General features: G+C 42.5%; 1 protein-coding gene across 1 annotated transcript; it reads left to right on the top strand.

Moving 5' to 3' along the window:
- Positions 1-34,789: 34,789 nt before the first annotated feature.
- On the top strand, positions 34,790-64,861 carry LOC311100892 (lutropin-choriogonadotropic hormone receptor-like; the record flags this gene model as incomplete). The annotated part of the gene is made up of 15 exons (XM_084141883.1): positions 34,790-34,995; positions 36,010-36,081; positions 43,988-44,062; positions 44,476-44,550; positions 44,761-44,841; positions 49,427-49,504; positions 49,878-49,946; positions 53,162-53,236; positions 57,586-57,771; positions 60,899-60,964; positions 61,102-61,314; positions 61,560-61,671; positions 61,947-62,204; positions 63,754-64,329; positions 64,853-64,861. The coding sequence occupies 15 exons, from the start codon at positions 34,790-34,792 to the stop codon at positions 64,859-64,861; spliced, it is 2,151 nt and encodes a 716-aa protein (XP_083998009.1).
- Positions 64,862-72,089: the final 7,228 nt, after the last annotated feature.

Genomic DNA, 72,089 nt, shown 5'->3' with positions numbered 1-72,089 from the left:
AGGAGCGGGGTGATATGGGAGAACTTGGGATGGTTGAACACCAGGCGGGCTTTGGCATTCTGGATAACTTGCAGGGGTTTGATCGCACAAGTGGGGAGCCCAGCCAACAGCGAGTTGCAGTAGTCCAGACGTGAGATGACAGTGACTGGATTAGAACCTGCGCCATAGAGAGTAGGACCCTAAATCCCAGATCTGTTTGTGCTGACATGATAACCTCTGTGTTAGCAACAAACAGATCTGGGACTCAGGCAATGCTTCCCCCACTTTATCCCTGACCTCTCTTTCTTGTACACTAACTGTCTCAGAACACTGAACGCTAAGAAAACAAGAAGTGTGTGCTTGTGCAGTGTGTGTATGTGTATGTGTGTGTGTGTGTGTGTGTGTGTGTGTGTGTGTGTGTGTGTGTGTGTGTGTGTGTGTGTGTGTGTGTGTGTGTGTGTGTGTGTGTGTGTGTGTGTGTATGTGAATGAGTGAATGATTAACGCAACCCCACTCCCAATCTCTGACAGGCACAACGGCTGCTCCACCAACATGATAAACCTCGGCCCAAATTGAATTCCTCTATTCGATGTAATCGGCGCTACTGATCTGTCCTTCGCCTCTTTCTCTCTCTCTCTCTCTCTCTCCCTCGTTCTCTCTCTCTCTATTTCTCTCTTTCTCTCTCTCTCTATTTCTCTCTCTATTTCTCTCTCTATTTCTCTCTCTCTCTCTCTCTCCCTTTCTCTGTGTCTCTCCCTCCCTTTCCCTATCTGTCTCTCTCAGGAGAGAGGAGAGTGAGGATACCCTACCTCCTGTTCATTTCCGGTCATGAAGTATAATTTGACTTTATTAACACACCCACCACACACACACACACACATACACACACATACACTGCACAAGCACACACTCATGCAAGCACACACACACACACACACATTGCACAAGCACACACTCATGCACACACACACACATATACACACAGTCCAAATGAGATGAGGCCAACACCATCCATCAATGGATGGCAGTTCCCCAGGTGAGGAAGTAATGATCGAGTCTTGAGAAGGAGTCACAGAGGCACTGACATGGTGGCACAATTTACAGCACCTTCAACACTGCCAGGCTTCTAACCTTCCATTAGAACTGAGGTATCACTATCCGGTGACACTTCTACCCTACACATATACTGTGTTGTTATCAACCTAAATAAAAACCAGCATAAAAATAATACAGTACATTGATTGTGTTTAGGCAGGTCTTAAATAGACACGTCAACACTGTTTAACCCCATTATAGAGAAGAAGAAAAAAACAGCTGTAGACACTGTTATGGTTCCAGAGATAATGAATATGAGGTTAAAAGTGGTGATGTGCTCCTTTAAGTGCTGTTGGTCTGTCTCTGTCTATGTGGTGCAGTCAGACAGTGCTTATTGTTGTCGGTCACTAGGTTCTGGCCAATTATCTACCCTGATGAGAGGAATACGATTGGGTTCCGTTTCAGTGGTCTTCCAAATAAGTGGATTAATGACCCTACTCCCTGTCGTCCTCTGCTTCTCCTCCCTCCTCCACCTGTTCCCCTGTTCAGCTTCATTAGGCGAGGAGAAGATATCCTGGATGGGTGACCCTACAGTAGCTGGTCCCATATCTGTTTTGGCAAGTTGGCAAGACAGTTGGCCAGACAGCCCAAACAGATCTGGGATCAGGCTTACCTGCGGCACATTGCTCTGAATCTGAACCCAGTCATGTACACACTAAAAACAAATGCTTCTATTTAGTGCCAAATTAGGGTTCTTTGGCTTGTAACCATAGCGGAACCCTTTTTGGGGCTATATGGAACCTTTTTTTGAAGGTTCTATAAAGAACCATGCTCATATGGTTCTAAATGGAACCTGTATGGTGATTTAAAGATCCCTTTCCTAAGGTTATATAAAGAACCATTCAAAAAAGGTTATATATGGCACCAAAAAAAGGGTTCCGCTATGGTTACAACCCTGGGCCTTTTTAATGGTTTCTTTATAGAGCCTTTATGGAGAAGGGTTTTATAAAGAACCTTTCTCAATCTCAAAGGTTATTTGGAAAACCATACATGTCGTTTGATTCTGCTTTAATAGACATATTATATTGTTAAAATTCCATATTATTTTGTTGAATCAGGGGTGCTAGCTCTGGAAACGGCTGGGGGTCCCTGAGGAGAGAATTGAGAACTACTGACTTAGTCAACCGGTGTCTTGTGAGTTTTAAGACACATTCACCGGCCATAGTCATATATAACATGTAATATGATAACACAACAGATTAGATCAACTGGAATGACACTCTCACTCACGGTTGCACAAAAAGAGCTGTGAGTAATATCCTATGCTTCTCTGAGTCGTGGCTGTACAAGGACATGGATACTATACATCTAGCTGGTTTTTCTATGCATTGTCAACACCGAACGGGTAAAGTTAAGGGGGAGGTGTGTGTCTCTTTGTTAACAACAGCTGGTAAGCGATTTCTAATGTTAAAGAAGCCTTTAGGTTTTGCTCGCCTGAGTTAGAATACCTCATGATAAGCTGCAGACTATACTATTTACCCAGAGAGTTTTCATCTATATTTTTCATGGCTGTCTATTTAAGACCACAAATGAATGCTGGCACTAAGACTACACTCAATGAGCTGTATAGGACCAGAAGCAAACAAGAAAATGCACATCCAGAGGCGGCGCTTCTAGTGTCCGGTAATTTTAATGCAGGGAAACTGAAATCTGTCTTACCTCATTTTTACCAGTGTTATGATGAGTTTCTCGGGTATCAAGTAATTAAGAATGTAAGAATATACTTAGACGCTTTTGATGGGGAGTTCATATAAGATATTTAATATAACAGAAGGACAGAGCTTTGCCTCTTGCTTTTCCGAACTCCAGAACAAAGACATTCTCTCAGCTTATAGACACTCTGTTACACGTTTCTTCACGAACATCTGGTACCCCTCAATGGGCACTCCCTTCTTTGATGTTATTACCCTTTACCCCAAGTCAGTATATCCTGTTCATCAATCATTCTAAGATCAAGTCACTTATCTACCAACTCTCCCCTGGGTCACACAACACTATGAAATGACATCATTACAACCAGCATCTCACCTATGCAACTAGAGGCTAAAAAAATCAAAATCACCATTACTCCACACACAGAAATGCATACAAAGCTCTCCCTCACCTTCCATTTGGCAAATCTGACCATAACTCTATCCTCCTGATTACTGCTTACAAGCAAACTATCACGGATTACAAAGGGAAACCCAGCCGCTACCTGCCCAGTGACACGAGCCTACCGGACGAGCTAAATCCATTCTATGCTCGCTTCGAGACAAGCAACACTCAACCATGCATGAGAGCCCCAGCAGTTCCAGACGACTGTGTGATCTCGATCTCCGGAGCCAATGTGAGTAAGACCTTTAAACAGGTTAGCAGTCACAAGGCCACAAAGCCAGATGGATTACCAAAACGCTTACTCAGAGCATGCGCTGACCAGCTGGCAAGTGTCTTCACTAACATTTTCAACCTATCCCTGACCCAGTCTGTAATACCTACATGTTTCAAGCAGACCACTATAGTTCCTGTGCCAAAGAACGCCAAGGTAACCTGTCAAAATGACTATTGCCTCGTAGCACTCACATCTGTAGCCATGAAATGCTTTGAAAGGCTGGTCATGGCTCATGTCAAAACCATCACCCCAGACATCCTGGACCCACTCAATTCGCATACTGACCAAACAGATCCACAGATGACGCAATCTCTATTGCACTCCACACTGCCCTCTCCCACCAGGACAAGAGGAACACCTACGTGAGAATGCTATTCATTGACTATAGCTCAGCGTTCAACACCATAGTGCCCTCCAAGCTCATCACTAAACTCAGGACCCTGGGACTGAACACCTCCCTCTGCAACTGGATCCTGGACTTCCTGTCGGGCCGCCCCCAGGTGGTGAGGGTAGGCAACAACACATCCGCCTTGCTGACCCTCAACACGGGGGCCCCTAAGAGGTGCGCGCTTATTACCCTCCTGTACTCCATGTTCACCCACGACTGCGTGGCCCACACGCTTCAACACCATCATTACGTTTGCTGACGACACAACGGTAGTTTGCCTGATCACCAACGACGGCTGAGACAGCCTAGAGGTCAGTGACTTGGCAGGGTGGTGCCAGGATAACAAGCTCTCCCTCAACATCAGCAAGTCAATTGAGCTGATCGTGGACTACAGGAAACGGAGGGCCTAGCATGCCCCAAACTTCATGTTCCTCGGTGTCCACATCACTAAAGAATTATCATGGTCCAGACACACCAACACAGTTGTGAAGAAGGAACGACACTGCATCTTCCCCCTCAGGAGGCTGAAAAGATGCAGCATGGGCCCTCAGATACTCAAAAGGTTCTACAGCTGCACCATTGAGAGCATATTGACAGGCTGCATCACCGCTTGATACGGCAACTGTTTGGCATCCGACCACAAGGCTCTACAGAGGGTAGTGCATATGGCCCAATACATCATTGGGGCCATACTCCCTGCCATTCAGGATCTCTATACCAAGCTGTGTCAGAGGAAGGCCCTAAAAATTGTCAAAGACTCCAGCCACCGAAGACATAGACTGTTCTCTCTGCTACCACACAAGTCTGCAACAAGTCTGGAACCAACAGGACCCTGAACAACGTCTACCCTCAAGCTATATGACTGCTAAATAGTTAATCCGGGTAGCTATTGGTTAACTATTTAACCATCTGCATTGAATCTTTTTCCACTAGCTCTTTTGACTCATCACATAAACTGCTGCTACTGTTTATTATCTATCCTGTTGCCTAGTTCCTTTATCCTTACCTATATGTACATATTTACCTAAATTACCTTGTACCCCTGCACATCGACTTGGTACTGGTATCCTGTGTATATAGCCAAGTTATTGATACTCATTGTGTATTTATTGTTTGTGTTTTTAGTTTCCTTTTATTTCTCATTTTTTCTCTCTGCATGGTTGGGAAGGGCTGGTAAATAACCATTTCACTTTTAGGGCTCTATTTTAACAAACCTAACTCAATGGTAAATCTAATGCTTTGAACACACTGGACTGTGCAATTGCACAAAATAGTATGCAGCATCATCTAGATATGTGTGCAACAAAAGTTCAACATCCACCTTCTGCTACCATTTCTGTCAACCCGTTTACACATACAGTTTGACGCATACTTTCGACAAATCCAACTATGCACCACACAAGAACGTACTGCAACTGCCTCTGCCACGCATGTTGCAAGGCAAACGCAGCGTTCCATTGGAAATGAATGTACTTCTGGTGTACCAAAACGCAAAACACAGTCGGTGTGTTTGAAGCGTCTGCGCAGGCGGTAGGGCTATAGGTTCAGGGGCGTGGCAGAAATATTTTCACTATCGCAATTATCTGCGCACTTGCTGGCTTTGGCGCGAAAGGGCTGGGTTTTAATGAATAACCAAGTCGTGGGTGTGTCGAGGCTTGGCCCCTCACTGGCCAATCAGAACGTGCTCCATGGCGAAATATGAGCTTGCTTCAAGTTGTGTATTTACGGTCTTTTATGTATTGCCTTGGAATCAACTCCAATTCCAATGTTAGTCTGTTATAGTTTGTTAAATGGCTTACGGAAACAAAATAACAAATGTAGACCTATCTTTGCTAAATACGTTAACTTGAACCCATTTGCAGTCCACATTTTTCTAAGTATATGGGCTAGGCCTACTGTAAATTACATTATGGCTGAGTATGGACATGTTAAACATTGTCAATAAGCAAGATTACATTCATTATTGATAAGGTCTAAAAAGAGAACGAATAATTGAAATCATATTCTAAACAAAATATAACAACAAATTGTTTTAAATACTTACAGGGACCATCATTTCTCCCTGTGGGCATATAATATTAAAACAATGCAGACTATGGGGGGTTTTACGCACATCCAAACTTTTCACAGTAGCTGGACAAAGATCCAACATAAAGAGAAAGGGCCTATGAAAAGGCCTATGTTTATGAACATAATCGAAACCATCTTACAGATCAGATCGCATTGACACATCTCCAGAAGTTGCATTGCATGCGCGCGACGGACATTTTAACCATAACACCAGAAGGTGAATTCTAATAAGATTGATTGTAGTAAAATCTACGGAAGAACAAGCAATCAGTTTTTTTTTTAAACAACAACGACAATAAATAAATGTAAAATGTAATGATATCATAAAATCGCCAGGATAAAAAAATACACGCATTGCTGTCCCATAGCCTTCGTTATAGTAGTCCTATGGGAGGGCTTGGGTTTTGAATTTAAGAAACGGATAAGCAATTGTTACAGATGACAGATAACTTCTAAATACGAGGTTCACCGAGGTTCTTATCTCTAATTTCATGATGGGCATGGACATTTACATTTTAGTCATTTAGCAGACGCTCTTATCCAAAGCGACTTACAGTTAGTGAAATACGTTTTTTTTTTTTTCTTTCATACTGGCCCGGGGTGGGAAACGAACCCATATCCCTGCCGGCCAAACCCTCCCCTACCTTGGACGACCCTGGACCAATTGTGCGCCGCCCATGGGTCTCCTGGTTGCGGCCGGCTGCGACAGAGCCTGGACTCGAACCAGGATCACCAGGATGCCTTAGACCACTGCGCCACTCGGGAGTCATTGTAGCCTACATCATGCAGGGGGTTTTACGCACGTACAAAACGGGACCTGCATGGCTAAAATAATGTGGGCCTGCCTACAATGCATAGATAAAAAGGGAATGTTTACTCCTCTCAAACTTTATATTTTAATAAAGCTTTGGTGATTAAGATTTATTTCCAAGCGGTCTCAGCAGCCAAACCCTTTATTGACAGTTTTGACTACTTCGCGAATGCATTGGGCAGGACAAAAAAAGCCTTAATTGAGAGAGGATGCTATGCTTAGTTTTCAACCAAATAAAATGAAATGGGAAAAACGTTAGTTTTTTATGTTCCTAAATAGAAGTATACAGGTACCAAAAGCACATTAGGCTACTCTTGTTCCATGCGCGTATGGGCAGGGTGCGTCACGGCTGGATAGGCTGCATTTCTGCTTTCAAAATTCATCCCATAACCAACTGCTTTCCTCTAAAAACAGCTTTTGGCTGGTCTTAAATATCCCTATCAGCGCTGCCTGAAATTGGCACTTTGGATCATTCCTCCCATCTGAGCGCAAGCGAGCTGATATAAAACAGGTACATTTCCGACCCCAGCGTTAGGGCTGGAAAACAGCAGTGCGCCAGTTTTAACATGATGAAATGGCAAACTAACGTGCATTTTACACTAGCGCCTCCTTAACGCTAGCCGGAAATAGAGCCCTTAGTCTACACTTGTTGTTTATGAAGCATGTGACAAATATAATTGAATTTAATCTGATTGATTTGAGCAAATCACCACCCAAAATATTCTAATGAGCCGCCACCCCTACATTTAATTATCACTAAAAGAGTAAAGAAACCTTTTTTGAACTGAAAATAACCATTATTAAAGGGGTCAAATGGTTATCTGGATAATTATGGTTCCATATAGAACCATCACTCTTCCCAAAGAACCCTTGAGGAACCCTCATTTTTGTGTGTGTCTCTAACCAGACCTGGTTTCAATTAGCAGTTATTTCCTTTCAGATATTTGCCTGGGATGCTGGATCATCGGGGTTTGCACATTTGGGACTTATACATCAGCTCCATTGCACTATGCAAGCTCAATCAAGAGCAGCTTAAGGAGTTGTAAGAAAACAAATACTGACCCCAACAGACAGATGATACACCTGTGATTTGTCCCATAGAGAGTAGGACTAAGAAATGCCATTCACTCTAATATAAGTCTTGCCTCACCTGGGATTCATTAAAACCCCTGAACATATGTATCAAGGCAGGCCAGGGAATTGTGATAGGTCTCTCTTTCAAACTTCTATTATCATTATTTTCTCGGTGCCATTCTATTCCCTCTCTGTTGTGTGTGTGTGTGTGTGTGTGTGTGTGTGTAAAACGAAACTAGCTACACTAAAGTGACCCCTATTGAAATATAGTTTACTTAACTAAAGTTACTTTGAAAAAGTAGTTCAGTACATCCAAAATACTTCGTGAAAAATGACCATATATAAATCTGAAATGCCAGACTATAAATTTCAAGAACAGATCACTTTGGGATCATATGTCGACAGAATGTATAATTTAGCCTATTAAACACCAAAATGATGTTTCAAGTGAGAATTAGGCAGGTCTGATGCTGAAAAAGAAATGAAATTATTTCTTATTTCACCCATATTTATTTTAATTTTTTTCAAAACAAGTAGTGTGTAGGTCTAGTAGTTAGCTACACCACTACATGGCAAAAGAAAGTAATTACTTACTGAAAACACTACCTAGATATTTGTTTTAGTTCAACTACCATCAAGCTAATGCTAAATGTAATTAAATTACTAGTTGAACTACATGTAGTTCACTACTCCCCGACACTGTCCGGCAGTCGACTACAAGTGTAGCCTACCACAGACAGCGCTATCATTGTCAGCACCAGCAGTGCATGCCCTGCATAACAACCAACCTGCCAATCAGATCGACAACCAGTGGGTTTGGCTCGTAACAGGGCCAATCGAATGAACGACCAGCCGGCTAGGCTGGAAACCCTAGATTTTATATTCTTGTGGAGGAATGAAATAGTAGTCTATGAATACATCAAAATAACATTTTTTTATTTAATTGGTAACCCGTTGTTTAATCCTTAAGAGTCTATTGACGCACCCTATCAAAATCTGTCAGTTTAAGCTAGAGATATGTTTTTTGTCATGGGCAAAAAACTAAAACGTCTGTAGCATCCGAACGGTTTGGCCTACAAACTAATATGACCACTCTGTGGAAAGGGGAGATGCTCACATTTTTGCTACGACCCCCACAAGTGTCACGAGACTCATCTGAAGGTAACCCATACAAATGAATGGTAGTAAGGAGGTAGTTTTTTAATATGTCCAAAAAAAACAAAAATATTTCCTGAGCTTTCTTATAGGACAGACACTTCAAAACCTTATTCCTTATGATTGATTTTTTTACTTTCCTTTTGCTATTCAAGGCTTAGACTTTTTAAAGAACCATATGTTTCTTGAAGCATGGCTAGAGTGTGGTTGCCCTGTAGTTATTTTGCATACAACCTTCCTACAACATTCTGGAACCAAATGTGCTAGCTGGGCCTGATGCAGGACAAAACACACAGTCCTGTGATAGTGAGGGAGTCCCATGATGATGCTATTGATTGTAGGATAAGAGGTGGTCAGTCTGCCTGAATACCCACTCAGGGTAAATCCACTTTGACACACACACACACACACACACACACACACACACACACACACACACACACACACACACACACACACACACACACACACACACACACACACACACACACACACACAATTCATTGAAAGAGCCTGGTTGAGTCCCAAATGTCACCATATTCCCTACATAGAGCATTACTGTAGACCAGAGCCCTGTGGGCCATTTGTGTCAGAAGGATGCAGGATGCAGACAGAGAGACAGAGGAGACAGAAGAGAGTGACATTGGGCTTTTAAAGTCACATATTTGGATTCTCCCACTCACCCACACCGCAAAAACATGTACTCCTTTCTTTTGAACAACCACCTCCCGAGACAACCTCTCGAGACTCGCACTCACACTCACGCACACACATATACACACACACATACAGTACCAGTCAAAAGTTTGGACACACCTACTCATTCAAGGGTTTTTCTTTGCTATTTTCTACATTGTAGAATGATAGTGAAGAATTCAAAACTATGAAATAACACATATGGAATCATGTAGTAATCAAGAAAGTGTTTATATTTGAGGTTCTTCAAATAGCCACCCTTTACCATTATGACAGCTTTGCACACTCTTGGCATTCTCTCAACCAGCTTCACCTGGAATGCTTTTCCCACATATGCTGAGCACTTTTTGCCTGCTTTTCCTTCACTCTGCCATCCAACTCATCCCAAACCATCTCAATTGGGTTGAGGTCGGGGGATTGTGGAGGCCAGGTCATCTGATGCAGCACTCCATCACTCTCCTTCTTGGTAAAATAGCCCTTACACAGCCTGGAGGTGTGTTGGGTCATTGTCCTGTTGAAAAACAAATGATAGTCCCACTAAGCCCAAACCAGATGGGATGACGTATCGCTGCAGAATGCTGTGGTAGCCATGCTGGTTAAGTGTGTCTTGAATTCTAAATAAATCACAGACATTGTCACCAGCAAAGCACCCGCACACCATAGCACCTCCTCCTCCATGCTTTACGGTGGGAAATACACATGCGGAGATCATCCGTTCACCCACACCGCGTCTCACAAAGACACGGCGGTTGGAACCAAAAATCTCCAATTTGGACAAGACCAAAGGACACATTTCCACCGGTCTAATGTCGATTGCTCGTGTTTCTTGGCCCAAGCAGGTCTCTTCTTCTTATTGGTGTCCTTTAGTAGTGGTTTCTTTGCAGCAATTCGACCATGAAGGCCTGATTCACACAGTCCCCTCTGAACAGATGATGTTGAGATGTGTCTGTGACTTGAACTCTGTGAAGCATTTCTTTGGGCTGCAATTTCTGAGGCTGGTAACTCTAATGAACTTATCCTCTCCAGCAGAGGTAACTCTGGGTCTTCCATTCCTGTGGTGGTCCTCATGAGAGCCAGTTTCATCATAGCGCTTGATGGTTTTTGCGACAGCACTTGAAGAAACTTTCAAAGTTTTGAAATGTTCCGTATTGACTGACCTTCATGTCTTAAAGTAATGATGGACTGTCGTTTCTCTTTGCTTATTTGAGCTGTTCTTGCCATAATATGGACTTGGTATTTTACCAAATAGGGATATCTTCTGTATACCCCCCCCTACCTTGTCACAACACAACTGATAGGCTCAAATGCATTAAGAAGGAAAGAAATTGCCCAGTTGGTCTGGTCCCCACAAGTATAGTTAAACATGTCCACACAAACACAGAACACTATCTCAGATCAGTGATTGATTGATTTAAGTCCTGTTGATTACTCTTTCAATACATACCGCCGGGTCTCTCATCCACTCAGATTCACCCTCAAATCTGAAATGACACCCCATTCCTAGTTTTTTTTCGTACATTTCCTCGTCCTCAGTCCAGACACCACATGACACTATGTCACCTTTCTCACGCGGACATCGGTGACACATGCAAAGACATGAACTGCCAAAAACATGCACTTGGATAGTCCATCCATAGATGCTCACCACATTGTAGACTATCAGTACCATGTCAACTGCTGTGCCAAATACACAACTCAATGTTCAATGTTCAATATGAATGATCATAAAAACACTTAGTTGTCTGTGGCTACCATGTCCCCTAAGACAAAACCAAACCATATAATGGCGCACTATAGAGTGTGCTCTTTAAATCGCGGACTTCGGGGGAAAAACTGATATATTTAGCATATAAACATGTTTTTGTGTAAAAAGCCAGAAAACTACATTCAGACATAGCTACGTTTAACAACAAAAACTCCTGTCTTAATTAGTCGGAGCTGTGGGGGAAATGTGAATCTCCACACATCATTTTGTAATTAGCTAGATAGTGTCCTCAGACAGGGAGCGGTAAACAAGTTCATGTGCCATTTTCATAGCATTTATTATTCTCATAGCTCTGGATTCATCAGAATGAATAATGAATCAAAGAAAGAGCATCTGTTAGGCTGTTCTTTATGGGAATCCAACTCCAGGGCCTGTATTCATAAAGTGTCTCAAAGTGCTTATCTAGGATCAGTATTGTCTTTAGATCATAATGAATAACATTAAATGGACAGGAAGGACCTGATCCTAGATCAGCAGTCTTACTCTGAGATGCTTAAAAAATATATGTTGTATTGTCACGTACACCGGATAGGTGCAGTGAAATGTGTTGTTTTTACAGGGTCAGACATAGTACAGCGCCCCTGGTGCAAATTAGGGTTGCCTTGCTCAAGAGCACATCAACAGATCTTTCACCACGTCAGCTGAGGTAGTTGAACAAGCAACCTTCCGGTTACTGGCTCAATTATGAAACCGCTAGGCTATAATTGAAACCGCTAGGCTACCTGCAGCAGGTTTAACTCTGAGAGGTGTAACGATTGCAACACCATAACAGAAACTCATGACTAATTGCCACATTACATGGTGTATACTGACACCTACTGTTCAGATGGATAAACTACAACACAGGAGCAAAAGGGAGGTGTGGTGCATATCTCAATGGTGTGGGGAGTGAGTTGCGGAAACACTCCAGGCACTAACCATGCCATTTAGATACAATACAGTAACTGGATACATTTTAAGTAAATGCGTATATAGTCCCTGTGGGAATTGTAACCACAACCTTGGCATTCGCCCTTGACTATACGTGACTTTTAAATCACCCCTTAGTTTGCTCGATTACCAGGTTTTATTTCTCCCTTCAGTTTGTGTGTCGTAGCCTCAGGCCTTTGGCTGTTGATCTGAATCTCTCACCCTGCTCTCTACCTCTTCACTGTCACTCTATTGAGTGATGTCATTCACTGACCCCTCCACTCTCTTCCTGAGCCCATGACAGACAGAATAGCAACACCAGCAGAGCTACATCACATTTCTCTTCAGAAATGATATAGGCTAGTCTACCATGCTCAGTCCCCTTCTTTATGTACACACAACCAATGTGCAAGTGTATGAGTGTTTAACATACAGGTAACTGACAAAATAAAGGAAACTATTGAGTAAATGAGGGATACAAAGTATATTGAAAGCAGGTGCTTCCACACAGGTGTGGTTCCTGAGTTAATTAAGCAATTAAAACATCCCATCATGTTTAGGGTCATGTATAATAAATGCCCAGTTGCCAATTATTTTGGCTACCATGGCTAGAGGAAGAGATCTTCATGACTTTGAGAAAGGGGTCTTAAAAGAGCATAATGGGTTCAAAGGGTATGTGTGTGTGTGTGTGTGTGTGTGTGTGTGTGTGTGTGTGTGTGTGTGTGTGTGTGTGTGTGTGTGTGTGTGTGTGTGTGTGTGTGTGTGCGTGTGTGTGTGTGCGTGTGCGTGTGTGTGTGTGCGTGTGTGTGTGTGTGTGTGTGATTTGATTTGTGATTTGTCACGGGTCGAATACCACGGGTGTAGACTTTAACGTGAAATGCTTGCTTACAAGCCCTTCCCAACGATGCAGAGTAAAACAAATATTATAAAAAGAAAAATAGTAACACAAGAGGAATAAAATACACAAGAATGGAGCCGTATACAGAGAGTACCAGCACCATATCAATGTGCAGAGGTACGAGGTATTTGAAAAGATGTACATGAAGGCAAGGTAAAGTGACTAGGCATTAGGATAGATCATTATAGTAAAATAAAGAACAGAGTAGCAGCAGCAAATGGTGAGTGTAAAAGAGAGTGTGTGTGTGTGTGTGTGTGTGTGTGTGTGTGTGTGTGTGTGTGTGTGTGTGTGTGTGTGTGTGTGTGTGTGTGTGTGTGTGTGTGTGTGTGTGTGTGTGTGCGTGTGTGTGTGCGTGTGTATGTGCTGTGTCAGTATGCATGTGTGTTGTGTGTGTGCGAATGTAGTGTATGTGAATGTGTGTGTGTTTTGAGTGAGAGTGTCAGTGTATTGTGTGTGAGTGAGTGTGTATATAATAAAACAAATTATAATACATTTAATTTGTATAGCGCTTTTCATTGCAGCGTTATCTCAAAGCCCTACTTTTAGGGGGGGGCTCACGCCGTGGACGACGGGGCAACAGGAGGCCGCGATAGAGCGGTCCAGCGGGTTTGCAGAGGAGGCCGCCAGGTTAAGGGGGCCACTGGTCACAGAGGAGAGGGAAAGTGTAGAGGCACGGCGAGAGGTACTGGGGTGTGTTACCAGTCCGGTCCGGCCCGTTCCTGATCCCTGCGTAGGGCCAGTGGTGTGTGTCCCCAGTACGGTCCGGCCTGTTCCTGTTCCTCGCATCGAGCCTGTGGTGCGCGTCGTCAGCCCGGCCCGGCCTGTTCCTGCTCCACGCACCAAGCCTATGGTGCGCATCGTCAGCCCGGTTCGGCCCGCTCCTGCTCCACGCACCAAGTCAGTGGTGCGCTTCGTCAGCCCGGTCCGGCCCGCTCCTGCTCCCCGCACCAAGTCAGTGGTGCGCTTCGTCAGCCCGGTCCGGCCCGCTCCTGCTCCCCGCACCAAGTCAGTGGTGCGCTTCGTCAGCCCGGTCCGGCCCGCTCCTGCTCCCCGCACCAAGTCAGGGGTGCGTTTCGTCAGCCCGGCTCGGCCCGTTCCTGCTCCCCACACCAAGCCAGTGGTGTGCGTCGTCAGTCCGGCACAGCCCGTGCCTGTTCCACCGGTGCCTGGTTCGGCACGGGTCAGCTGCTTCACGCCGGAGCTAGAGCAATCCGCTCCACCAGTGTGCAGTCCAGCTCCGGTCAGCAGGGCCAGACCGGACCAGGGGTACTTTGGGGGGTTAGAGAGGGAGTGGGGATCAAGCCCGGAGCCGGATCCGCCGCCAAGGCGGAGTGCCCACCCGGTCCCTCCCCTGTGGTGTTTGGTTGGCGCGGTCGGAGTCCGCGCCTTTGGGGGGGGATACTGTCAAGTAATTAATTTTCATTTTATTGCATGACATAAGTATTTGATACAACAGAAAAGCAGAACTTAATATTTGGTACAGAAACCTTTGTTTGCAATTACAGAGATCATACGTTTCCTGTAGGTCTTGACCAGGTTTGCACACTCTGCAGCAGGGATTTTGGCCCACTTCTCCATACAGACCTTCTCCAGATCCTTCAGGTTTCGGGGCTGTCGCTGGGCAATACAGACTTTCAGCTCCCTCCAAAGATTTTCTATTGGGTTCAGGTCTGGAGACTGGCTAGGCAACTCCAGGACCTTGAGATGCTTCTTACGGAGCCACCCCTTAGTTGCCCTGGCTGTGTGTTTCGGGTCGTTGTCATGCTGGAAGACCCAGCCACGACCCATCTTCAATGCTCTTACTGAGGGAAGGAGGTTGTTGGCCAAGATCTCGCGATACATGGCCCCATCCATCCTCCCCTCAATACGGTGCAGTCGTCCTGTCCCCTTTGCAGAAAAGCATCCCCAAAGAATGATGTTTCCACCTCCATGCTTCATGGTTGGGATGGTGTTCTTGGGGTTGTACTCATCCTTCTTCTTCCTCCAAACATGGCGAGTGGAGATTAGACCAAAAAGATCTATTTTTGTCTCATCAGACCACATGACCTTCTCCCATTCCTCATCTGGATCATCCAGATGGTCATTGGCAAACTTCAGACGGGCCTGGACATGCGCTGGCTTGAGCAGGGCGACCTTGCGTGCGCTGCACGATTTTAATCCATGACGGCGTAGTGTGTTACTAATGATTTTCTTTGAGACTGTGGTCCCAGCTCTCTTCAGGTCATTGACCAGGTCCTGCCGTGTAGTTCTGGGCTGATCCCTCACCTTCCTCATGATCATTGATGCCCCACCAGGTGAGATCTTGCATGGAGCCCCAGACCGAGGGTGATTGACCGTCATCTTGAACTTTTTCCATTTTCTAATAATTGCGCCAACAGTTGTTGCCTTCTCACCAAGCTGCTTGCCTATTGTCCTGTAGCCCATCCCAGCCTTGTGCAGGTCTACAATTTTATCCCTGATGTCCTTACACAGCTCTCTGGTCTTGGCCATTGTGGAGAGGTTGGAGTCTGTTTGATTGAGTGTGTGGACAGGTGTCTTTTATACAGGTAACGAGTTCAAACAGGTGCAGTTAATACAGGTAATGAGTGGAGAACAGGAGGGCTTCTTAAAGAAAAACTAACAGGTCTGTGAGAGCCGGAATTCTTACTGGTTGGTAGGTGATCAAATACTTATGTCATGCAATAAAATGCAAATTAATTACTTAAAAATCATACAATGTGATTTTCTGGATTTTTGTTTTAGATTCCGTCTCTCACAGTTGAAGTGTACCTATGATAAAAATGACAGACCTCTACATGCTTTGTATGTAGGAAAACCTGCAAAATCGGCTTGTTCTCCCCACTGTATATATTTGTAATACAATAAAAACATTTAGAATCAAGGCAATAACAATAGGTGCTAAAAGGGTTTTGCAGATTAGGACTATATGAGAGTCTGTAGAAATGTGTTTTAAGGCCTGTTTTAAAAGTTCTGCTTGATGGAGCGGATCTTAGATGGTCAGGGAGAGCATTCCATTGGCGAGGGGCAAGGCAGCAGCAGTATATACACTCAGCGGCCCATTCACAAAAAATTGTTCTGTTCTACAGACATGAGTCACGTTGCCGTGGCTTGCTACAGTGAGGGAAAAAAGTATTTGATCCCCTGCTGATTTTGTACATTTGCCCACTGACAAAAAAATGATCAGTCTATACTTTTAATGGTAGGTTTATTTGAACAGTGAGAGAAAAAATCCAGAAAAACGCATGTCAAAAATGTTATAAATTGATTTGCATTTTAATGAGGGAAATAAGTATTTGACCCCCTCTCAATCAGAAAGATTTCTGGCTCCCCTTAAAGGGAGTGCTCCTAATCTTAACTTGTTACCTGTATAAAAGACACCTGTCCACAGAAGCAATCAATCAATCAATCAGATTCCAAACTCTCCACCATGGCCAAGACCAAAGACCTCTCCAAGGATGTCAGGGACAAGATTGTAGACCTAAACAAGGCTGGAATGGGCTACAAGACCATCGCCAAGCAGCTTGGTGAGAAGGTGACAACAGTTGGTGCGATTATTCGCAAATGGAAGAAACACAAAATAACTGTCAATCTCCCTCGGCCTGGGGCTCCATGCAAGATCTCACCTCGTGGAGTTGCAATGATCTTGAGAACGGTGAGGAATCAGCCCAGAACTACATGGGAGGATCTTGTCAATGATCTCAAGGCAGCTGGGACCATAGTCACCTAGAAAACAATTGGTAGCACACTACGCCGTGAAGGACTGAAATCCTGCACCACCCGCAAGGTCCCCCTGCTCAAGAAAGCACATATACAGGGCCGTCTGAAGTTTGCCAATGAACATCTGAATGATTCAGAGGAGACCTGGGTGAAAGTGTTGTGGTCAGATGAGACCAAAATCGAGCTCTTTGGCATCAACTCAACTCGCCGTGTTTGGAGGAGGAGGAATGCTGCCTATGACCCCAAGAACACCATCCCCACCGTCAAACATGGAGGTGGAAACATTATGCTTTGGGCGTGTTTTTCTGCTAAGGGGACAGGACAACTTCACCGCATCAAAGGGACGATGGACGGGGCCATGTACCGTCAAATCTTGGGTGAGAACCTCCTTCCCTCAGCCATGGCATTGAAAATGGATCGTGGATGGGTATTCCAGCATGACAATGCCCCAAAACACACGGCCAAGTCAACAAAGGAGTGGCTCAAGAAGAAGCACATTAAGGTCCTGGAGTGGCCTAGCCAGTCTCCAGACCTTAATCCCATAGAAAATCTGTGGAGGGAGCTGAAGGTTTGAGTTGCCAAACGTCAGCCTCAAAACCTTAATGACTTGGAGAAGATCTGCAAAGATGAGTGGGAGAAAATCCCTCCTGAGATGTGTGCAAACCTGGTGGCCAACTACAAGAAACGTCTGACCTCTGTGATTGCCAACAAGGGTCTTACCACCAAGTACTAAGTCATGTTTTGCAGAGGGGTCAAATACTTATTTCCCTCATTAAAATGCAAATCAATTTTCTTTGGGGATTTTTTTGTTGTTATTCTGTATCTCACTGTTCAAATAAACCTACCATTAAAATGATAGACTGATCTTTTTTTTTTTTTTTTTTTTGGGGGGGGGGGGGGGTAGATCAGCTGAATATTGCAGATAGATTGTAACTTCCATCAATGTAATTGTCTGCATCACTTCCAATCCCCCATGTTTTATATATATATATATACAGTGAGGGAAAAAAGTATTTGATCCCCTGCTGATTTTGTACGTTTGCCCACTGACAAAGACATGATCAGTCTATACTTTTAATGGTAGGTTTATTTGAACAGTGAGAGACAGAATAACAACAAAAAAATCCAGAAAAACGCATGTCAAAAATGTTATAAATTGATTTGCATTTGAATGAGGGAAATAAGTATTTGACCCCTCTGCAAAACATGACTTAGTACTTGGTGGCAAAACCCTTGTTGGCAATCACAGAGGTCAGACGTTTCTTGTAGTTGGCCAACATGTTTGCACACATCTCAGGAGGGATTTTGTCCCACTCCTCTTTGCAGATCTTCTCCAAGTCATTAAGGTTTCGAGGCTGACGTTTGGCAACTCTAACCTTCAGCTCCCTCCACATATTTTCTATGGGATTAAGGTCTGGAGACTGGCTAGGCCACTCCAGGACCTTAATGTGCTTCTTCTTGAGCCACGCCTTTGTTGCCTTGGCCGTGTGTTTTGGGTCATTGTCATGCTGGAATACCCATCCACGACCCATTTTCAATGCCCTGGCTGAGGGAAGGAGGTTCTCACCCAAGATTTGATGGTACATTGCCCTGTCCATCGTCCCTTTTGATGCGGTGAAGTTGTCCTGTCCCCTTAGCAGAAAACCCCCCCCCCCAAAGCATAATGTTTCCACTTCCATGTTTGACGGTGGGGATGGTGTTCTTGGGGTCATAGGCAGCATTCCTCCTCCTCCAAACACGGCGAGTTGAGTTGATGCCAAAGAGCTCGATTTTGGTCTCATCTGACCACAACACTTTCACCCAGTTCTCCTCTGAATCATACAGATGTTCATTGGCAAACTTCAGACAGGCCTGTATATGTGTTTTCTTGAGCAGGGGGACCTTGCGGGTGCTGCAGGATTTCAGTCCTTCACGGCGTAGTGTGTTACCAATTGTTTTCTTGGTGACTATGGTCCCAGCTGCCTTGAGATCATTGACAAGATCCTCCCGTGTAGTTCTGGGCTGATTCCTCACCGTTCTCATGATCATTGCAACTCCACGATGTGAGATATTGCATGGAGCCCCAGGCCGAGGGAGATTGACAGTTATTTTGTGTTTCTTCCATTTGCGAATAATCGCACCAACTGTTGTCACCTTCTCACCAAGCTGCTTGGCGATGGTCTTGTAGCCCATTCCAGCCTTGTGTAGGTCTACAATCTGACATCCTTGGAAAGCTCTTTGGTCTTGGCCATGGTGGAGAGTTTGGAATCTGATTGATTGATTGCTTCTGTGGACAGGTGTCTTTTATACAGGTAACAAGCTGAGATTAGGAGCACTCCCTTTAAGAGTGTGCTCCTAATCTCAGCTCGTTTTCTGCATAAAAGACACCTGGGAGCCAGAAATATTTCTGATTGAGAGGGGGTCAAATACTTATTTCCCTCATTAAAATGCAAAGCAATTTATAACAATTATGCGTTTTTCTGGATTTTTTTGTTGTTATTCTGTCTCTCACTGTTCAAATAAACCTACCATTAAAATTATAGACTGATCATTTCTTTGTCAGTGGGCAAATGTACAAAATCAGCAGGGGATCAAATACTTTTTTCCCTCACTGTATATATATATATATATATATATATATATATATATATACACACATATATATATATATATATATATATACATACAGTGGGGGAAAAAAGTATTTAGTCAGCCACCAATTGTGTAAGTTCTCCCACTTAAAAAGATGAGAGAGGCCTGTAATTTTCATCATAGGTACACGTCAACTATGACAGACAAAATGAGAAAAAAAAATCCAGAAAATCACATTGTAGGATTTTTAATGAATTTATTTGCAAATTATGGTGGAAAATAAGTAGTTGGTCAATAACAAAAGTTTCTCAATACTTTGTTATATACCCTTTGTTGGCAATGACACAGGTCAAACGTTTTCTGCAAGTCTTCACAAAGTTTTCACACACTGTTGCTGGTATTTTGGCCCATTCCTCCATGCAGATCTCCTCTAGAGCAGTGATGTTTTGGGGCTGTCGCTGGGCAACACGGACTTTCAACTCCCTCCAAAGATTTTCTATGGGGTTGAGATCTGGAGACTGGCTAGGCCACTCCAGGACCTTGAAATGCTTCTTACGAAGCCACTCCTTCGTTGCCCGGGCGGTGTGTTTGGGATCATTGTCATGCTGAAAGACCCAGCCACGTTTCATCTTCAATGCCCTTGCTGATGGAAGGAGGTTTTCACTCAAAATCTCACGATACATGGCCCCATTCATTCTTTCCTTTACACGGATCAGTCGTCCTGGTCCCTTTGCAGAAAAACAGCCCCAAAGCAGAATGTTTCCACCCCCATGCTTCACAGTAGGTATAGTGTTCTTTGGATGCAACTCAGCATTCTTTGTCCTCCAAACACGACGAGTTGAGTTTTTACCAAAAAGTTATATTTTGGTTTCATCTGACCATATGACATTCTCCCAATCCTCATCTTGATCATCCAAATGCACTCTAGCAAACTTCAGACGGGCCTGGACATGTACTTGCTTAAGCAGGGGGACACGTCTGGCACTGCAGGATTTGAGTCCCTGGCGGCGTAGTGTGTTACTGATGGTAGGCTTTGTTACTTTGGTCCCAGCTCTCTGCAGGTCATTCACTAGGTCCCCCCGTGTGGTTCTGGGATTTTTGCTCACCGTTCTTGTGATCATTTTGACCCCACGGGGTGAGATCTTGCGTGGAGCCCCAGATCGAGGGAGATTATCAGTGGTCTTGTATGTCTTCCATTTCCTAATAATTGCTCCCACAGTTGATTTCTTCAAACCAAGCTGCTTACCTATTGCAGATTCAGTCTTCCCAGCCTGGTGCAGGTCTACAATTTTGTTTCTGGTGTCCTTTGACAGCTCTTTGGTCTTGGCCATAGTGGAGTTTGGAGTGTGACTGTTTGAGGTTGTGGACAGGTGTCTTTTATACTGATAACAAGTTCAAACAGGTGCCATTAATACAGGTAACGAGTGGAGGACAGAGGAGCCTCTTAAAGAAGAAGTTGCAGGTCTGTGAGAGCCAGAAATCTTGCTTATTTGTAGGTGACCAAATACTAATTTTACACCATAATTTGCAAATAAATTCATTAAAAATCCTACAATGTGATCTTCTGGGAAAAACATCTCATTTTGTCTGTCATAGTTGACGTGTACCTATGATGAAAATTACAGGCCTCTCTAATCTTTTTAAGTGGGAGAACTTGCACAATTGGTGGCTGACTAAATACTTTTTTCCCCCACTGTAGCTGTACCATGATATTTGCATTGCTACTAAGTATCCCTTCAATTGGTCTCCACTAATTCCCCCGCTAAAGCCCCTCCCCATCCCAAATTGAGCCGTCATCCCAGTGATCGGCATCCCACCCACATCCCTCCGGATCCCTAGGGCCCCGAGAGGCCAGGACCCATCTATCGAAAACAGCACACAGTGCCACGCACAAAACAGAAGCAGATTAACCGCCAAAAGCATTTCCAATGCTGTCACCTCTATATATAACTATTTAAAAGTATACAGTGGGGAGAACAAGTATTTGATACACTGCCGATTTTGCAGGTTTTCCTACTTACAAAGCATGTAGAGATCTGTAATTTTTATCATAGGTACACTTCAACTGTGAGAGATGGAATCTAAAACAAAAATCCAGAAAATCACATTGTATGATTTTTAAGTAATTAATTTTCATTTTATTGCATGACATAAGTATTTGATACAACAGAAAAGCAGAACTTAATATTTGGTACAGAAACCTTTGTTTGCAATTACAGAGATCATACGTTTCCTGTAGGTCTTGACCAGGTTTGCACACACTGCAGCAGAGATTTTGGCCCACTCCTCCATACAGACCTTCTCCAGATCCTTCAGGTTTCGGGCTGTCACTTGGTAATACGGACTTTCAGCTCCCTCCAAAGATTTTCTATTGGGTTCAGGTCTGGAGACTGGCTAGGCCACTCCAGGACCTTGAGATGCTTCTTACAGAGCCACTCCTTAGTTGCCCTGGCTGTGTGTTTCGGGTCGTTGTCATGCTGGAAGACCCAGCCACGACCCATCTTCAATGCTCTTACTGAGGGAAGGAGGTTGTTGGCCAAGATCTCGCGATACATGGCCCCATCCATCCTCCCCTCAATACGGTGCAGTCGTCCTGTCCCCTTTGCAGAAAAGCATCCCCAAAGAATGATGTTTCCACCTCCATGCTTCACGGTTGGGATGGTGTTCTTGGGGTTGTACTCATCCTTCTTCTTCCTCCAAACACGGCGAGTGGATTTTAGACCAAAAAGCTCTATTTTTGTCTCATCAGACCACATGACCTTCTCCCATTCCTCCTCTGGATCATCCAGATGGTCATTGGCAAACTTCAGATGGGCCTGGACATGTGCTGGCTTGAGCAGGGGGACCTTGTGTGCGCTGCAGGATTTTAATCCATGACGACGTAGTGTGTTACTAATGGTTTTCTTTGAGACTGTGGTCCCAGCTCTCTTCAGGTCATTGACCAGGTCCTGCCGTGTAGTTCTGGGCTGATCCCTCACCTTCCTCATGATCATTGATGCCCCACAAGGTGAGATCTTGCATGGAGCCCCAGACCGAGGGTGATTGACCGTCATCTTGAACTTCTTCCATTTTCTAATAATTGCGCCAACAGTTGTTGCCTTCTCACCAAGCTGCTTGCCTATTGTCCTGTAGCCCATCCCAGCCTTGTGCAGGTCTACAATTTTATCCCTGATGTCCTTACACAGCTCTCTGGTCTTGGCCATTGTGGAGAGGTTGGAGTCTGTTTGATTGAGTGTGTGGACAGGTGTCTTTTATACAGGTAACGAGTTCAAACAGGTGCAGTTAATACAGATAATGAGTGGAGAACAGGAGGGCTTCTTGAAGAAAAACTAACAGATCTGTGAGAGCCGGAATTCTTACTGGTTGGTAGGTGATCAAATACTTATGTCATGCAATAAAATGCAAATTAATTACTTAAAAATCATACAATGTGAATTTCTGGATTTTTGTTTTAGATTCCGTCTCTCACAGTTGAAGTGTACCTATGATAAAAATGACAGACCTCTACATGCTTTGTAAGTAGGAAAACCTGCAAAATCGGCAGTGTATCAAATACTTGTTCTCCCCACTGTATATCTATTCAAATATCTTGCATATCTTATTTTCCGTCATTATCAATTGATATGCGTAATAATATCAGCAGTTCATACGTAGGATTTTAAAATATAACCCGGATTGCCATTGTATTACATTTAATTCATTGACAAGCAATTATTATCCTAGCAAATAATTACCGTGGCCCCCCCCAACATCCCCACCCCCCCACAACAGATACCGGACAAACACATACGCACATACTCACATACTCCAACACACTCATCCCCCCTCCTCCACAATCCACCATAAAATCAGATACTCAACTGTTGTTATATCCCAGAGCCCAACTCAAGAAAGGACCTGAATTACGAGTGCACATACAGTTACAGCTGATTGAGAAAGCATGCAAGATTGAGCAGAAATTGACAACAATGTCAGATTTGATTAATCTACTTAATCTATGTCAAGTCCTAGGTGATGGAGATCAGATCCACCCTCTTCACCTGAGACACAAACACTCTGGTACCCTGTTGTAACCATTTTTCCCAAACATCTCTGTGCAGTCAGACCTTTGATTATTTTGTGCCACTTGGGCCACAATGATAAATCCCCTCTCTGATTGTCCGAGTGTGACCCCCTCCCCATGGGTTACTGCAGCCAGTGTTGCCAGCACTGCCACTACCTGGGTGGGGGTACTCCACCGGAATCCCCACCGGCTAGGTAAAAGGTCATCAAGGTTCTCATTAGCAGCTTTGAGAATTTCCTTGTATATAATGCTCTCCCACCAGGGGGCTCTGGCTTTGTAGGACCAACCCTGCCAGGCAGGCTCAGAATCTTGAGGGGGCGGTGCTGCTCAAGTAGGTCTCTGACCGCATTTATTTCTCTGTTTAGGCTGCATACTCACAGCAGGTCCATAAAAGAGATGGGAACTTCTCTTTGGTGTATGGGTCACTCAGGTGGGTGTCCAGGATATAGGGTTGGGGATCTTTCCATCATGATAGGACAATAAAAAATTAAATTAGATGTATACTATATTTAAAAATGTATATCCCTCATCTACACAAAATTGAAAGCTCTCTCTCACTACCCCTGCTCATAGACACCCGTCGGCTCTAGGATATGCAACCATTTCCCCTCTCACTCAATTAACATCGCACCTTTCCAAACACAAAAATGCACACCACATGGTTGACTGCGGAAGAAATGGGCCGAGCGTGCAAATGCACCCACTTCCCACACCTGCCGCAAGGGGGAAAGGACGCCAGGGAGAACACAGGACCAACCCCAACAACCGTCCGCCAAAACAACAATTGCCCGCCAAAAAAGCCATGTTTTAATTAGTTGTATTTGAAGATGTATTATTCTGCTTGTTATCTTTTCTTGTTATATCGTTTAATCCTTTTTTAAATACTATACTTACTATAAATGTTATTTAATATTCCAATCCCTATCATTGCTAGTATTGGGTGTTCCATTATTCAACTCCTCTATTGCAACTTTTAGAATAGCCATGGAGTAGTCTTTGTGTCTCTGAACATTTGGTTGTCAATATATAGTTTATCGACCACAAGTGCCACACGTTTCCCTTTTAATCTATTTTCCTTGAAGATTGGATACAGAACTTTGCGCCTTTCTGCAATCTCCCTCGGGAACTGATCATTCATGCCTATTTTCGTGCCAGCAAGTCTTTTTCCTAGGCTTTTAACCATAGCTTTATCCATAAAAAATGCACATTTGGTAACGATTGGGCGATCATATTTCTGTCCTCTTTGTCCGAAACGGTGTACATGTTCGAGTTGGATTTTATCGACAGCCTCAAGTGGTATTTGAAGCGCTGTATGCAGGAAATCCTTCATAATATTCTCAGTTATTTCTCCCTCTTTTTCCTGAATACCCGTAAGTACTAGAATTTCTCTCATCGATCTAGTTTGGATGTCTAGTAAGGCTTCTCTCAGAAGGTTGTTCTCCTTTTTAAGTTCCCTAACGTCCGTTTCCATCTTAGTTACTGTCACTTTTAATTTTTTGGTTTCTGTTTCCATTATTGATACTTTTTCGTCACTCATTTCAAGACTCGCTTTCAACTCTTTTACATCCTTACTGACCAATTCTAGTAAGCCCAATTTGTAATTTATCGACTTCAACAGGTCGCTTTCCACACTTACCAGACCCAGTGATGAAAAGCATATATCATCTGTATCAGTTGACGAGTCGCGTTTTCTCTTCGGGATTGGTTCTCCTCGTTTATCTTCCGCCATGTTTGGGTGTTGCGTGTTGTTGTAATATTTGTCGATATATTTCTCTAGCCTTATGATTTGTTTTGTGTTTTTATCCAGATTTAATTTTATTTACTGCGAATATATGAAATGCTAATATTTAGTCTAACTTACTGATTTCGAATATTATGTTTTTATCTTGAGGTTGTTTGTACCGCTTTCTATTCAATACGCCATCTTGTCTACGTGCCTGATCATTTCTTTGTCAGTGGGCAAACGTACAAAATCAGCAGGGGATCAAATACTCTTTTCCCTCACTGTACTGTATATAAAGCAGGCATCAAGGCATTCAGTTACTGTTCGATTGAACGTTAGAATGGGCAAAACGAGTGACCTAAGCGACTTTGAGCGTGGTATGATCGTCAGTTCCAAGTGCGCCAGTTCCAGTATCTCAGAAACGGCCGGCCTCCTGGGCTTTTCACGCACGACGGTGTCTAGGGTTTACAGAGAATGGTGTGACAAACAAAAAACATCCAGTCAGCGGCAGTCCTGTGGGCAAAAACGGCTCGTTGATGAGAGGTCGAAGGAGCATGGCAAGAATTGTGGAAGCTAACAGGCGGGCCACAAACTGGCAAATAACAGCGCAGTACAACAGTGGTGTGCAGAACGGCATCTCGGAAAGCAACAACGTGTCGGTCGTTGTCACGGATGGGCTATTGCAGTAGACGACCACACCAGGTTCCACTCCTGTGAGCTAAAAACAAGAAGAAGCAGCTCCAGTGGGCACGCAATCACCAACACTGGACAATTGAGGAGTGGAAAAACATCGCCTGGTCCAACGAATCCCGGTTCCTGTTGTGTCATGCTGATGGCTGAGTCAGGATTTGGCGTAAGCAGCATGAGTCCATGGCCCCATCCTCCTGGTGTCAACAGTACAAGCTGGTGGTGGTGGCGTAAGGGTGTGGGTAATGTTTTCCTGGCACACGTTAGGTCCCTTGATAACAATCAAGCAAGGTTCCCATGTTCCGAAGAATTCAGGCTGTTCTGGAGGCAAAGGGGGGTCCGAGCCGGTTCTAGATGGGTGTACCTAACAAACTGAGTGTATTCTGTAGTGTGTATATATAGTCTTATGACTGTACATAGAGTCAGTGCAAGATAGGGCCAGTGCAGATAGTCCAGTTAACCATTTATTTAACTATTTAGCAGTCTTATGGCTATTTAGCAGTCTTATGGCTTGGGGTACAATCTGCCTGTTGGTCTGAGAGCCAATGTTCTGGTACCATTTGCCGGACAGTAGCAGAGTGAACAGTCTATTGCTTGGTTGGCTGGAGTCTTTGGCAATTGTGTACGTGTGTGTGTGTGTGTGTGTGTGCGCATGTGTATGTGTGCATATGTGTTTGTCTCAGTCACCAGATCTTAACCCAACCCTCTTTTTGACTGATGACTGACATAAGGGCATGTACGTCATAGGTCTATCTGGCTTATATAATTATGATGGTCATAATGCTTCTTGACAGTGTCATAAAATTAATTTTCTTTGTCCAAGTAAAGTGACACAGGATGGTCATAATGCTTCATGACAGTGTCATAAAGTGTATTTTCTGCAAGTTATTTAAAATGTGATGAAAAAAAACATAAATACGTAAATACTTCATTACAACAACGGAGTTAAGAAACAAACTTTCAAATGAAATGAAACTTTTTGGCAGGGAAAAAACACATTTGAATTAATGTGGGTTTTGACACTTTTATGTAGGTATCATAACCACATATAAAATAAGGCAACATATTTACATTTACATTTACGTCATTTAGCAGACGCTCTTATCCAGAGCGACTTACAAATTGGTGCATTCACCTTATAGCCAGTGGGATAACCACTTAACAATATATATATATATATTTTTTTTTTTTTTTTTTGGGGTGGGGTAAGGGGGGATAGAAGGATTACTTTATACTATTCCAGGTATTCCTTAAAGAGGTGGGGTTTCAAGTGGCTCCGGAAGGTGGTGAGTGACTCCGCTGTCCTGGCGTCGTAACATATGTCACAACAGGTTATGACAAGTTATGTCAGCTGTTATAACATGGTATGACATGTTTTGACTGTGTCATAACGTGTTATAACGCTGAGTGTCAAGTAAAGTGTTACCGAAAAAGCTATATACTGCTGACAGAAAACCAGAATCTGGGCTTTCCCTACGTCCCACCACTGACTGAGTGACTCAAACTTCCCTTTCCGCTGTCCCCACCTCTCCCAAAAGCTTTGGAAGCTTGAGCAAAAAGTGGCATTTTGTAAGAGCTTTACATTGAATTTCCAATTGGACGCCTGCCGGGGCCATGGTGAAACAGAGAACTGAGCCATGGCAATATGGTGGTCCGAAAACCCAACTGGGAGAATGGAGGCCCTCCCTGTTGCTCTGAGAGAGAGAGAGAGAGAGAGAGAGAGAGAGAGAGAGAGAGAGAGAGAGAGAGAGAGAGAGAGAGAGAGAGAGAGAAATATTGATTGATTACAGGGCATATGGGATTGATTATGAGCTTGGTCAAAGTTGCTAGCTCAATCCCTGCTCAGGGTAAAACAGAATACACTCTGTTACATCTGCATCAGTTGACCCACCCCTTGTTTCTAGGAAAACATACACAAAATCAATCATGTGACAGTGACTAAATATTTAGGAAGAGGTCATCATTTCATAGACTCTGTGAAGGAAGAAACCACATGGAAAAAGTGGTAAGCAAGTTAAGTCAAATTTAATTCATGGTGTTATAGGTTTCATGATGCTTGTATCTAAGCCAAAGTAGATCGTTTTAAGATTGTTTAATACATCAGTTGGGGTCTCTATAAGCTACAATATGAGGTCCTAAACCTAGCATGAAAGTGGATCCTTGTACCTGCGTGGGCTAATATAGTCCAAATGTTTGCCTTGGGGTGAGTTGAGCCAATGGCCATGGTGTAAGTTGAACCAATGGCCACCATACCACATACAAATGATGATTACATTTTGTCAATTTTATGCATAATATGCATAGTATTTTTGCAATGTGTCATGCATATGAACTCAAGTGCATTTCATTGTTACAGAGCAGACATCATCATGCCCTGTGTACACAAACGTAAAACAAGCAGGGGTCTAGCCCCCCTTGAGGTTATTGAGAGAGCAGCCAAGGAACTGAGAGGAGGGAAGAAGTCCATTCAGGGATGAACACATTTACTGAATGACACTGAAGAGGTACATTGACACAAAGGAAACTAACACGAAAGAGAGGACACAATAGAGTAGCAGAGGCACACAAGGTCGTATCTGATGAGATGGTGCCTGAGCTTGCTAAACATATCAAGAATCTGCCGGACCAGTTTCATGGGCTTAGTAGCTTCAAATACAGAGAACTTGCCTACTGGTCAAAAAATGGAAGGGTAAGTGATATTGAATAGAGAGATCTATATCTAAATGCAGGAATACATTTAAAATAAATAATATACCACTCCCCCATTTCATGAATTAAACTTTAACCTACCAACAGTGTTGGGGAATAGTGAACTACATGTCGTTCAACTAGTAATTTAACTACATTTTGCAGTAGCTTGGTGGAAGTGGAACTAAATTCAAGTCTAGGCAGTGTTTTCAGTAGTTAATTACATTTAGCCATGTAGTGATGTAGCTAACTATTGGAACTACACACTAGCTACATTTTTTGCAAATAATAAATAAAATATGGGTGAAGTAGGCAATCATTTTCTTAATTTTTCAGCATCAGATATACCTAATTCTCACTCGAAACATTGTTTTTGTGAATAATAGGCTAAAAATATACAGTATCTCACAAAAGTGAGTACACCCCTCACATTTTTGTAAATATTTGAGTATATATTTTCATGTGACAACACTGAAGAAATGACACTTTGCTACAATGTAAAGTAGTGAGTGTACAGCTTGTATAACAGTGTAAATTTGCTGTCCCCTCAAAATAACTCAACACACAGCCATTAATGTATAAACCGCTGGCAACAAAAGTGAGTACACCCCTAAGTGAAAATGTCCAAATTGGGACAATTCGCCATTTTCCCTCCCCGGTGTCATGTGACTCGTTAGTGTTACAAGGTCTCAGGTGTGAATGGGGAGCAGGTGTGTTACATTTGGTGTCATTGCTCTCACACTCCCTCATACTGGTCACTGGAAGTTCAACATGGCACCTCATGGCAAAGAACTCTCTGAAGATCTGAAAAAAAGAATTGTTGCTCTACATAAAGATGGCCTGGGCTATAAGAAGATTGCCAAGACCCTGAAACTGAGCTGCAGCACGGTGGCCAAGACCATACAGCGGTTTAACAGGACAGGTTCCACTCAGAACAGGCCTCGCCATGGTCGACCAAAGAAGTTGAGTGCACGTGCTGACCTCTTTAAGGAATACCTGGAATAGTATAAAGTAATCCTTATACCCCCCCCCCCCCCCCCCATAAACAAATACATTTTAAAAAAGAAGAAAGAAAAGTGGTTGTCCCACTTGCTATCATAAGTTCAATGCACCAATTTGTAAGTCGCTCTGGATAAGAGCGTCTGCTAAATGATGTAAATGTAAATGTAAATGTCATATCCAGAGGTTGTCTTTGGGAAATAGACGTATGAGTGCTGCCAGCATTGCTGCAGAGGTTGAAGGGGTGGGGGGTCAGCCTGTCAGTGCTCAGACCATACGCCGCACACTGCATAAAATTGGTCTGCATGGCTGTCGTCCCAGAAGGAAGCCTTTTCTAAAGATGATGCACAAGAAAGCCCGCAAACAGTTTGCTGAAGACAAGCAGACTAAGAACATGTATTATTGGAACCATGTCCTGTGGTCTGATGAGACCAAGATAAACTTATTTGGTTCAGATGGTGTCAAGCGTGTGTGGCGCCAACCAGGTGAGGAGTACAAAGACAAGTGTGTCTTGCCTACAGTCAAGCATGGTGGTGGGAGTGTCATGGTCTGGGGCTGCACTGAGCTACAGTTCATTGAGGGAACCATGAATGCCAACATGTACTGTGACATACTGAAGCAGAGCATGATCCCCTCCTTCGGAGACTGGGCCGCAGGGCAGTATTCCAACATGATAACGACCCCGAACACACCTCCAAGACGACCACTGCCTTGCTAAAGAAGCTGGGGGTAAAGGTGATGGACTGACCAAGCATGTCTCCAGACCTAAACCCTATTGAGCATATGTGGGGCATCCTCAAACGGAAGGTGGAGGAGTGCAAGGTCTCTAACATCCACCAGCTCCGTGATGTCGTCATGGAAGAGTGGAAGAGGACTCCAGTGGCAACCTGTGAAGCTGGTGAACTCCATGCCCAAGAGGGTTAAGGCAGTGCTGGAAAATGATGGTGGCCACACAAAATATTGACACTTTGGGCCCAATTTGGACATTTTCACTTAGCGGTGTACTCACTTTTGTTGCCAGCGGTTTAGACATTAATGTGTTGTGTTATTTTGAGGGGACAGCAAATTTACACAGTTATACAAGCTATACACTCACTACTTTACATTGTAGCAAAGTGTCATTTCTTCAGTGTTGTCACATGAAAAGATATCCTCAAATATTTACAAAAATGTGAGGGGTGTACTCACTTTTGTGAAATACTGTACATCCTGTTAACAAATACTGTAACTGTTCTTGCAATTTCAGATTTACATATGATCATTTTTCACCAAGTAGTTTGTCTGTAGTGAACTGCTTTTTCAAAATAACTTTAGTTAAGTAAACTATATTTTTAGTGGGGGTAGCTTTAGTGTAACTTAACTTCTTTCAGTGTGAAGTAATTGGTAGCTTGGTAAACTATATTTTCAAAGCAGCTTCCCCAACACTGCTTACAAGCACCATCACCCACTGTCACAGGACACCATCACCCACTGTCACAGGACACCATCACCCACTGTCACAGGACACCATCACCCACTTACCACAAGGCTGCTCAACGGACCCTGTCACTATACACAACTTACCCCATAAGTTGTGCCAAGAGACAAGCTATGTTTTCAAAACTGTTATGTTTACATTAATTGTGATTATTTCCAGTGATACACAACTTCCTGAAATATATGTAGATATCTTTTTTAGAAAGAATACTATATTTCCCTTGACGTAGTAATGCTGAATGTAAAATATGGCTCAACTTACCCCTCTCTCCGACACAGTCTGTACGTGTTTGCATCTACCTGTCCCTGATACTGAGTAAGCATTATAAGCAAGTTACAAGTGGATTGCAGTCTCACCACATGAACAGACCTCTCCAGCCTCCATCACCCTCCAAGAACTGAACCCACAACCTTGGCGTTGCTTATGCCACGCTCTTAACAACTGAGCCACACAGGACCACAGAATTGGACAAGCACAAAAAATGGTATCCCTGCTCTTCACATCTCAATCTTCCAAACACACACATACACACACACACACAAACCACCTCGTGTAACACCCCTGGTGTCCCCTGATTATCAAACAGCAGGATACTGACATGTCAACAGCCATCCGGCGAGAGGTGCCAGAAAGCTCCTTAAAAAGCAACCTTAAGTGGCATGAGAGAGCAGACATGGGTTCAATTTCTACTTGAAATAATTTAAAATATATCAACAACAAAAAATTATCAAATCACATTTTATTGCTTGCATTCACACAAAATGCTTACGTTTCTAGCTCCAACAGTGCAGTAATACCTAACAATACAAAACAATACACACAAATCCAAAAAAATGAAAGAAGTGTGCAAAGCTGTCATCAACTAAATACCTCAACTAAATATTGTAATAAATAATGTGGAAATTGAGCAAGTTGAGGTGACTAAACTGCTTGGAGTAACCCTGGATTGTAAACTGTCATGGTCAAAACATATTGATGCAACAGTAGCTAAGATGGGGAGAAGTCCATAATAAAGCGCTGCTCTACCTTCTTAACAGCACTATCAACAAGGCAGGTCCTACAGGTCCTAGTTTTGTCGCACCTGGACTACTGTTCAGTCGTGTGGTCAGGTGCCACAAAGAGGGACTTAGGAAAATTTGCAATTGGCTCAGAACAGGGCAACACGGCTGGCCCTTGGATGTACACAGAGAGCAAACATTAATAATATGCATGTCAATTTCTCCTGGCTCAAAGTAGAGGAGAGATTGACTTCATCACTATTTGTATTTGTGAGAGGTATCGACTAGCACACAGCTCAGACACCATGCATACCCCACAAGACATGCCACCAGAGGTCTCTTCACAGTCCCCAAGTCCAGAACAGACTATGGGAGGCGCACAGAACTACATAGAGCCGTGACTACATGGAACTCTATTCCACATCAGGTAACTGATGCAAGCAGTAAATTCTGATTTTAAAAAACAGATACAAATACACCTTATGGAACAGTGGGGACTGTGAAGCAACACAAACATAGGCACAGACACATCCATACACACACATGATAACATACGCACTATACACAATGTACACATGGATTTTGTGTTGTAGATATGTGGTAGTGGAGTATGGGCTATAGGGCACACACTTACAGTGAGGGAAAAAAATATTTGATCCCCTGCTGATTTTGTACGTTTGCCCACTGACAAAGAAATGATCAGTCTATAATTTTAATGGTAGGTTTATTTGAACAGTGAGAGACAGAATAACAACAACAAAATCCAGAAAAACGCATGTCAAAAATGTTATAAATTGATTTGCATTTTAATGAGGGAAATAAGTATTTGACCCCCTCTCAATCAGAAAGATTTCTGGCTCCCAGGTGTCTTTTATACAGCTAACGAGCTGAGATTAGGAGCACACTCTTAAAGGGAGTGCTCCTAATCTTAGCTTGTTACCTGTATAAAAGACAACTGTCCACAGAAGCAATCAATCAATCAGATTCCAAACTCCACCATGGCCAAGACCAAAGAGCTCTCCAAGGATGCCAGGGACAAGATTGTAGACCTACACAAGGCTGGAATGGGCTACAAGACCATCGCCAAGCAGCTTGGTGAGAAGGTGACAACAGTTGGTGCGATTATTCGCAAATGGAAGAAACACAAAATAACTGTCAATCTCCCTCGGCCTGGGGCTCCATGCAAGATCTCACCTCGTGGAGTTGCAATGATCATGAGAACGGTGAGGAATCAGCCCAGAACTACACGGGAGGATCTTGTCAATGATCTCAAGGCAGCTGGGACCATAGTCACCAAGAAAACAATTGGTAACACACTACGCCGTGAAGGACTGAAATCCTGCAGCGCCCGCAAGGTCCCCCTGCTCAAGAAAGCACATATACAGGCCCTTCTGAAGTTTGCCAATGAACATCTGAATGATTCAGAGGAGAACTGGGTTGAAGTGTTGTGGTCAGATGAGACCAAAATGTAGCTCTTTGGTATCAACTCAACTCGCCGTGTTTGGAGGAGGAGGAATGCTGCCTATGACCCTAAGAACACCATCCCCACCGTCAAACATGGAGGTGGAAACATTATGCTTTGGGGGTGTTTTTCTGCTAAGGGGACAGGACAACTTCACCGCATCAAAGGGACGATGGCCGGGGCCATGTACCGTCAAATCTTGGGTGAGAACCTCCTTCCCTCAGCCAGGGCATTGAAAATGGGTCGTGGATGGGTATTCCAGCATGACAATGACCCAAAACACACGGCCAAGGCAACAAAGGAGTGGCTCAAGAAGAAGCACATTAAGGTCCTGGAGTGGGAGCTGAAGGTTCGAGTTGCCAAACGTCAGCCTCGAAACCTTAATGACTTGGAGAAGATCTGCAAAGAGGAGTGGGACAAAATCCCTCCTGAAATGTGTGCAAACCTGGTGGCCAACTACAAGAAACGTCTGACCTCTGTGATTGCCAACAAGGGTTTCGCCACCAAGTACTAAGTCATGTTTTGCAGAGGGGTCAAATACTTATTTCCCTCATTAAAATGCAAATCAATTTATAAAAATGTTGACATGCGTTTTTCTGGATTTTTTTTGTTGTTATTCTGTATCTCACTGTTCAAATAAACCTACCATTAAAATTATAGACTGATCATGTCTTTGTCAGTGGGCAAATGTACAAAATCAGCAGGGGATCAAATACTTATTTCCCTCACTGTAGTAAAAATTAAGAAAAACCCTTGAATGAGTAGGTGTGTCCAAACTTTTGACTGGTACTGTATATCTGGCCCTGTGCATCTGTTTGTGACCCAACCGGCTAGATCAGCATAACACAACATTTACCAAAATTGCCCATCATTTTCTGTGTGTAAAATTTAGCTTTCTAATGTGGAGAGAGTAGAGTGGTTATGTTGTGACCCTGTCAGGGCTGGACTCTAACTGAACCTTGTTGAATGCTGAGTTACTGAGTGGCGCACACCAGGAAGATGCAGTATCTTGCATTAGCGCAGGGCAGGTGGAGATGATAATGGTCCTCTCTTCTCCTCTGCTTCAATTTGCTTTGTCAAGTAGGCTACATAGATTCGTCTATCTAAGGACGGTTTTATTTGATTTCTCTTGAGAAAGTGACAGTTGGGTGGAAAGGGGGAGCAGTTAACGAAGTGCCCAGGTAGCCTACAGGATGGCATCGGCAAAGCGAACGTGGTGGGTTGTTCTCGCGCTGTCCGGTGTTCTGAATGTGAGCTCCTGCTGGACTTTCACTTGTCCGTCGATTTGTGAATGTTCAATGAAGAGCGATACATGTTACACATACACCAGAGAGAAACTCAGTTGCACGAGGGAAACACAACTGAAGTCCCAAGCCACTCCATCATTCATTCGAAACTTGTAAGTAGCCTAAAATTTCATTACGTTTTTGGGGAGGAATTGTGCATATGTAAAATTATAGCGTCAATATCCATCCATTGTTTTTAAATTGCCTGACACTTTTGTCGAGCTGATTATTTATTATTTGATTATTTATTTATTTATTTATTTTACCTTTAAATTCAACCAGTCAATTAAGAAACACATTCTAATTTACAGTAGATACAATGATGGCCTTTTATCAGTACAGAACTGTGTGAAGTATGGTACCTAGCTACTGACTGTGCTTTGCACTCTATTAAAATACAGGCCACCATAGTAGCCTAATACTCAGCCTGGTCTCATAGACTAGACGTAACATAGTAAATGTAAATTCAATCAAATTGTGTGATATGTTATGTTTGGTATGGTTACATAAGACAGGTGGTTACTTAAGGCAAAAACGAATGTCTAACGCGAATGTCTAGCAACCCAAAGGTTGCGAGTTCAAATCTCATTACGGACAACTTTAGTATTTTAGCTAATTAGCAACTTTTGAACTACTTACTACTTTCTTAGCTACTCTGCAACTACTTAGCATGTTAGCTAAGACTCCCCATAACCCTAACCCTTTTAGCTAACCCTTCCCCTAACTCTAACCCTAACTCTAACCTTAAACTTTAAACGTAACTCCTAAACTTAACCCTAACCCCTACTCTAGCTAACATTAGCCAGCTAGCTAATGTTAGCCACCTAGCTAGAATTCATAACATATCATATGTTTTGCAGATTCGTAACATATTGTACGCTTTGCAAATTCGTAACATATAATACGAATTGTAAATCGAAACATATCATACAAAATGGGTGATGGACATACACAAATGAATACACACCATATGAAACATAACATATCATACTAAATGGATGTCAGGGATTTACTTACAGAATAACAAGAAATGCTCTGTGATCAGGTTGGCAGCAGCCAGCAATACCTTACATGTTTCATATGTTACATGTTTTTTAACAAGTTTTTTCCTTGTGCATATTTTTTAGAAGACTAACTCATCTGCCGTTGACTGAAGTTCCAAGCAATGCCTTCAGAGGACTGATCAACGTGTCCAGAATGTGAGTTTCAATCAATCAATTAAATGTATTTATTAAGCCCCCTTCACCTGTGACATATAGCATTGTCAGTATTCCTTTAGCTCTATTAAACATTTTCTGTTTAACTCTGGGTTTGCCTTTTCAATGTTATAGATCTACAAAGCTTCATGAGGCTGTTTAAAACTTGACTTGTGCACAGTTCTAAACATATTTGTGTTGTGGAAGACATACTGCTGGTAGCTTTTATGAAAGGTGTGATAATCTAATGTTATATTGTATGAAACATTTATCTAAATGCATGTTAAAGGGGCAGTGCAGTCAACATTTTTATAATATTTCCACGCTATGAGGTCTAAGTAACACTCTGATAATGGCCTTTTTAAGAGCTTTTTTATTTATTGTTTTGGCCTGGAATTTCAGCCTGTTCAGGTGGGATGGAGTTTTTGGCCCAAAGCATGACATCACAATAGGACCTGATTATTCTGACCAATGACTTCGAGTTATTTTCATGAAATAAACACACACAGTGATTTATTAGACATACAGTGATATGTGTATGTAGCATGGGGGTTTTAAGAAGCGGAAAGGAGATGTCCACTTTGGATGGGTAGCTTTGGATGAGTTGCCTACATACACACATCCTTTAAGAGGAAGTAGTTTGGCCTACATTTATTTATGACGTATTACCTTTCACCCACTATTTAGGAGATCAAAAGCATGTAAATTCATATGAACAAATTGTTGGTTACTATTTGGGAAATAATGATAAGCATGGTTGATGAACCAACTCACTGTCCTTGTGGTTAGAGTGTCCGCTGGAAGGTTAGGAGTTTGATCGCCGGCCGAGTCATACCAAAGACTGAAAATGGGACCCGATGCTTCTCTGCTTGACACTCAGCATTTAGGAGATAGAGTGGGGGTAAGGCGCTGTGATAGACTAGCATCCTGTCCAGGGGGATTACTTGTACATCAAGCTGCCTCATGCTACAGAAACAGGAGATCCTGCTTCTATGACTATTCTTTTCTTGTATTATTTCTTATTGTTGTTGCATTGTTGAGAAGGAACCTGCAAGTAAGCATTTTGTTGCACGGTGTATACCATGTGTATCCCTTCATATGACTAATAAAACTTGAAACTGCTCCTATGAGCCGCTCCGGCTCACACAAGCTAAGGCTAGTGCAAGGCTGTTCTTAGGCCTACTTTTTGGCTGATGTTTTCCCACAGTCTATTTCTGAAGACAAAAAAAGTTTGCGCTCAAACAACTGTAGATAGTGGGAGGTGCTGTTTAAAATAATCTGATACTGCATAAATTTACAAAGATAAGGCGCCACACTATATCCATATAAAATGTGTCTGCTTTATCTATACTGAACAAAAATATAAACGCAACATGTAAAGTGTTGGTCCCATGTTTCATGATAGGTGTGGCATTTTAAGAAGCTGATTAAACAGCATGATCATTACACAGCTGTACCTTGTGCTGGGGACAATAAAAGCCCACTCTAAAATGTACAGTTTTGTCACATAATACAATTAAACAGATGTCTCAAGTTTTGAAAGAGAGTGCAATTGGCATGCTGACTGCAGGAATGTCCACCAGAGCTGTTGCCAGAGAATGTAATGTTAATTTCTCTACCATAAGCCGCCTCCAACGTTGTTTTAGAGAATATGGCAGTACGTCCAACCGGCCTCACAACTGCAGACCATGTGTAACCACGCCAGCCCAGGACCTCCACATCCGGCTTCCTTACCTCCGTAATGCGCAGGAATAAGCTACGGACAACGAACACAATTGCATTTTCTAAAAGGCAATTTGAATGCACAGAGATACCGTGACGAGATCTTGAGGCCCTGACTGGTTTTCTGATCCCCGCCCGTACCTTTTTTTAAGGTATCTGTGACCAACAAATGCATTTCTGTATTCCCAGTCATGTGAAATTCATAGATTAGGGCCTAATTCGTTTATTTCAATTGACTGGTTTCCTTATATGAACTGTAACTCAGTAAAATCTTTGAAATTGCTGCATGTTGCATTTATATTTTTGTTCAGTGTAGTTAGATAAAGTAGACTTCATCGGCCATAGGTAGGGAATAGAGCACCACTTGGGACGCACACAATGCAGCCCAAAGTTACTATTTGTGCATATGAACACACACAGTGAACAGCGTGGAGGTTTTGGTCTGAATATGAGGCATTGTGTGGATAGAAATAGCATCACACCATTTAGAAATAAAAGTTTTCATTATGAATTTCATTCATCACTTTTGTTTTTGAATCTCATAGACACATAATAAAGTCTCAGTGTGACTGATTGGGTATCAAACCCTGGTTCCTTGTGGGACACAAGACTGTTAGCACACTGAACAAAAGCCGCAAACGTGGTTTAGTAAGCCACCTTTCTTACACAAGGTTTGTGGAACCAGTTGGGAAAAGTGGGTGCTGATGGTTTAGTAGGGAATTTATGGTTTAGTAGGGAGTTGATGCTGTAGTAGGAAGTTGATGACGTAGTAGGGAGTTGATGGTTTAGTAGGGAGTTAATGGTTTAGAAGGGAGTTGATGGTTTAGTAGGGAGTTGATGGTTTAGTAGGGAGTTGATGATGTAGAAGGGAGTTGATGGTTTAGTAGGGAACTGATGGTTTAGTAGGTCAATAATTTTACCTTGATTACTACAAGTTTAGATAGCCGGCTGCTAGACTAATTTACCAATCTGAAACAATTTGGCTGACATGGGATAATTGAGTGACTATTAGTAACTGACATAACAAGAGAAACTGTTGGTGTACAAACAAATTTCGATATTGCACCTTGTGTATTCGATAATTCTACCTCGCAAAAGTTGAGACCCTGACTGAGTTCCCGAAAAAACTATGTATTTAAAGTGCTGCCTGCTATCCAACTATAGAATTTGAATAATCATTCTATTTCCATGATTCCAACAGTTCACCAATTAATTAGGCCTAGATGTTTGGCCCATATCATGCAGCCCTACGTGGCACAGTGTGGAAATGATAACATGAGTGCAGGAAATGCAGAAATGTATGAAAATGCTGAACATTTTCTGGGGTTGAAGTTGGATTGAACAGTATGAAACAATCAGAATGTAGAAAGACCCATTGAAATCACGTACAGTGAGGGAAAAAAGTATTTGATCCCCTGCTGATTTTATACAGTGGGGAGAACAAGTATTTGATACACTGCCGATTTTGCAGGTTTTCCTACTTACAAAGCATGTAGAGGTCTGTAATTTTTATCATAGGTACACTTCAACTGTGAGAGACAGAATCTAAAACAAAAAAACAGAAAATCACATTGTATGATTTTTAAGTAATTCATTTGCATTTTATTGCATGACATAAGTATTTGATACATCAGAAAGCAGAACTTAATATTTGGTACAGAAACCTTTGTTTGCAATTACAGAGATCATACGTTTCCTGTAGGTCTTGACCAGGTTTTCACACACTGCAGCAGGGATTTTGGCACACTCTTAAAGGGACTGCTCCTAATCTCAGCTTGTTACCTGTATAAAAGACACCTGTCCACAGAAGCAATCAATCAATCAGATTCCAAACTCTCCACCATGGCCAAGACCAAAGAGCTCTCCAAGGATGTCAGGGACACGATTGTAGACCTACACAAGGCTGGAATGGGCTACAAGACCATCGCCAAGCAGCTTGGTGAGAAGGTGACAACAGTTGGTGCGATTATTCGCAAATGGAAGAAACACAAAATAACTGTCAATCTCCCTCGGCCTGGGGCTCCATGCAAGATCTCACCTCATGGAGTTGCAATGATCATGAGAACGGTGAGGAATCAGCCCAGAAATACACTGAGGATCTTAGCTGGGACCATAGTCACCAAGAAAACAATTGGTAACACACTACGCCGTGAAGGACTGAAATCCTGCAGCGCCCACAAGGTCCCCCTGCTCAAGAAAGCACATATACAGGCCCGTCTGAAGTTTGCCAATGAACATCTGAATGATTCAGAGGAGAACTGGGTGAAAGTGTTGTGGTCAGATGAGACCAAAATGGAGCTCTTTGGCATCAAATCAACTCCCCGTGTTTGGAGGAGGAGGAATGCTGCCTAAGACCCCAAGAACACCATCCCCACCGTCAAACATGGAGGTGGAAACATTATGCTTTGGGGGTGTTTTTCTGCTAAGGGGACAGGACAACTTCACCGCATCAAAGGGACGATGGACGGGGCCATGTACCGTCAAATCTTGGGTGAGATCCTCCTTCCCTCAGCCAGGGTACTGAAAATGGGTCGTGGATGGGTATTCCAGCATGACAATGACCCAAAACACACGGCCAAGGCAACAAAGGAGAGGCTCAAGAAGAAGCACATTAAGGTCCTGGAGTGGCCTATCCAGTCTCCAGACCTTAATCCCATAGAAAATCTGTGGAGGGAGCTGAAGGTTTGAGTTGCCAAACGTCAGCCTCGAAATCTTAATGACTTGGAGAAGATCTGCAAAGATTTTTTTTTTTTAATATAATTTACAGTCAGCTTTGCTGCAAGTAGTTATTGTAAAATACACAGTAACTTACTTTGGCTGATCTCTGTAACGCTCACTGACCTGATGGTGTGGCAGGAAGGTCAGTTTCCTGTCACCCAAGGGTTTGAGGCCAGGTGAGGCTGAGTCCATAGTGTCCTCACACCAAAGAATGCTTAGTAGTTGTCAACTAATGTTAAGATATCTTATAATCAGAAAAGTTCAGTGAAAGTACAGTAAGTTACTGGCAGCTAGTTGCAAGTAAGTTACTAGCTGTTACTGGCTGTTACGTTACTTTGAATTTTACAATAACTTACTGACAGCTGATTGCCAGTTAGGTAACGCAAAATTCACAGCAACTTCCAGGCAATTAATTGCCATTAATTTACTGTGAAATACAAAGTAACCTCTTAACAGTGCAGCTCTTTATTGTCACATGCTTTTACAAAGATTTCAGAACTGAAAGTGTTAAAAGAGGTGCTCCACCTTTGACAACATAACCATCAACCACTTAAACTGGTACAATACTTGCACTGGCGGATGGCACAAATACACACAATTCTGTAACTTGTTGTTTACCGTACTTTCACTGCAACCAGTAGCCTGTACTGTACCGTAAAATTACAGGAACTTTTAACAGTGTAGCATTTCACGGCATAAAGGAAAACATGGTGGTGAGGGAAAGAACATGATGGTTCTACACAACCATCACAGGAGTAAAGAACCCTTCCTGATACACAATACAAATGATGATTACACATCACCCTCACCCCTGACAAAGAACCCCTCAATAACCTTTATATATATATATATATATATATATATATATATATATATATATTATGAGTGTACATCCAGATCCCATCCAACCAATGCATTGCATGAATAGCTGTGTGATTCCCTTATCTGGGCTGACAGTTTCCCCCCAACTTGGCTTTTGAGTCAAGGACCCCTAGACGCTCACAAGCCAATTAGCAAGACTCCTATTATGGTATTCCATCAGGGGGGATGGCTTACTGTAGCCTGGTTCCAAATCTGTTTGTGCTGACTTGCCAACTCCTATGGCCAGGGGACCAAGCTTCCCCTGATCTGATCAAGATGCAGCTGTCCACTTACTGATAACTCAATTAGTGACTGATTGAAGTCTTGAGGTATATTGCAGCCTCCTTAGTTATCATTATGTATTTATGTGAGTTTCATGAGTTTAACGACCACATATTAAAATAGGTTTAGAATATTTACTGAAGAAATGGAATGGATGTTAGAATGAGGATTCAGGAGGGTAATGAGAATAGACCAGAAGAAGCCAAGGACTACAGATGAAGGATCCATAGGGGTTGACTCCGTAGGGTTTGGCTTGGAGTTTCAGGTAGACATCACCCTCAGACCGTGGTAGTTGGGCTGCTGTAGGGATGGCAATCCCCCAAGGAGATCCTTGAAGGAATCTAAGTAATACGAGATAGAAGGTGGAGATGGGATGATTTGGCAGCTGGTAACTCACAGTGTCTTGAAATGCAGCACAGAGAGCATGCAACGCAAAACGAAGAGGAGGAATTACTTTGGTCAGGTTTAAATAGGGTGGTATTGGTGATTAAGGAGAGTGAAAACAGGTGAAGACTGATTAGCAATTAGTAGCAGCTGGAGCTTGTTTGAGGAGCTACGGTCAAGGCAACTATTTAAGTGTTGCCAACGGTAGTGGAGGCTGATTGGCAATGGTTAGGAGCTGGTGTTTGTTAACTTGGCAACTAGTTAAGTGTTACATTCAAGTCTGGTCCTCTCTCCTGAATTTTTGTTAATTCTTAACACCATAAATCAGTTAAGCATTGAGTAACCTTGAACCAAATCGTGTGTGTGTTATAGCTAGCTAATAGTCTATCATAATAGACTGATTGTTGAGGAACAGGGCAGGACTACCTGTAATGCTTTACTAAACACTCTCCAAGAGAGGTTCACCCCAAGCTTATGAGGTCACAAAGTTAAGGACAGACCAGACACCACATGTATCCACCACATCTGCAAGGTTACAACTTACTATGTAGCCCAGTCACCACTTGGAATTGCGGTCCAGAAGTGGGCCAGGTATGGCTCTCATCATGTTATGATTATTTTTTAAATCCAAGCGGTAGCGCATCGATGGAGTGCAAGAGGCTTTGTTTTTATGTTTCCATATTGATGTGATGTCTCTGTCACTTCAATATCCTATGCTCAAGTGTCAGTGACACTGACACTGTTAACAAATAGCCTACATGACCCCTGTACTCGCAGAATTGTGTTAATTTTAACTAATGTCTTCAAGTTTGTGGTGACCCAGTAAATGTTTCGGTCCTGACCACATTCATGTTGCAGTATTATGCACATATAACATTAAAGTAAATGTTATACTCGAGTGGGACAATGTTATCTGATGCAGTGTTAAATTAACTCCTGAATCAAGACTTTGCAACTCTAGAAATGTTACACTGAAAAATTAACACTAGGGCCTAGATTCAATCAGATCGAGTGTTAACCAGCGTTAACCAGCGTTGGCCAACATACGCATAGCAGATGTTTTGGCGGTGTTGGAGGTGTAACAGTGATATGAGCTGCTGCTCTTGTGTCACAAACCACTCCCTTCCTTCTTATCCCTACTGCGTTAGAAGTTCAAAACGATTTGACAGCTCTAACGCAGTTCCACATCCGACACCGCCAAAACAACCAATTTGCCAATGTCAATCTGATTAAATCCAGTCCTAGGTCACACTAACCAATTTGCTGTGCTGGAGTTCAGATGGTCTTGTCTTGTCATGGATGACTCAAATTGGCTGGAAATCATGGCTCAGCTTCTCCTACATGTGTGATGATGCTCTGAAATTAAATGGCTTTTTAATCGTTTCACAAAAGTAACAGTAATTAAGATGTTATGCAACAACTTAAGAAGAGAGGTACAAACACACACACACACACACACACTCACACAGGGCTGAGGGAAAATATAAGCAGAGTGCGTCGCCAGGCTTAATTATCTGGTTTAAGATGGAATCTAAATGGCTATCTAAAGAAAAGTGTTGGTTAATTACAGATCAGTGGGTGGTACGGTGGACTGGAAGGGTAAAACGTATGGAGGTCTATAAAAAAGTATAACAATAGAAGAAGGGGGCTGAGAGGGTGTGGAAGGTTGATTTGGGATGGGGGATGGGTTGGAGGGTAGCAAGGACATCATCAGGAAGACAAGAAACAGTCAAGGGCATGTTACTAGAGCCTTCCTCACTGCATTTGTTTCTTTTTTAAATAAAAATGTTCTTCCTCTGATCCCATTCCCCTTGGCCTTCACTTTGCGATCCATTTGCAGCTTACTCTCTGCATATTCAGTCTCTATTTTATGATTAAGGAGATAAATGAATATTCCTTTGGAATGTGAATTTACGTTATGCTGTCTTTTTTTCTGCCACAGTGAGATCTCTCAGAGTGACTGCACCAGGAACATAAGAAGTCATGCATTCCTCTCTCTCCACAGCCTAGCTGAGATGTACGTGTCACACACACACACGAGACACACACACACACACACACACACACACCATATTACAGAACTTTAATCTCCCAGTTCTGAAGGTTTTAGTTGGTGAGATAACGTATTGTTCTGTTGGAGGCCATGGATTTGACTGTGTTTATATTTTCTTATTATGTGTCTCCTTCTACCCTGATAAGTTACAGTAATAGACTGTGGTTTATGTGATCCATTGAACACAATGCATGCAGAATATTACTTATTTACTTAATCCTCTTCATTCCTGGACAGAATATTACTGTAACCAAAAGTATGATTCACAAGGTCACTCATCATGAGTAAAAATATGTTACTTGATTGGGATATTGGAAATAAATGTTAAAGTTTTTTAAATAAATGTTTATATTGTGATGCTTTCTGTTATTCCATAGACAGATACAGAACATCAAAAATCTGATCAGTATAGAGAAGGGGTCCTTCACTGATCTTCCCAGGCTGAGATACCTGTAAGCTTTTATTCCAATATTATTGTTAGCCATACTACTGTAATTCCAGGTACAACACCTCCGTTTGTCAATATTCAATTTTGGTATTTTATTTACTTGATGAAATGCTGTCACAGCTTTGTAACACACATTTTCACCCACTTTTTTTTTTACCTCCTCTGTCTCTTTCTTCACCTCTTTCCCCCTCTTCTGCTCTTTTCTCTCTCCCAGGAGTATCTGTAACACAGGAATAATACACTTTCCTGACTTCTCCACCATCTCCTCCCTGGTGATACTGGAGTACTTCTTCCTGTATGTATCCAGAACTTGACCAACCTAAAACTGGATTACATGATAATATACAATGATAATATACTGTAGCTACACCCATTTCAAGATAACCTAAACCCAACCCCAGCTGTATGTGACCCTACTATTCTAATTCTCCTCACTGAAAAGGAACTGACCACTGCTTTCCCTTAGTTAAACCACGTAAGAGAGCAGCGGAAGGGTTCTGGAAACCTTGGTTTACAATCGGTCTCAAAAAATCCTCAGTTTAAAAAAACTAGTTGAATAAAACATTTCTCACAAATCCCTCTCCCCTGAATTCTGCAAATTACAAAATGTATAAGAACAAATTTACTCACCTACTTCGGATATCCCCCAAAATAAATGTTACTAACATATTCCCCAAATCCTCAAAAAAAAATAAAGTCAACTTGGAAAATCATCAATCAACTGTTAAATAAGAAAAAGGCATCTACAACTATCCCATCTCAATTTATTGTTGGAAATAAGACCTATAGTGATCCTGATGTTTTTTCATGTGAATTTAACAACTTTTTGTGAATGTGGGTTCCTCTCTGTCAAAGAAAATTCTGAAAACTGATGGAAATCCCTTGGATTACATTAAGGGACATTTCCCTTCTCTGCTTCAGTTTGATCCTCCTGATGTAATGGAGGTGATGGAGGTAATTAGTAATTTAAAGATGTCAGCAGCAGGTCATGATGAGATTGGTGCCTCTTTGTGAAATCAGTGTCTTCCTTGATCACTGAGCCTCTAACGTATATCTTCACCAAATCAATGCTAACTGGTATTGTTCCTAAAGATTTGAAAATTGCCAAGGTTATCCCCCTTTATAAATCTGGGGATCCAAGATCTTTTACAAATTATCGTCCATTATCTGTACTACCATGTTTTATATCTGTACTACCATGTTTTATATCTGTACTACCTTGTTTTTCTAAAATCCTAAATGGGTGTATAAGAGAATGTTGAAACATTTAAATCAACACTGTATTCTATATGAGCACCAATATGGTTTTAACACTGTATTCTATATGAGCACCAATATGGTTCCAACACTGTATTCTATATGAGCACCAATATGGTTTCAACACTGTATTCTATATGAGCACCAATATGGTTTCAACACTGTATTCTATATGAGCACCAATATGGTTTCAACACTGTATTCTATATGAGCACCAATATGGTTTCAACACTGTATTCTATATGAGCACCAATATGGTTTCAACACTGCATTCTATATGAGCACCAATATGGTTTCAACACTGTATTCTATATGAGCACCAATATGGTTTCAATACTGTATTCTATATGAGCACCAATATGGTTTTCGTAAAAACTACTCCACAGATATGTCTCCTTTGCAACATGTGGATAACATATTTACAGCCCTTAACAACAATGACTACTCTCTTGGCATCTTTTTAGATTTATCCAAAGCATTTGACACGGTTGATCATGAAATATTACTTTCTAAATTGCATTATTACGATTTTCATGATTATACCGTATAATTGGTTACATAGTGTGTTTATGATAGAGAACAATTTGTTTATGCAAACGGCTGTACATCTACCAGGGCCAAGATATCCTGTGGCGTCCCACAGGGTTCGATAATTGGACCTTTGTTATCCCTGATCTATATCAATGACCTTGCTACTGTGTCTTCTACCATACTTCCCATTCTCTTTGCTGATGATAACAATTTGATTTTATCACACAATAATTTTGATTCACTAATTAATGAAGCCAACTCAGGCATGGCCAAATTTTCTGAATGGTACAACTTTATTGTATTCACTGGTAAGAATAAGAAATATTGTAAAATGTAAATGTAAAAAAAAGAGCCAGAATCTCAATTGGTGGGAATGAAATGGAACAAGTCACATCCACTAGATTCCTCTGAGTTCTAATTGATGAAAAGTTATCATGGAAAGATCATATTCAATTTGTCTGCAGCAAAGTGATGAAATCTGTTGGTATCATCAGAAAGATTAGTGGTTTGGTTAATCAGGCTTGCTTCCTAACTCTTTACTATAGCTTAATTTACCCATATTTAATTTACTGTAATATTGTCTGGGCCAGTACATATGCCTCCTACCTACACAAATTACTCATCATACAAAAGAAATGTGCAAGACTAGCCACCTCCTCTAATTACCTGGCTCCATCTGCACCTTTGTTTAAGAAACTCAATATCTTGTCTATTTTTGACATTAATGTACGGCAATTATGCATTTTCATCTACAAATACTCATACCTCCCAGACAGTTTACATAAACCCTTCAATGGATTCTTCCAGGTTAATTCTGAAATCCATCTATATAACACAAGCCACTGCGATAACCTTCACCCTCCCCACTGCCGCATCTCACATAGTCAATTCTCTATCAGATATATACAGTGGGGAAAAAAAGTATTTAGTCAGCCACCAATTGTGCAAGTTATCCCACTTAAAAAGATGAGAGAGGCCTGTAATTTTCATCATAGGTACACGTCAACTATGACAGACAAATTGAGAAGAAAAAAATCCAGAAAATCACATTGTAGGATTTTTTATGAATTTATTTGCAAATTATTATTTTTTTATTTTTTTATTATGGTGAAAATAAGTATTTGGTCACCTACAAACAAGCAAGATTTCTGGCTCTCACAGACCTGTAACTTCTTCTTTAAGAGGCTCCTCTGTCCTCCACTCGTTACCTGTATTAATGGCACCTGTTTGAACTTGTTATCAGTATAAAAGACACCTGTCCACAACCTCAAACAGTCACACTCCAAACTCCACTATGGCCAAGACCAAAGAGCTGTCAAAGGACACCAGAAACAAAATTGTAGACCTGCACCAGGCTGGGAAGACTGAATCTGCAATAGGTAAGCAGCTTGGTTTGAAGAAATCAACTGTGGGAGCAATTATTAGGAAATGGAAGACATACAAGACCACTGATAATCTCCCTCGATCTGGGGCTCCACGCAAGATCTCACCCCGTGGGGTCAAAATGATCACAAGCAAAAATCCCAGAACCACACGGGGGGACCTAGTGAATGACCTGCAGAGAGCTGGGACCAAAGTAACAAAGCCTACCATCAGTAACACACTACGCCGCCAAGGACTCAAATCCTGCAGTGCCAGACGTGTCCCCCTGCTTAAGCCAGTACATGTCCAGGCCAGTCTGAAGTTTGCTAGAGTGCATTTGGATGATCCAGAAGAGGATTGGGAGAATGTCATATGGTCAGATGAAACCAAAATATAACTTTTTGGTAAAAACTCAACTCGTCGTGTTTGGAATGCTGAGTTGCATCCAAAGAACACCATACCTACTGTGAAGCATGGGGGTGGAAACATCATGCTTTGGGGCTGTTTTTCTGCAAAGGGACCAGGACGACTGATCCGTGTAAAGGAAAGAATGAATGGGGCCATGTATCGTGAGATTTTGAGTGAAAACCTCCTTCCATCAGCAAGGGCATTGAAGATGAAACGTGGCTGGGTCTTTCAGCATGACAATGATCCCAAACACACCGCCCGGGCAACGAAGGAGTGGCTTCGTAAGAAGCATTTCAAGGTCCTGGAGTGGCCTTGCCAGTCTCCAGATCTCAACCCCATAGAAAATCTTTGGAGGGAGTTGAAAGTCCGTGTTGCCCAGCGACAGCCCCAAAACATCATTGCTCTAGAGGAGATCTGCATGGAGGAATGGGCCAAAATACCAGCAACAGTGTGTGAAAACCTTGTGAAGACTTACAGAAAACGTTTGACCTGTGTCATTGCCAACAAAGGGTATATAACAAAGTATTGAGAAACTTTTGTTATTGACCAAATACTTATTTTCCACCATCATTTGCAAATAAATTCATTAAAAATCCTACAATGTGATTTTCAGGATTTTCTTTTCTCATTTTATCTGTCATAGTTGACGTGTACCTATGATGAAAATTACAGGCCTCTCTCATCTTTTTAAGTGGGAGAACTTGCACAATTGGTGGCTGACTAAATACTTTTTTCCCCCACTGTATATATTGAATTCTTATCTTCACATTGCCAAAACCTCATCATCCCTCAATAATTTCAAGCGACGACTGGGGGTCAGCCTGATGAACCAAACTATTCAGTAATCTCCTCCATATAGCCCAACTCTCACACACTCACATCCACACATGCACACACACATATATATAAAACATATACTGTTAATTTTTTTTGTGATTGCTGACTGGTTCATTTGTACATTTATGATTAGTAGGTTTTGTTATCTGTTTTAACAAACCTTTCTTATTTTTGTACTTATGGATTGTATATTGTTTGTTTGTGGTGTGATTTTTATGTAAGCCCTTGGGCTTCCAACCACACGTGCACACCGTTGTATTTTGTATTATTTGTTTTTATCTATATTGTTGTTTATCACTTATTTTCTTTGGTGCAAATAAATGAAACCTTAAACTCTCTCCTCTCCTCTCCTCTCCTCTCCTCTCCTCTCCTCTCCTCTCCTCTCCTCTCCTCTCCTCTCCTCTCCTCTCCTCTCCTCTCCTCTCCTCTCCTCTTCTCTTCTCTCCTATCCTCTGCTCTCCTCTTCTCCTCTCTTATGTGTGCAGTGAGCTGGGAGACAACATGCAGCTCCACAGTATACCTGCCAATGCCTTTCAAGGGATCACAGAGGAGAGTGTGTACATGTGAGTATGAGTACAATACTATTACTTATTTGGAGCAATACTCCAAACAGCCATACTATGGGATCTCCAATGTTCTTGAGCAATTTACAAGTTTTGTACGATTTCAATTTGCCTCAGCACGTGTTTAGATCATTGATTTGAGAATTTTCTCATCTGGGTGTTTAATGTAAGAATTGTTTCACTGCTGATTTCATTAAATCTCATCTAATTGATTGCGGTAACCATGATAATTTTCATCGAATCCAGGGTTTAGGACAGCACTTGTAAATTATGTTTTTAAATCAATTTCTGTTGTATGTAAGCAATTGTAAATCGGTCAAGCTGACATTAACAACCAATTTAAATTAAATGTGTGGAAATGTGTTTCTTACAGGAATATTTTAAAAAATGGATTCAAGGAAATCAAGTCGCACGCTTTCAACGGAACAAAGCTGGATAGACTGTACGTATTCCCCTTAAACAATCAACCCTTTCCTCCGCTTCCTGCTTAGTTTCAGTTCTTACAACAAAGTGCCTGAAACACACACACACACACGTGCACGCACGCACACACACTCTCAACAGAACCTGCTCTTGCTAAGCCTTTGTTGCTGTTATTTCAGAGTTGTGTCAAAGGCTTGGGTTAATCAAAGAAACTCGATGTACCAGTAAAATAACGTCTTGTAAGACACAATATTGAGTGGGCGCCATGTTGTTTACTTTGCTCAACATCTTGATCAAAGCAGAATCACTTTCAATGAGTCTAAACATTCATACTATTACTGAACAAAAATATAAACGCAACATGCAACAATTTAAAAGATTTTACTGAGCTACAGTTCATAGAAGGAAATCAGTCAATTTAAATAAATTCATTAGGCCCTAATCTATGGATTTCGGGCATCGGCCCACCCACTTGGGAGTCAGGTCCACACACTGGGGAGCCAGCCCCCCCATCAGACGATCCCGCAGGTGAAGAAGCCGGATGTACAGGTCGTGGGCTGGCGTGGTTACACATGGTCTGCGGTTGTGAGGCCGGTTGGACATACTGCCAAATTCTCAAAAACGATGTTGGAGGCGGTTTATGGTAGAGAAATGAGCATTCAATTCTCTGGGAACAGCTCTGGTGGACATTCCTATAGTCAGCATGCCAATTGCATGCTCCATCAAAACTGTAATGATCATGCTGTTTAATCAGTTTCCTCATATACCACACCTGTCAGGTGGATGGATTATCTTGGCAAAGGAGAAATGCTCACTTACAGGGATGTAAGCAATTTTGTACACACAATTTGAGAGAAATAACCTTTTTGTGCATATGGGATCTTTTATTTCAGCTCATGAAACATGGGACCAACACTTTACATGTTGCGTTTATATCTTTCTTCGGTAAAATCTCAGATACAGTTGAAGCCAGAAGTTTACATACACCTTAGCCAAATACATTTAAACTCAGTATTTCACAATTCCTGACATTTAATCCTGTTAAAAACTCCATGTCTTAGGTCAGTTAGAATGTGAAATGTCAGAATAATAGTAGAGGGAATGATTTATTTCAGCTTTTATTTATTTCATCACATACCCAGTGGGTCAGAAGTTTACACACACTCAATTAGTATTTGGTAGCATTACCTTTAAATTGTTTAACTTGGGTCAAACGTTTCAGGTTAGACTTCCACAAGCTTCCCACAATAAGTAGGGTGAATTTTGGCCCACTCCTCCTGACAGAGCTGGTGTAACTGAGTCAGGTTTGTCGGCCTCCTTGCTCGAACATGCTTTTTCAGTTCTGCCCACAAATTGTCTATAGGATTGAGGTCAGGGCTTTGTGATGGCCACTCCAATACCTTTACTTTGTTGTCCTTAAGCCATTTTGCCACAACTTTGGAAGTATGCTTTGGGTCATTGTCCATTTGGAAGACCCATTTGCGACCAAGCTTTAACTTCCTGACTAATGTCTTGAGATGTTGCTTCAATATATCCACCTAATTTACCTTCCTCATGATGCCATCTATTTTGTGAAGTGCACCAGTCCCTCCTGCAGCAAAGCACCCCCACAGCATGATGCTGCCACCCCCGTGCTTCACGGTTGGGATGGTGTTCTTCGGCTTGCAAGATACCACCATTTTCCTCCAAACATAACGATGGTCATGATGGCCAAACAGTTCTATTTTTGTTTCATCAGACCAGAGGACATTTCTCCAAAAAGTGCGATCTTTGTCCCCATGTGCAGTTGCAGACCGTACTCTGGCTTTTTTATGGCGGTTTTGGAGCAGTGGCTTCTTCCTTGCTGAGCGGCCTTTCAGGTTATGTCGATATAGGACTCGCTTTACTGTGGATATAGATACTTTTGTACCTGTTTCCTCCAGCATTTTCACAAGGTCCTTTGCTGTTGTTCTGGGATTGATTTGCACTTTTCGCACCAAAGTACGTTAATCTCTAGGAGACAGAACGAGTCTCCTTCCTGAGCGGTATGACGGCTGCGTGGTCCCATGGTGTTTATACTTGCGTACTATTGTTTGTACAGATGAACGTGGTACCTTCAGGTGTTTGGAAATGGCTCCCAAGGATGAACCAGACTTGTGGAGGTCTATAATTGTTTTTCTGAGGTCTTGGCTGATTTATTTTGATTTTCACATGAGGTCAAGCAAAGAGGCACTGAGTTTGAAGGTAGGCCTTGAAAAACATCTACAGGTACACCTCCAATTGACTCAAATGATGTCAATTAGCCTACCAGAAGCTTCTAAAGCCATGACATCATTTTCTGGATTTTTCTAAGCTGTTTAAAGGCACAATCAACTTAAAATCAACTTAAACTTCTGACCCACTGGAATTGTGATACAGTGAATTATAAGTGAAATAATCTGTCTGTAAACAATTGTTAGAACAATTACTTGTGTCATGCACAAAGTAGATGTCCTAACCGACTTGCCAAAACTATAGTTTGTTAACAAGATATTTGTGGAGTGGTTGAAAAAAACGAGTTTTAATGACTCCAACCTAAGTGTATGTAAACTTCCGACTTCAACTGTATTACTGAAGGCTATTATCTTTGTGCATTTCAAAACCTCCAGAAGCAATTTAATTTACCTGGCACTTCCTTTTTCTTTTACTTACAACTTCATTCTGCTTTGCGTGTATATGGAGTCCCACGGGGGCAAGAATGGTCTATCCATCCTATCCACAAATTATTTATTCATAGTAACACAGGGACGGGTCTCTAAATTACATTCTCTGCTACTTAAAATTACTCATAAATCAATCCGTTCCCATGCATCATGGAAGAAAGACCTCTCTGTGTGTAGTACTGTGACTAATTGGACAAGAGTTTGATCTAACATATCATTTTTATCAAGAAACCCCAACCACCAAATGATACATTACAATTTTGCCCATAGAACTTACTGCACACCATGCTAACTATTCAAGATGAAGCTAGACAATCCCCAAATTGCTCACTGTGCCCTCAGGGGGCTCCTTGTACATTTATTCATATGGTATGGGAACTGTTTGTCTTGTTCGATCTTGTCACTTGTTTCCTTGTCCATGTGTTCCTGTTTTGTGTCACCCATATTTCACTCATTTATTGCAAGGATATAACTTCCATTGCTTGTGCTCATTTGTGCTCAAGACAAACAGGATTTAATACTATGTGTATCATGTGATTGTTTTCTCGTGTAGGATTCTGAAAGACAACAGGTATCTGAGGAACATCCATGAAGATGCCTTTGAGGGAGCGTCAGGGCCAACTGTGCTGTAAGTGAATACTTCCTTAGAAAAGTATTATGTAACATTCACCTTTAATACACTCCATTCCTATAATATAATCATCCCACTGGTCACAGATGTCAATTCAACGTCTATTCCACGTTGGTTCCACGTAATGTAATTGAAATAATGTGGAAACAACATGATTCAACCAGGAGCTGATCATGGACTACAGGAAACGGAGGGCCGAGCACGGCCCCATTCACATCAACGGGGCTGTAGTGGAGCGGGTCGGGAGCTTCAAGTACCTCAGTGTCCACATCATTAAGGATCTATCATGGTCCAAACACACCAACACAGTTGTGAAGAGGGCATGACAATGCCTCTTCCCCTTCAGGATCCTGAAAAGATTTGGTATGGGTCCTCAGATCCACAAATAGTTTTGAAGCTGCACCATTGAGAGTATCTTGACTGGCTGCATCACCGCTTGGTATGGCAACTGCTTGGCATCCAACCGCAAGGCGCTACAGAGGGTAATGCGTGCGGCCCAGTACATCACTGGGGCCGAGCTCCCTGCCATCCAGGACCTCTATACCAGGAGGTGTCAGAGGAAGGCCCTAAAATTGTCAAAGACTCCAGCCATCCACGTCATAGACTGTTCTCGCTGCTACCGCAAAGCAAGCGGTACCGATGCACCTAGACTGGAACCAACAGGACCCTGAACAGCTTCTATCCTCAAGCCATAAGACTGCCAAATAACCTACCTGGACAATCTTCATTGACCCTTTTTGCACAAACCTTTTTTTTACTCATCACATACGCTGCTGCTACTGTTTATTATCTGTCACTTTTTTCGTAGTTATATGTACAGTACCAGTCAAAAGATTGGACACACCTTCTCATTCCAGGATCTTTCTTTCTTTTTACTATTTTCTACATTGTAGAATAATAGTGAAGAATTCAAAACTATGAACTAACACATATGGAATCATGTAGTAACCAAAAGTGTTAAACAAATCAAAATATATTTTATATTTGAGATTCTTCAAATAGCCACCCTTTGCCTTGATGACAGCTTTGCACACTCTTGGCATTCTCTCCACCAGCTTCACCTGGAATGCTTTTCCAACAGTCTTGAAGGAATTATGCTGAGCACTTGTTGGCTGCTTTTCCTTCACTCTGCGGTTCGACTCATCCCCAACCATCTCAATTGGGTTGAGGTTGGGGTATTCTGGAGGCCAGGTCATCTGATGCAGCACTCCATCACTCTCCTTCTTGGTAAAATAGCCCTTACACAGCCTGGAGGTGTGTGGGTCATTGTCCTGTTGAAAAACAAATGATAGTCCCACTAAGCCCAAATCAGATGGGATGGCGTATCGCTGCAGAATGCTGTGGTAGCCATGCTGGTTAAGTGTGCCTTGAATTCTAAATAAATCACAGACAGTGTCACCAGCAAAGCACCCCCACACCATAACACCTCCTCCTCCATGCTTTATGGTGGGAAATACACATCTCACAAAGACACAGCGGTTGGAACCAAAGATCTCCAATTTGGACTCCAGACCAAAGGACAGATTTCCACCGGTATAATGTCCATTGCTCATGTTTCTTGGCCCCAGCAAGTCTCTTCTTATTATTGGTGTCCTTGAGCAGTGGTTTCTGCAGCAATTCGACCATGAAGGCCTGATTCAAACAGTCTCCTCTGAACAGTTGATGTTGAGATGTGTCTGTTACTTGAACTCTGTGAAGCATTTATTTGGCCTGCAATTTCTGAGGCTGGTAACTCTAATGAACTTATCCTCTGCAGCAGAGGTAACTCTGGGTCTTCCATTCCTGTGGCGGTCCTCATGAGAGCCAGTTTCATCATAGCAGTTGATGGTTTTTGCAACTGCACTTGAAGAAACATTCAAAGTTCTTGAAATGTTCTGTATTGACTGACCTTCATGTCTTAAAAGTAATGATGGACTGTCGTTTCTCTTTGTTCATTTGAGCTGTTCTTGACATAATATGGACTTGGTCTTTTACCAAATAGGGCTATCTTCTGTATAGCCCCCCTACCTTGTCACAACACAACTGATTGGCTCAAACGCATTAAGAAGGAAAGAAATTCCACAAATTAACTTTTAAGAAGACACACCTGTTAATTGAAATGCATTCCAGGTGACTACTTCATGAAGCTGGTTGAGAGAATGCCAAGAGTGTGCAAAGCTGTCATCAAGGCAAATGGTGGCTATTTGAAGAATCTCAAATATAAAATATATTTTGATTTGTTAAACACTTTTTTGGTTACTACATGATTCCATATGTGTTTCATAGTTTTGATGTCTTCACTATTATTCTACAATGTAAAACAATTTTAAAATAAAGAAAAACCCTTGAATGAGTAGGTGTGTCCAAACTTTTGACTGGTAGTGTACATACAGTGTCCACTTCAATTACCTCGTACCCCTGCACATTGACTCGGTACTGGTACCCCTTGTATATAGCCAAGTTATTTTTACTCATTGTGTATCTACAGTATTATTACTTTTATTATTATGTGGTTTATTTCCTATTATTTCTCTATCTTCTTTCTCTCTGCATTTTTGGGAAGGGCCCATTAGTAAGCATTTCACTGTTAGTCCACACCTGTTGTTTACGAATAAAATTTCATTTTATTTGTGTGCCCAGTGGGATTCTTCCTGCCACACTGACCTCCACAGTGCCCCAGTATTTCCTGTTTCCCTATCTATAACTGGCAATGTCAAAGATACACATTAGTTATACATTAAACAAAGATTACATGGACACTAAATCTGACTACTGGGAACTGTTATCATAGAGACCTTGTGGTTTATGGTGTTTTATACAGCGGGTGGGTCTAATCCTAAATGCTGATCGGAGGGGTTTCTTAATGATTTTTCATTGACGTTCAACAAAACAAGGTTGATGCTTGTTGACACAGACATGCTGTAATCTATACCGAACAAAAATATAAACGCAACATGTAAAGTGTTGTTCCCATGTTTCATGAGCTGAAATAAAAGATCCCAGAGATTTTCCATACGCACAAAAAGCTTATTTCTCTCAAATTGTGTGCACAAATTTGTTTACATCCCTGTTAGTGAGCATTTCTCCTTTGCCAAGACAATCCATCCACCTGACAGGTGTGGCATATCAAGAAGCTGATTAAACAGCATGATCATTACACATGTGCACCTTGTGCTGGGGACAATAAAAGGCCACTCTAAAATGTGCAGTTTTGGCACACAACACAATGCCACAGATGTCTCAAGTTTTGAGGGAGCGTGCAATTGGCATGTGACTGCAGGAATGTCCACCAGAGCTGTTGCCAGAGAATTGAATGTTAATTTCTCTACCATAAACCGCCTCCAGCATTGTTTGGCAGTACGTCCAACCGGCCTCACAACCACAGACCACATGTAACCACGCCAGCCCAGGACCTCCACATCCTGCTTCTTCACCTGTGGGATCGTCTGAGACCAGCCACCCGGATAGCTGATGAAACTGTGGGTTTGCAGAACCGAAGAATTTCTGCACAAACTGTCAGAAACTGTCTCAGGGAAGCTCATCTGCATGCTCAACGTCCTCACCAGGGTCTTGACCTGACTGCAGTTCGGCGTCGTAACCGACTTCAGTGGGCAAATGCTCACCTTCAATGGCCACTGGCACCCTGGAGAAGTGTGGTCTTTTTTTAAGGTATCTGTGACCAACAGATGCATATCTGTATTCCCAGTCATAGGTTAGGGCCTAATGAATTTATTTAAATTGACTGATTTCCTTATATGAACTGTAACTCAGTAAAATCGTTGCATGTTGCGTTTATATTTTTTTTCAGTGAATATACAATTTGGCGGCCAGGTCTCCTTCTGTATTTGTGAGATTGTATGTTGTCTAGTCTAGTTGTATTGTTTGTTTGCATCCTGCTTGACATTGTTAAAAACAAAAGTGTTCACGTTTGTTAAGGTGAAAGGTTAGGGTTAGGTCTGGCGGGGTAGGTAGCCCAGCGGCTAAGAAATTGGACCTGTAGCCGAAAGGTCGCCTTTTGGAATCCCGGGCCATGCGCTGGAAAAAAAGGGGGAAATTGATCTGACAACTGGAGAGCTGCTGGGTTCATATCCTAATAACAATCCCCTACCATTGGGATCTTGAGCAAGGCCCTTAACCCCACAACATGCTCTCCATCCAGGGGTGCTGCACTGCAGCTTGACCCTGTGCTACTCTCAACTTTGTGTCTGTGTGATGTGTGGGAGGGGTTGAGAAATGAAGACAGCAGAAGACAAATGTCTATTGTTCGCTGTAACTATGGACAATAAAGTTATATTGTAACAGGTAGGCAAAAATGTGTCAACTTTTGACTTAGTTGTTTACTGTATCTTGTTGTGTGTGTTGTGCAGTGACGTCTCCTCCACAGCTCTCCACACACTTCCCCGTCGAGGCTTGGGACATTTGAAGGTCCTGATCGCCCGTTCTACCCCCTACCTGAAGACTCTACCCCCTCTGGAAAGCCTCCTAGAGCTGGAGGTGGCAGAGGTCACTTACCCCAGCCACTGCTGTGCCTTCCACACCTGGCAACACAACAGGTAGGTACACATCCTTAAATATTTCAAAAACTAAAAGCATTGTATTTGGGACAAATCATTCACTAAACCCTAACCTCAACTACATCTTGTAATAAATCATGTGAAAATTGAGCAAGTTGGGGTGACTAAACTGCTTGGAGTAACCCTGGACTGTAAACTGTCATGGTCAAAACATGTTGATACAACAGTAGCTAAGATGGGGAAAAGTCTGTCCATAATAAAGCGCTACTCTGGCTTTTTAACAACACTACCAACAAGGCAGATCCTACAGGCTCTAGTTTTGTCGCATGGTCAGGTGCTACAAAGAGAGACCTCGGAAAATTACAACTGGCTCAGAACAGGGCAGCAAGGCTGCCCCTTAAATGTACACGGAGAGCTAGCATATGTAAATGACAATGCAAATAGTCCAGGTAGCCATGATTAGCTGTTCAGGAGTCTTATGGCTTGGGGGTAGAAGCTGTTAAGAAGCCTTTTGGACCTAGACTTGGCGCTCCGGTACCGCTTTCCGTTTGGTAGCAGAGAGAACAGTCTATGACTAGGGTGGCTGGAGTCTTTGACAATTTTTAAGGCCTTCCTCTGACACCGCTTGGTATAGAGGTCCTGGATGGCAGGAAGCTTGGCCCCAGTGATGTACTGGGCCGTACACACTACCCTCTGTAGTGCCTTGCGGCCGGAGGCCAAGCTGTTGCCATACCAGGCAGTGATGCAACCAGTTAGGATGCTCTCGATGGTGCAGCTGTATAACTTTTTGAGGATCTGAGGACCCATGCCAAATCTTTTCAGTCTCCTGAGGGGGAATAGGCTTTGTCGTACCCTCTTCACGACTGTCTTGGTGTGTTTGGACCATGATAGTTTGTTGGTGATGTGGACACCAAGGAACTCATGGCTCAAAGTGGAGGAGAGATTTACTTCATCACTACTTGTTTTTGTAAGAAGTGTTGACATTCTGAATGCACTGAGGTCTCTGTTTAAACTACTAGCACACAGCTCGGACACCCATGCATACACCACAAGACATGCCACCAAAGGTCTTTTCACAATCCCCAAGTCAAGAACAGACTATGGGAGGCGCACAGTACTCCATAGAGCCATGGTTACATGGAACTCTATTCCACATCAGGTAACTGTTGCAAGCAGTAGAATCAGATTTAAAAAACAGATAAAAATACACCTTATGGAACAGCAGGGAATGTGAAGAGACGCTCAAACAGGCACAGACACACATACACATGATAAGACACGCACTCTACACACACGTGCACATGGATGTTGTATTGTAAATATGTGATAGTGGAGTAGTGGCCTGAGGGAACACACTAAATGTATTGAGTAAAGTGTTATGAAATGTAATGTCATGTAATATTTACAATTGTATATACAGTGGGGGGGGAAGTATTTAGTCAGCCACCAATTGTGCAAGTTCTCCCACTTAAAAAGATGAGAGAGGCCTGTAATTTTCATCATAGGTACACGTCAACTATGACAGACAAAATGAGAAAAGAAAATCACATTGTAGGATTTTTAATGAATTTATTTGCAAATTATGGTGAAAAATAAGTATTTGGTCAATAACAAAAGTTTCTCAATACTTTGTTATATACCTTTTGTTGGCAATGACACAGGTCAAACGTTTTCTGTAAGTCTTCACAAGGTTTTCACACACTGTTGCTGGTATTTTGGCCCATTCCTCCATGCAGATCTCCTCTAGAGCAGTGATGTTTTGGGGCTGTCGCTGGGCAACACGGACTTTCAACTCCCTCCAAAGATTTTCTATGGGGTTGAGATCTGGAGACTGGCTAGGCCACTCCAGGACCTTGAAATGCTTCTTACGAAGCCGCTCCTTCGTTGCCCGGGCGGTGTGTTTGGGGTCATTGTCATGCTGAAAGACCCAGCCACATTTCATCTTCAATGTCCTTGCTGATGGAAGGAGGTTTTCACTCAAAATCTCACGATACATGGCCCCATTCATTCTTTCCTTTACACGGATCAGTCGTCCTGGTCCCTTTGCAGAAAAACAGCCCCAAAGCATGATGTTTCCACCCCCATGCTTCACAGTAGGTATGGTGTTCTTTGGATGCAACTCAGCATTCTTTGTCCTCCAAACACGACGAGTTGAGTTTTTACCAAAAAGTTATATTTTGGTTTCATCTGACCATATGACATTCTCCCAATCCTCTTCTGGATCATCCAAATGCACTCTAGCAAATTTCAGACGGGCCTGGACATGTACTGGCTTAAGCAGGGGGACACGTCTGGCACTGCAGGATTTGAGTCCCTGGCGGCGTAGTGTGTTACTGATGGTAGGCTTTGTTACTTTGGTCCCAGCTCTCTGCAGGTCATTCACTAGGTCCCCCCGTGTGGTTCTGGGATTTTTGCTCACCGTTCTTGTGATCATTTTGACCCCACGGGATGAGATCTTGCGTGGAGCCCCAGATGGAGGGAGATTATCAGTGGTCTTGTATGTCTTCCATTTCCTAATAATTGCTCCCACAGTTGATTTCTTCAAACCAAGCTGCTTACCTATTGCAGATTCAGTCTTCCCAGCCTGGTGCAGGTCTACAATTTTGTTTCTGGTGTCCTTTGACAGCTCTTTGGTCTTAGCCATAGTGGAGTTTGGAGTGTGACTGTTTGAGGTTGTGGACAGGTGTCTTTTATACTGATAACAAGTTCAAACAGGTGCCATTAATAGAGGTAACGAGTGGAGGACAGAGGAGCCTCTTAAAGAAGAAGTTACAGGTCTGTGAGAGCCAGAAACCTTGCTTGTTTGTAGGTGACCAAATACTTATTTTCCACCATAATTTGCAAATAAATTCATTAAAAATCCTACAATGTGATTTTCTGGATTTTCTTTTCTCAATTTGTCTGTCATAGTTGACGTGTACCTATGATGAAAATTACAGGCCTCTCTCATCTTTTTAAGTGGGAGAACTTGCACAATTGGTGGCTGACTAAATACTTTTTTCCCCCACTGTAACTGCCTTAATGTTGCTGGACCCCAGGAAGAGTAGATGCAGCAGCTAATGGGGATCCTTAATAAATACAAATACACATCACACATAGGTGCTCATCACAGGTTGACACTCAAGGGTCTACTCTAACATGTGTTTTTCTCCTTATCCATCCAAAGGGAAAAAGTTGTCCTTGCACTCTCTCCGAACCTCAGAAGGCTGTGCGATGATGATGACGAAATCAAGTAAGACAATTTTTCCACTATGTATCAGGGGAAAGTTCTGTTGTCAGGCTTGCGGAATGTTTTTCCCTTGACTTTACAGGTCTCAACCTCTCCACCTAACGTTTCTCAAATCCATGTTTTCTTCCCCTTTTCTCCAGGGACAATGTGACAGACCTGTACGACATCAACCTCCAATACCCAGACCTGCAGCTGAGCCTGTGTCCTGGACCCTTCCAGTGTACCCCAGAGCCCGATGCCTTCAACCCCTGTGAGGACCTGCTGGGGTATTCCTTCCTCCGCTCAGTCACCTGGCTCATGACTGTGTTTGCTGTGCCCGGGAACATGGCCGTGCTGGTCGTACTGATCATCAGGTAAAGGGAGAGAACATAGAGATTTATGATAAACAAGAGTGGTCAATGTCATAGACCTGTATGTCTCTAGACAAGTGTGCTGATAATGGCAGTCATCTTTGTCAGGGATAGATTCCAAACCAATTTAATTGGGATGAATGGATAGTAATCGATTTAATTATATGGGAAAGAATGCTTTAATTGCAACATATATCCAAGTAATTGCTGATTTTGTTTTTAACATTTTTGATCATTCTCCTCACTAGCCACAAGAAGCTCAGTGTCTCTCGGTTCCTGATGTGTAACCTGGCCTTCGCAGACCTCTGCATGGGGGTATACCTCCTCCTCATTGCAGCCATGGACTACCACTCACGCAATGTACGTAGCCCAGAGGCTTAGAGAGGTGTATCAGTGACTAGAAGGTCACTGGTTCAAGTCTCAAGCTGGGCGATGAAAAGTTGGGGACTGAACTGGCTTCTGTAGGGCTGCTCTTTTCAGTTTAGTACATTACTACCAACCACCTACCATTGTGCCCTTGAGCAAGGCATGACTTAACCCCTAAACTGCTCCAGGGGGGCTGCACTGCGGCTGACCCTGTGATGCTTGCTTTCCAATGTTTATATTTCTGTAATAAAGTTGTATTTGTATTGTAGGAGTACTACAACTACTCCACGGACTGGCAGATGGGCACGGGTTGTGGCGTGGCGGGGTTCCTGACGGTGTTCGCCAGCGAGCTGTCGGTCTACACACTGACCATGATAACGTTTGAGCGGTGCCACACCATCACCAACGCCATGCACAAGAACAAGAGGCTGCGGCTGAGGCATGTGATGGCCTTTATGGCTGGAGGGTGGGGCTTCTCTCTATTGGCCGCTCTGCTTCCTGTCCTCGGGGTCAGCAGCTACACTAAGGTCAGCAGAATTTGAAAATATACACTGAAAGAAAATATAAACGCAACATGTAATGTGTTGGTCCCATGTTTCATGAGCTTAAATAAAAGATCCCATACATTTCTAATATGCACAAGAAGCTTATTTCTCTCAAAATGTGTGCACAAATCTGTTTACATCCCTGTTAGTGAGCATTTCTCCTTTGCCAAGATAATCCATCCACCTGACATGTGTGGCATATCAAGAAGCTGATTAAACAGTATGATCATTACACACCTTGTGCTGGGGACAAAAAAAGGCCACTCTAAACTGTGCAGTTTTGTCATACAACACAATGCCACAGATGTCTCAAGTTTTGAGGGAGCATGCAATTGGCATGTTGACTGCAGGAATGTCCACCAGAGCTGCTGCCAGAGAATTTAATGTTCATTTCTCTACCATAAGCCACCTCCTATGTCGTTTTAGAGAATTTGGCAGTACGTCCAACCGGGCTCACAACCACAGACCATGCGTATGGCGTTGGGTGGGCAAGCGGTTTGCTGATGTCAACGTTGTTAACAGAGTGCCCCATGGTGGCGGTGGGGTTATGGTATGGGCAGGCATAAGCTACAGACAACAAACACAATTATGTTTTATCAATGGCAATTTGAATGCACAGATATACCGTGACGAGATCCTGAGGCCCATTGTCCTGCCATTACCTCATGTTTCAGCATGATAATGCATGGCCCCATGTCGCAAGGATCTGTACATAATTCTTGGAAACTGAAAATGTCCTAGTTCTTCCATGGCCTGCATACTCACCAGACCCATCACCCATTGAGCATGTTTAGGATGCTCTGGATCGACATGTACGACAGCGTGTTCCAGTTCCGCCAATATCCAGCAACTTTGCACAGCCATTGAAGAGGAGTTGGACAACATTCCACAAGCCACAATCAACAGCCTGATCAACTCTATGTGAAGGAGATGTGTCGCTCTGCATGAGGCAAATGGTGGTCACACCAGATACTACAAATGGTGGTCACACCAGATACTTTTTTTTAAGGTATCTGTGACCAACAGATGGATATTTGTATTCCCAGTCATGTGGAATCCATAGATTAGGGAGTAATGAATTTATTTCAACTGACTGATTTCCTTATATGAACTGTAACTCAGTAAAATCTTTGAAATTGTTGCAAGATGCATTTATATTTTTGTTCAGTATATTTTGTATTTCTTTTTTTTTACGTTTAGGGCCTTTATTCACAAAGGGCCGGTTTCCCGGACACAGGTTAAGCCTAGTCCTGGACTATAAAGCACTTTCAATCTCCATTGAACATGCTTTTTAGTCCAGGACAAGGCATGGATCTTATCCTACTCTGTGATGCTTTTTGAATACGGGCCCAGGTTTACAAACATTCACTTTACACACACAACAGGCATGATTTGTGTTCTATAGTGTAGTAGATGAACATTCACAGCCTTTTTATTTCTGCTGAAAATAACTTAATGACAATTGCTGATGTAAAAAGGGCTTTATACATTTATTTGATTGATTGACTTTCTTTGATATTTTATCCTCCAGGTGTCGATCTGCCTGCCCATGGACATCGAGTCCCTAGCCTCCCAGGTGTATGTTGTAGCCCTCCTCCTCCTCAACATCACCGCCTTTTTCATCGTCTGCTACTGCTACGTACGCATCTACCTGTCCATCCACAACCCCGACTTAGCAACCCGCCACCGTGACGCCAAGATCGCCAAGCGCATGGCCGTCCTAATCTTCACCGACTTCCTCTGCATGGCACCCATCTCATTCTTTGGCATCTCGGCGGCTCTCCGCATGCCCCTCATCACCGTCTCCCACTCCAAGATCCTCCTCGTCCTCTTCTACCCAATCAATTCCCTCTGTAACCCGTTCCTCTACACCATCTTTACTCGATCGTTTCGGAAGGATATGCGTTTGTTGTTGAGTCGCTGTAGTTGTTGCCATGCCAGAGCGGAGTTTTACAGGGCACAGAACCTGGAAGCACACACTATACCACCTAAGGATAGGACTACGTCCCCCAGAAACCATCACTCTTTCAGGTTCTACACCTACCACATCAATAATAATAATAATAATATGCCATTTAGCAGACGCTTTTATCCAAAGCGACTTACAGTCATGCGTGCATACATTTTTGTGTATGGGTGGTCCCGGGGATCGAACCCACTACCTTGGCGTTACAAGCGCCGTGCTCTACCAGTTGAGCTACAGAGGACCACAAGATGCAGGGATGCTTTCTCTGCAAGGGAGGCGGAGCCACATGACTAGTCTCAGCAAGTCAGAACTGAGGGTAAAACCACATATATATATATATATTACTTTTTTTTTACAGACAATCGTTTCCGTTGTCATTCAACCATTGGCTCAATCTGGAATTTTTGGACACAAAATTGAAATGTGGTTTCACCCTCAGTTCTGACTTGCTGAGACTAGTCATGTGGCTCCGCCTCCCTTGCAGAGAAAGCATCCCATCTTGATGTGGTAGGTGTAGAACCTGAAAGAGTGATGTAAGTACGCCTTTGTAAGTATTCAACTAATCTGAAAAGAAGTAGAGTGAGTTAAACTTTTGACAGTCAAAAACGGTCAATGACGTACGTCTTATACAATTTCATCCTTGTTTATGTGTCTCCTTGTTCAGGCCCTGTGATAGACTAGCATCCTGTCCAGGGTTGTACTTGTACATCAAGCTGCCTCACGCTACAGATACAGGAGATAGGCTCCAGCTCCTATGAGCTGTTCCAGCTCACACAAGCCAAGGCTCGTGCAAGGCTACTTACTAAAGGCTACATACTAAAGGCTTGCTAAAGGCTACTTACTAAAGGCTACTTACTAAAGGCTACTTACTAAAGGCGCCAGCATACTAGATTCTAGGGATGTGCATCTCTTTCAAAAATATAGAATAACTATCTTCAAAGTGACTCGGGAAGTCGATTATAAGATGAACGCTTGTTTTTAGTAATAATACTTGTTGACGTTACATTTTACCACTTTAGATTCTAGAAACAATAAAAGAAAGTTGCTAGCGAAAGCCAGGAGAGTCACTTGTCACTTTTACATAACTGGATCATTCTCATTCGTTTTTTCTTACTTCCTGTCACAAGGCATTCTGGTACTTGCAGTCAATAGCGTAATCCAATACTAACCAATACAACAGAAATATGTACATAGTTCTCTCAATCTCCATCACATGAATTATAATACAATTACTCCTGTACATATGTAAATAACTGTAAAAGAAAAATATGTTTAGATAAAGCTCAATTAATTAACTATAAACATTAACTTTGTAACCCATTAATGTTACAACATCTCTCCTTACAAGCTCGATTCAATACGCCTCTAGATGCATGGACTCCGATACGATACAGGAATGATACTTTTAGTTTGAAATGATTTGATGCACAAAAAATGGTGTTGCATAAACACATTCATTTTTCATTCTAAATTAATATCTGACATTGATGGAGCTCAGAAGCTTAGCTGGATCTGTCTGAGCTGATTTCTTTGAGCTGAGTGGCCCTGTGTGTGTGTGTGTGTGTGTGTGTGTGTGTAGCCATAGGACAGACTGAGCATCTACCACTATCAGATTAGGGGGGGGCATTTTATGTTTTTGTCCCCCCACTTTTTTTATCTGAAATCTTCATCACCCACTGATACTACATAGCCAATTCATATAACATACTGTAGCTTTGGATTTCACCCTCCAAAAGCGAATGGTTTTGACTGTTTGGAACTTTACGGAGGAGAGCTGCTCTTCTCCTGTTCAGACCAACCTGGCAATCAAAGAGACCCAATCTGCATTTAGATGTGCATGTGCAATCAGCAAGATGTGGGTTGTGTCCACTCCGGTAGCCTACACAGCTCTCAGCTTTGGTTGTCTCTCAATTAATAAAGCCTATGATTAAATATTGCGAAAGCCATTTTACAAACATCTAAATGGTGAAGGTGCCGCGCAGATGTAGTCTACAAATATTAGACCAGAGATAGGGTAGGCCTACCTCTCGTTGGCTCGAGCAGCTGCATCTCCCACACTGTGCACACAGTTGTTATCTGACTTGTAGCTCAATGTCATACGCAGTTACATACATGAAAGGCTGAAGGAGAGGACGCATCAATTCACTCAACAGATTAGAAGTATTTCCCTAATAAGGCAGAAAAAATGCTGAGTAAAAAACTTTAGTGAACCGGCGATTCGTAACGTATGATGCGTTCTTCATTTGGATCGGTTTGGGCTCCTGCGGACCGATGCACTCACATTTGCCTATCGGTGAATCGTAACATCCCTACTAGGTTTGCTCCTAGCAGAACTCGGCTAGGCAAAGTGAATGTCTGTGCTTCACGTAGCTGCTCCCTTGAAACATTTGAAAACAGCAGCAATATTACGGTTTGTCCCGTAGCAACAGCCATTATACACTTCCCCAAAATATAAGATAAATCAAGAAATCTGTAATACATTTTTACGTTTTTTGCAGAGGTCTTAGTCGTGCAATTTTACTTCTAAATAAGATGTTTGGTGTAGCATTTCTCAAGTGAAAAATTTTGCATGAAAACTAGTCTTCTCTCGTTGACAACAAACACTTCATTGAAGGATCCCATCCACTCCTACTAGGAGTAGTACTGTTGACCAATCACAGATAGAGGGGCGTAAACATTGACTACTGAACCCTGCGGAACACCGAAACGAACAAAAACGTCATAAATTGTCATAACATATGTGCAAACTGTTTTGACTGGGAAGCATGCGACAGGCTTTATGAGCCTCTGTGGCCATACCCTTAATCTCAGCTGTAACAAGGTGATTGAGCGCCTGTGCCCCTCCCTTTAAAAGAGAAGCACATGGAGTTATCTTGGCACGCAAGCCAGATCAGGGAGAGGTAGCTGCTGCCGCGCTGGTTTTTGCGTAAGTGTTTTAAAGTAGTGTTGTTGAGTGTATTGGTGAGTTGATTAAAGTAAGATGTAAAGTGCATTGTTTGTATTGTATTTTTCCTTGTCTACATTTTAAAGGGGAACACCATTTTGTAATGGCCTTTAGCCTGATTCATTGGTAGCTAGTAGCTTGTGTGGCTTCCTCAAGTGTGATGTTTGCTGTGCTGCACTATTACATGAGTGCTGTGATTTATACCTCTAATTTCAACATTTGATATGATATTCTATTTAAAAAACGTTGTGACGTTATCTGGTGTGTAACTTAACTGTTTCATTAAACAATACCTTTCATTCTTATCCCTTTTGTTTCATTGAAACTAGTAATAAACTATAGTTTTGTAATTCCAGCTTTGTACCCAGTTGAAGTCTCCATTGACTCTCCCTTATCCCAATAGTCTGTTACATACAGTATTTAACCAGAATTTACTTAATTTCAATTATTTATTTTATTGGGAGTCGTACAATACTGTACAGCAGGGTTCTTCAATTCCGGTCCTGGAGGGCCGAAACACTTCTGTTTTTTATTTCTACCTGGTAGTTAATTGCACTCACATGGTGTCCCAGGTCTGAATTAGCCCCTGATTAGAAGGAGAGGATGAAAAACAGAGGTGTTTCGGCCCTCCAGGACCGGAATTGAAGAACCCTGCTGTACAGAATGGAAATTGACTTCCCGCTATTACCTACATTTTCTGACTGTTTGAGCACACATTCAAACAAATGCATTTTTCGATCACATGAACCTGTTTGCAAAGACATGGGTTACATCCCAAATGGCAACCTATTCCATATAGGGCTCTGGTAAAAGTAGTGCACTATATAGGGTGCCATTTGGGAGACAGCCATGGTCATGTATAGCAGGGTTTCCCAACCCTCTCCTTGGGCCCCCACAGACGTTTCACATTTTTGTTTTAACCCTAAACTGGCACACCGGATTCAATTAGTCAAAGGCTTGATGATTAGTAGACTAATTAAATCCTGTGTGCCAGTTTAGGGTTAACACAAAAATGTGAAACTTCTGGGGGGGCCTTATGAGAGGGTTGGGAAACCTTGGTGTAAAGCATCCATTTGCCCTAACTAAATAACATGTCATTTTCCCTTTAGATTGTGTTCTGTATGTACAGTGGATATAAAAAGTCTACACACCCCTGTTAAAATGCCAGGTTTTTGTGATCTAAAGGAATGAGACAAAGATAAATCATGTCAGAACTTGTTCCACTGTTAATGTGACCTATAATGTGAACAATTCAATTGAAAAACTAACTGAAATCTTTGAGGGGGAAAAATGAAAAATAAAAACCTTACAATAACCTGTTTGCATAAGTGTGCACACCCTCTTATAACTGGGGATGTGGCTGTGTCCAGAATTAACCAATCACATTCAAACTCATGTTAAATAGAAGTCATTACACACCTGCCATCATTTAAAGTGACTCTGATTAATCACAAATAAAGTTCAGCTGTTCTAGTAGGATTTTCCTGACATTTTCTTAGTTGCATCTCAGAGCAAAAGCCATGGTCCGCAGAGAGCTTCCAAGGCATCAGAGGGATCTCACATTTACGTCATTTAGCAGACGCTCTTATCCAGAGCGACTTACAGTTAGTGAGTGCATACATTAGTTATTTTATTTTTTTCACACTTGCCCCCCGTGGGAATCGAACCCACAACCCTGGCGTTGCAAACGCCATGCTCTACCAACTGAGCTACATCCCTGCCGGCCATTCCCTCCCCTACCCTGGACGACGCTGGGCCAATTGTGTGTCGCCCCATGGGTCTCCCGGTCGCGGCCGGCTACGACAGAGCCTGGGTTCGAACCAGGATCTCTAGTGGCACAGCTAGCACTGCGATGCAGTGCCTTAGACCACTGCGCCACTCGCCACTGTTGAAAGATATCAGTCAGGAGAAGGGTACAAAATAATTTCCAAAGCATTACATATACCAGTGGGAAAAATATGGCACAACAGAGACAATACCAAAGAACTGGACGTCCCTCCAAAATTTATGAAAAGACGAGAACTGGTCAGGGAGGCTTCCAAGGAACTGCAGGAATTTCTGGCAAGTACTGGCTGTGTGCTACATGTGACAACAATCTCCCATATTCTTCATATGAATGGGGTAGGGTGGTAAGCCTTTTCTTACAAAAAAAAACATCCAAGCCCGGCTGAAGTTTGCAAAATCAAACATCAAGTCCCCCAAAAGCACTTGGGGAAAATGTGTTATGGTCTGATGAAACCAAGGTTGAACTTCTTGGCCATGATTCCAAAAGGTATGATTGGCGCAAAAACAACACTGCACATCACCTAAAGAACACCATCCCCACAGTGAAGCATGGTGGTGGCAGCATCATGCTTTGGGGCTGTTTTTCTTCAGCTGGAACCGGGGCCTTAGTCAGGGTGACGGGAATTATGAACAGTTCCAAATACCAGGCAATTTTGGCACAAAACCTTCAGGCATCCGTTAGAAAGCTGAAGATGAAGAGGAAGTTCACCTTTCAGCATGACAACGACCCAAAGCACACATCCAAATCCACAAAAGCATAGCTTCACCAGAAGAAGATTAACGTTTTGGAATGGCCCAGCCAGAGGCCAGACCTGAATCCAATTGAACATCTCTGGGGTGATCTGAAGAGGGCTGTGCACAGGAGATGTCCTCGCAATCTGACAGATTTGGAGCGCTTTTGCAAAGAAGAGTGGGCAAATATTGCCACGTCAAGATGTGCCATGCTAATAGACTCCTACCCAAAAAGACAGTGATGTAATAAAATCAAAAGGTGCTTCAACAAAGTATTAGATTAAGGGTGTGCACACTTATGCAACCAGGTTATTGTGAGTTTTTTTTATTTTTCCCCCTCAAAGATTTCAGTTTGTTTTTCAATTGAATTGTTCACATTATAGGTCACATTAAAGGTGGAAAATGTTCTGACATGATTTATCTTTGTCTCATTCTTTTACATCACAAAAACCTGGCATTTTAACAGGGGTGTGTAGACTTTTTATATCCACTGTACGTTCTTAATTTATGACAATTTACCTTCAAAGACAAAATAATAGCAGGGTTCATATTAACGCTTGTATTTCATTGGCAGTGAAAAGAGGTATTTGAATTCACATTTCAGTCACTGCCAAGGATTCAAAAAAGACCACCATGGCAGATAAAACAACATTTTGGGGCATACTGTATACATTGTTTTGTAACATTCCTCAAACAGAAAATCACAGGATGTACAGTACGTCAAAAGTTTGGACACACCTACTCATTCAAGGGTTTTTATTTATTTTTACCATTTTTTATATTGTAGAATAATAGTGAAGACAAACTATGAAATAACACATATGGAATCAAGTAGTAACCAAATAAGTGTGAAACAATTCAAAATATATTTGAGATTCTTCAAATAGCCACCCTTTGCCTTGACAGCTTTGCACACTCTTGGCATTCTCTCAACCAGCTTCACTTTGAATGCTTTTCCAACAGTCTTGAAGGAGTTCCCACATATGCTGAGCACTTGTTGGCTGTTTTTCCTTCACTCTGCCGTCCGACTCATCCCAAACCATCTCAATTGGGTTGAGGTCAGGGGATTGTGGAGGCCAGGTCATCTGATGCAGCACTCCATCACTCTCCTTCTTGGTAAAATAGCCCTTACACAACCTGGAGATGTTTTGGGTCATTGTCCTGTTGAAAAACAAACGATAGTCCCACTAAGCCCAAAACAGATGGGATGGCGTATCGCTGCAGAATGCTGTGGTAGCCATGCTGGTTAAGTGTGCCTTGAATTCTAAATATATCACAATGTAACTAGCAAAGCACCCCCACACAATAACACCTTCTCCTCCATGCTTTATGGTGGGAACTACACATGCAGAGATCATCCGTTCACCCACGCCGCGTCTCAAAAAGACACAGCATTTTGAACTAAAAATCTCATATTTGGACTCCAGACCAAAGGTCAAAGTTCCACCGGTATAATGTTCATTGCTCTTGGCCCAAGCAGGTCTCTTCTTCTTATTAGTGTCCTTTAGTAGTGGTTTCTTTGCAGTAATTCGACCATGAAGGCCTGATTGACACAGTCTCCTCTGAACAGTTGATGTTGAGATGTGTCTGTTACTTGAACTCTGTGAAGCATTTATTTGGGCTGCAATTTCTGAGGCTGGTAACTCTAATGAACTTATCCTCTGCAGCAGAGGTAACTCTGGGTCTTCCATTCCTGTGACGGTCCTCATGAGAGCCGGTTTCATCATAGCGCTTGATGGTTTTTGCGACTGCACTTCAAGAAACTTTCAAAGTTCTTGAAATGTTCCGTATTGACTGACCTTCATGTCTTAAAGTAATGATGGACTGTCATTTCTCTTTGTTTATTTCAGCTGTTCTTGCCATAATATGGACTTGGTCTTTTACCAAATAGGGCTATCTTCTGTATACCCACCCCCACCCCTTTTCATTTGATTTACACAACATGCCTACCACTTTGAAGATGCTAAATATTTTTCCTTTTTAAACAAACAAGAAATAAGACATGCATTAAAAAAAACTTGAGCATGCATAACTATTCACCCTGCCGATGAAAAACATACCCACAGCATGATGCTGCCACCAACATGCTTCACTGTGGGGATGGTGTTCTCGGGGTGATGAGAGGTGTTGGGTTTGCGCCAGACATAGCGTTTTCCTTGATGGCCAAAAAGCTCAATTTTAGTCTCATCTGACCAGAGTACCTTCTTCCATATGTTTGGGGAGTCTCCCACATGCCTTTTGGCGAACACAAACGTGTTTGCTTTTTTTTTCTTTAAGCAATGGCTTTTTTTCTGGCCACTCTTCCGCAAAGCCCAGCTCTGTGGAGTGTACGGCTTAAAGTGGTCCTATGGACAGATACTCCAATCTCCGCTGTGGAGCATTGCAGCTCCTTCAGGGTTATCTTTGGTCTCTTTGTTGCCTCTCTGATTAATGCCCTCCT

The sequence above is a fragment of the Coregonus lavaretus genome (assembly GCF_964263955.1).
Source record: "Coregonus lavaretus genome assembly, chromosome: 25".
In the NCBI taxonomy this organism is placed as follows: Eukaryota; Metazoa; Chordata; class Actinopteri; order Salmoniformes; family Salmonidae; genus Coregonus; species Coregonus lavaretus.
The sequence above is the reverse complement of the archived record's forward strand: the minus strand, read 5'-3'. Positions and strand labels throughout refer to the sequence as shown.